The sequence below is a fragment of the Cottoperca gobio genome, chromosome 14, assembly GCF_900634415.1.
Source record: "Cottoperca gobio chromosome 14, fCotGob3.1, whole genome shotgun sequence".
NCBI classification, from domain to species: Eukaryota; Metazoa; Chordata; class Actinopteri; order Perciformes; family Bovichtidae; genus Cottoperca; species Cottoperca gobio.
In genome coordinates this window covers 8627682-8680175 of record NC_041368.1, presented here as the reverse complement: position 1 = coordinate 8680175, position 52494 = coordinate 8627682, and the positions used below count along the sequence as shown (strand labels likewise).

General features: G+C 39.5%; 6 protein-coding genes across 10 annotated transcripts; 1 reads left to right on the top strand and 5 right to left on the bottom strand.

Annotated features, from left to right (window-relative positions):
- Nucleotides 1-2491: 2491 nt before the first annotated feature.
- LOC115019273 (palmitoyltransferase ZDHHC20-like) lies at nt 2492-9164 on the bottom strand. Its single transcript, XM_029448753.1, has 13 exons — nt 9024-9164; nt 7547-7573; nt 7357-7451; nt 7065-7185; nt 6383-6452; nt 5988-6020; nt 5704-5824; nt 4928-5060; nt 4708-4834; nt 4423-4509; nt 4252-4332; nt 4066-4112; nt 2492-3987 (listed from the first exon to the last, which is right to left on the bottom strand). The coding sequence occupies exons 1-11, from the start codon at nt 9139-9141 to the stop codon at nt 4269-4271; spliced, it is 996 nt and encodes a 331-aa protein (XP_029304613.1). The 5' UTR covers nt 9142-9164; the 3' UTR covers nt 2492-3987; nt 4066-4112; nt 4252-4268.
- Nucleotides 9165-11666: 2502 nt separating this feature from the next.
- On the bottom strand, nt 11667-15820 carry LOC115019066 (choline-phosphate cytidylyltransferase B-like). Its single transcript, XM_029448399.1, has 8 exons — nt 15533-15820; nt 14121-14220; nt 13793-13909; nt 13415-13566; nt 13224-13302; nt 12990-13132; nt 12706-12894; nt 11667-11981 (listed from the first exon to the last, which is right to left on the bottom strand). Exons 1-8 carry the CDS (start codon nt 15611-15613, stop codon nt 11772-11774), a joined length of 1071 nt encoding a protein of 356 aa, XP_029304259.1. The 5' UTR covers nt 15614-15820; the 3' UTR covers nt 11667-11771.
- Nucleotides 15821-16884: 1064 nt separating this feature from the next.
- lipia (lipase, member Ia) lies at nt 16885-24482 on the top strand. Its single transcript, XM_029447316.1, has 11 exons — nt 16885-17049; nt 17597-17674; nt 18829-19199; nt 19290-19398; nt 20653-20754; nt 20858-20947; nt 21083-21250; nt 21460-21549; nt 23337-23445; nt 23529-23702; nt 23799-24482. The coding sequence occupies exons 2-11, from the start codon at nt 17617-17619 to the stop codon at nt 23881-23883; spliced, it is 1356 nt and encodes a 451-aa protein (XP_029303176.1). The 5' UTR covers nt 16885-17049; nt 17597-17616; the 3' UTR covers nt 23884-24482.
- On the bottom strand, nt 24476-27460 carry LOC115018417 (SH3 domain-containing kinase-binding protein 1). The gene is made up of 7 exons (XM_029447318.1): nt 27253-27460; nt 26822-26896; nt 26575-26627; nt 26080-26190; nt 25813-26006; nt 25635-25698; nt 24476-25174 (listed from the first exon to the last, which is right to left on the bottom strand). Exons 2-7 carry the CDS (start codon nt 26850-26852, stop codon nt 25136-25138), a joined length of 492 nt encoding a protein of 163 aa, XP_029303178.1. The 5' UTR covers nt 26853-26896; nt 27253-27460; the 3' UTR covers nt 24476-25135.
- Nucleotides 27461-28298: 838 nt separating this feature from the next.
- On the bottom strand, nt 28299-38397 carry LOC115018904 (uncharacterized protein C2orf16). Its single transcript, XM_029448162.1, has 10 exons — nt 38281-38397; nt 35524-35585; nt 34629-35312; nt 33635-34273; nt 30837-30952; nt 30076-30187; nt 29851-29935; nt 29237-29314; nt 28978-29127; nt 28299-28773 (listed from the first exon to the last, which is right to left on the bottom strand). Exons 2-9 carry the CDS (start codon nt 35562-35564, stop codon nt 28987-28989), a joined length of 1896 nt encoding a protein of 631 aa, XP_029304022.1. The 5' UTR covers nt 35565-35585; nt 38281-38397; the 3' UTR covers nt 28299-28773; nt 28978-28986.
- A 771-nt stretch (nt 38398-39168) lies between these two features.
- Nucleotides 39169-51579, bottom strand: map7d2a (MAP7 domain containing 2a). Of its 5 annotated transcripts, none has more exons than XM_029448867.1 (17): nt 51178-51579; nt 49484-49576; nt 48909-49004; nt 48739-48816; nt 47942-48105; nt 47650-47746; nt 46885-46974; nt 45072-45178; nt 44850-44965; nt 44346-44728; nt 44114-44237; nt 43841-44021; nt 43623-43709; nt 43448-43498; nt 43195-43234; nt 41803-42445; nt 39169-41264 (listed from the first exon to the last, which is right to left on the bottom strand). In XM_029448867.1, the coding sequence occupies exons 1-17, from the start codon at nt 51212-51214 to the stop codon at nt 41006-41008; spliced, it is 2646 nt and encodes an 881-aa protein (XP_029304727.1). In that variant the 5' UTR covers nt 51215-51579; the 3' UTR covers nt 39169-41005. The 5 variants fall into 5 exon arrangements, with proteins under 5 accessions (XP_029304727.1, XP_029304724.1, XP_029304725.1 ...); XM_029448864.1 differs by having other exon boundaries at nt 44114-44261; nt 51178-51577; XM_029448865.1 differs by having other exon boundaries at nt 43195-43231; nt 44114-44261; nt 51178-51577.
- Nucleotides 51580-52494: the final 915 nt, after the last annotated feature.

Here is a 52494-nt window from a genome sequence, read left to right as displayed (position 1 = left end):
TCCCTCAAATGTCCCCTCTTACTGTACGCAAAGTATTAACATTACCTCTGACCTCCCTTTACTTCCTGTCCTGCTGTTGTAGCAGATTCAACAGCAAGTGTACTTTACACTTTAGGTGGCATTTAAGGAGTGAGGGTAGGATGTCACAAGTTTATGAGAGAAACCTCCGTAGTAACCGTCGCTCATTCATTCACAGACATAAGTCATAATAATTGACATAAAACAAAGGTCAGATGAAAAAAGGTGAGACCCATTGAGTGAGTCAGGAGAGATGAACTTTGACAGGGTGGTTTGCTTCTTCACAGTAAACATAAAAGGATATAAAAAGATAACGGAATTTCCTTCCTTCAAATTACATTGCATTATTTTATTTACATTAGTTTGTAATTATATTGTCACATTATGTCCCACAGTTTTTCCCCCAAATCTTCAGGATGTGACTATTGAATTATGTAGGATTATTTCTAAAAATAGTGCGTTGTGACTGAGCATCTTTCTTATGCAGGCGCAGGTTGATAAGTTCAGAAAACTTGAATTGGTGGGGGGACATAAGGGTGATATATTCAAGTTTAACGGAAATAAAAATGTAACCTGTTGATTTCAATGGGAACAGACTAGTTCCATTAAATAAGTTTGAAAGATTCACCTATTACACAAATAATAACTAAAGGTCAGTAAAGTTAGTTGGAGAAGCAAAATAAATGGGAAAGTGAGAGAGTGAGAAAGTGTTGAATGTCCTTCTAACACTTTAGAAGTAAGTAATTCATCAAGAATGTCAGTATTAAATCAAAGTTGGACACTTAAAATCAATAAATAAATGTTTGGGTTTGATAATTAGAGAATGTGGATAATGTTTTATGAAGAAGCTATAAAGGGTTCAGTGGGCTTACTTTTTCCAGCTTTATCTGCTACATTGTTACGGAGAGCTGAATGACCTCAGTGTCATTCACCTTGTCCCGCCTCGCTGCCCGCTTACCATGTTCCTGTACCAGAAAAATGAATTAAGCAATAGGAAACACTTCCCTGAAGCTGAACATGTCAGCACTGTCCAACTTTAACGATCTTGAAGTCACAAAACGTGGATGGTTAGTTGAGATCAAAAGAGAGGTAGAGTTTGAAAATGGGCTTGGTCCGAGCAAGGGGGCTAAATTGTAATATGCATAGAATTAGATCACAAATGCCCCAATTTTTCTTATCGTTATCACAGATACTAAAGGCCCTGTCACACATATCCGTATGACAGAAACGTATGTCGGCGCATACGAAAATTTGTCCAAATACGTCCAACTTTTCATCGGATCGGAAAAGTGAACATATACAGATACGCATGTCTAACCTATTGATAGCGTATCATAATACAAAATGTATCAGACGAATACCCAACAAATGCATAACGTATACAAAAATATGGCGTATACAAAATATCGGCAACACGCTGGTGTACGTTGATATAAGGTAAGGTATAAGTAGTATTCGTTAAGAGCTCACTGTGTTACGCTGGGGTGCGTTGATGAACGCTGATGTTTTGAGCATGTTCAAAATTACCGGATGTACCCGACGTGTGCTTCATAAGATATGCAGACGTTACGTGATGTTACACATACGTGAATACGGAATACGTACGTGAATATTTACCTACGTAAATACAGTACGTAAATACCTACGTGAATACCTACGTGACTACGTTAGAGGTACGTTAGATATAGGCTACGACGGCTGACGGTGAACCCTACAGCCAATGTATTGATAACGAGTGGATAACCTATTCCTACCGGATGGCACTTTTCCAGCTCCGTTGGCCAGACGCTCTGATATGTTTTAAATAAGTAAGTGATACGATATTGTGATACGATATTGTGAAATAAATAAACTCCTGATTGTATTGTGTCACATTTAATGATTATCACATGTACTCTTCCACCTCAATCAAAATGTATTATTGCACAACATGTATTTCTGCACAAATGTATAATGAGCACTATATTAGTTATGAACGTGAAGCACTGTAGGTTCTCTTCAAAGAGTTTCAGGTCTACCTCCATCTCGTCACAACAAGACGGCCCACCAAGGGGCATAACCGCGCCAACATGGACCAATGAGAGACGACGACACCCTTCTGTAGAGAATATAGCAAAATGTTTATGTTTTTGTACCACTTTCACTTGTACCAACAGACAGCTAACTGGCTCTTTATTGATTCGGACTGTGGATTTGGTGTGTGAAAGTGTCCTCGGCTGAGGGTATTTTTGAAATGCTGTCATCATCACTTTAAATAAATAAGTATCTTGATCATCTAGAAGTTTACTGGATTCTTTAGAAAGGCAATCACAGCGCCCTTTGGACAAATCTATAGTTTAAGCTGGTTCTGATAAACATCTAAAGAGGTCCGTCTGTAATCTAGTCAGTCCTCTACACAGTTGTTTCAGTCAAGGAACACTTTTTAATTACAAATCATAGTACACCAGTGTTTAAAATGAAGAACCACACCATGTAGTTTCTGATATTACATTTATTGTTACAGAATGAAGGTCACCCTGCATGAATAGTTTTTCTCAATAAAGCAGTTGTTTACAGGCCTAACTACATTAGCAGCTCTAGCTGCTTGCTGGTGCATTAATCAAAGTTCAGTCAGTGAAGTTAGTTTTTAAATTACTGTGAGATTCTGCAGTACATGCACCTAGGCTAGCATTCAGTCAGTAACATATACACATAATTATTATCGTCTACTAATAACTCAGGCAAACCCCACACACTGTACTCTGTACCATCTTCAGTAACATTAATGCAGTACAATAAAACAACGGCAAGGAGCACAGAGAGGAGCATTTATGATGACACTAGCCTCCTCTTTAATTACTGGAATATATATAGTCCAACGTATCTATCCTGGCTCAGGCTCAAGGACACAGCGGATCAAATGTTCTTGACCCTTCTTGTCTATATATCTTTTAATAGTTTTATTGTAGTTTCATTTTGTGTTCTTACTTCCTAACTTTCAAATACATTTAATTAAACTGGAAAACCAATAAAGAAGACAGATTTAATCAATGGCATTATCACTCACGATTGATTAATTTAAAAACAAATACATACTGTAGCCAAGGATAATCATGAAAGTGAAAACATTCTGTGGAAGAGGACGATGCCCATTTAAAAAACCTAAATAAATATCAATAAAACACATATTTCATTACAATAAAATAAATAGACACTGCAATACAATTCATTTATAAAAGATTGAAAACAAATAAATTACAAATATTTATAGTGCAATGAAAAATGGCAAATCTCATTGACTCATCAAACTCTTGGTTATGTGTCCTAAATAATTATTTGAGATAAGATGAAACCATTTTGGCTGGATTTAACTGGATTTGGTCCTCACATTTTAATCTTATATCACATGCATGTTGACATAGTATAAAAATGTTGAAATGTAAAAATATAAATATGTTAAAAGTGTAAACAGAAAGACCTTTTTCATTCATGTAAACTAACTGATAATTGACTACTGGTCTTAATAATTGCACTGTGTTAGGAGTTAAAAAACAATGAGACACCGTTACACATCTCGCTTGAGTGGCTCCCACTGCTCTCTCTTAGTTATTATTGCTTGATTAATACTGGCAAAGGATGATTCTCTGGAAGGAATGTATAATGTGATAAATGTATAGAGTTTTTCAGATGCAATAATAAAAAAAAACATTATTTGAATGTCTTTGGCTCAAAACAAAGACAAAACCTGTGAATTACAGCTGCTTCAGTCTGCGAGGTCGCTGTGCAGTCCCTGTTGCCATGATGACAGTATTGTTGTGGTGCTGGTTTAAAGCACGCTGGATGAAGGATGGTCCATTTAATGTATGTACAAAACATGTGGCTTGAGGCTTCACTGTCAAACTCAAAATGAATGTGAAGGACGGCTCCTGTAGAGGTGCTGATGCTCCTGGTTTAAGGCATCAGGGTTTACTGATGTAATGGTCTTGCAACCTGCAGCCAACAAAGTACTAATAAACACAGGAGGACAAACCAGCAAAACTCTACGGCACTCACGTCATGTACACATACCTGCTATGGTTCACTCTCCATTGTCACAGAGACTATCTGTCCTCCGTCTGAAAGGAAAACGTGAGGACACGAGAAGTTTCAGGAACTGTGAAAGGCTTGATTTTTGAGCATGAAAGTAATTACAAAAAAAACATTAAACCATAATGCAAAAATAAGAAATGTGAGAAAAGGCATCAACAACAAACCCTATTTTCTCTTTGCTGTCAGTCCGCTGTGTGTTGTATATTGTTACCAAGGACACAAGGGTCTGCCTTCCCATCAGCAGCGCTGTAATTAAAGTTGCATCAGAGATGATTAAACATCCAGAAAACAAAACTGAAAAAGGAAACTAAAAAACACAAAAAAAACAATACTAGCCTTTTGCCATTTTGCTGGCAGACACTGTTTGCTTGTTCAGGATCTTTGTGTACCAAACTGGTAACAAAGGAATATCCATCTCCAAGACTGATAAACAGAGATAAAGACAGAATTAGTAAACATGTAAGCATTGGATACATTCAAAGTGAGTTGCACTTTTGGGACAAGCTTCAACACTAATGACAGAAAGGGAGTTTTCAAGTACAGTGGAGACATACAGAAGTGCTGCATATTTATTTGCATCATTTTGATTGTTGCAGATATATCATGTCAGCGTAGACTCACCCTGAGAAAACAGGAAACATCCAGTACTTCCCTTGGTCTCCAAACACTTCAGCTGCATTTCGCCTAAAGCCGAGAGAAAACCCGCTTTTGTCTGGACCGTTTGTGAAGACAGGAGCCCTAAAAGCCTCTGAAAATGGAGGGGAAATATAGTTAGTTAGTCAGTTGTGACTTCTAAAATGATATAATCAGAAGCTGAATTACATTACTTATGTATAACTACCGATAGTGGTCCTGTTCTTTCCCACAAGCCACAGATGGTAGCTGAGAAGTGACAGGATGCTGACAAAGAACAGGGCAGCCACGAAAAACAGAAACAAGATGTGGAATTTTGCATGCGTGTCAGGTAGCTGTTTCTTCAGAGGGGGAAAAACAGGACAATAGTGTTAGTCGCGTCAGTCTGCAAGAATATTTTCTGTTCAAGACATTTTTACACAACTGACTACAGTAAGGTGGAAAAGGTTATATTTTATTGTTATTTTGTTGCCTCACTAGCCATTACAACAGCTCCACCTTTGGACAGTATCTTGGTATTTGTATATATGTTTTGCTGAAACACAATCTACTCCTTCACTGTTGGACTACGTGACAGGAGCCATTGTCTCATTGGCAGTATGCTGAAGAGGATCTCCTGATAAGTGATCACATGATGCACTCGTGCACCACAGTGACACATTTATAAACCAATTGTTCGATATCTCACGATGCAATCATCACATGCCTCAACACAGCCTGACTGCATTAAATGTCTTCATTTGATTCAATTATTTATAATGTTATTCACAAGATTAAAGTTATTTGAGTTCTAATCGAAGTTTAAAATAAAGTTAATGGTTTTTAAATCCAAGGCTGCTGAATGCATAATATCAAAAACACTCATTAGTGAAATGGGCCTTGGAAGATACTACAACCACCTTTAATATACAGCAACCACACTAAGCAGTCACACACACGAGCATGCACAATTATAATAAAGAATGAGAGGAAGTTTCTACTCACAGTCCAGAATTTGAGGAAATACTGGATGACTGTAGCACAAATTGCGACACAGTAGAGTGCGGCGTAGGTCAAGAACAACACAAAGTACTTGTAGTTTGAGAATCCAACACAGTTATTCACCCTGGAAGAAAGCACGACAGAAACATGAGGCAGAAGGTGATGCTTATTGCTCTATATTTTCTTTGACAGAAAACTGATCATTTGCAACAAAACAAGCAAAGTTCATCATGATCATGGTGGAATAAAAACAATCTTAAATGCATAGTTGAATGAGAAAAGCCTACCAGGGGCAGTGATGGTCCATTTTCAGCACACACCTTGAAGAGAAAACATTCATCCTATTAGTGCTGTCTAGTAGATGTTTTAGAACTTTTGCTGATCCAGTCAAATAATCTAATAAAATAAAATGGGTGAAAATTTGGTTTAAAAACCAGCAAAAACATACATTCTGCTTAACAATGTATTGTCTCATTTCTCAACAGCAACACATTTGTATTTCTCTTCCCTTTCTGTTACCAGAAGCTGCTGTTTTCAGCCAGAAAAGAAACTTTGGGATGTTTGGGAATATAAAATCACAGTAAGAATCAGTTTAAACACATCTGCTCTTTTGGGGGAAAACAGTAAAAAGTGAAAATGATGATCCCTAATTATACAGTGTGTACAGTTAGAAAACACTCACATCTCACAGGTTGTGCAGTGATGGCAGCGGTCAGGTTTGATTACCTGGCAGTGGTCACAGTAACGGATGGCTATTTAGAGAAAATGAAAGAATAATTAATGCTGTATCACTATTACTCTTATATGGAGGGCAGCACTATCACGGTGTATATTTAAACTGCAAAACTAGCTGATATTTAAACAAATAAGAATTGTAGGTGTATTTTTATGCACTCACTTTTCCTTTGTTTAGAAATGCCCTGCACTTTTAAATGTTTCAACGACAAATTGACCACTTCAAGAGACTATTTTTTATAAAAGGTCTTTTTGAAATGTCCCTGTGAAACCGAGCAGGTGAGATCATGATCGTTGACGATTGTTGTCTCAGGTGTGGCCTATAGAGATAACGAGGTGCACCTGAGTCCAATTAACCCTCCTGATACATGCAGTACAGTAAACAGATGAGCCTGATATGCATTAACAGGGAAAATGTCTAATGAAGATATAAGCAGTGTTGCACTTCTATCCGAAAGGGGAAGACACATGTCGCAACACATTTATGTAATTGCATTTGAGGAAACAGAAGGTAAGAGAGTTACTTAACAAGTTAAGTTTTCCCTGGTGGTCTGCTTTAAAGCAACCACTGGCTGTTAAAATACAAAGCCAACCACAGTTAGTCTTGCTGCTGGAGATGAAAGCCTCACCTCCTCCTGCCGTGCGTGTATACACAGGTAAACTCCTCGCCACTTTCTTCAGTACCTCTTGTTGCGTCTCGGCTCGCTCCTCTCTCTCATACAGTTCCTTCTCTACTCTAGGCAGACTGAACTGACAGGAGGAGAAAAGACTGGAGTCAAAGACAGCCCAACATGTATCGTACCATAAACTTGCATTGGACAGTCATGGACAGTTTTCTATACATGTATATCGAATCTTTCTAAACATGAAAATAAGGGGAAAAAATAATAATAAATGTTCAGCTTTTTTTTTTTGGCTTACTGCTTTTGGGGGGGAGGCTGGTCTGGACCCGATAGTTTTCCAGTAGGACCATATAAACATGGTGAAGAAAATGTGAAAGATGACCAAATAGCTGACTGTTGAGAGAAAGAAAAAAGTCAGACAGTCATCTCTGTCATATCCGTCGCTATGAATGATTATCATGAGAGGAATTGTGGTGGGTATCACTTACTTCGTTCTGCATTATTTGGGATTGTATCTTCATAAAAGGCAAATAAAAAAGAAATATCAGTGAACAGTAATGAAAGTCCTAAGAAGTCATGACTACACATCCCTAGCACCCCCACCCCCATCTCTTTCTCACACCATGTGGCAGCAGCCTGGCACGACCAGCAGTGACCCACCCATAACACATAACAGAGAGCTTTGTTTAAACGGCAGGGATGTCCCTGTCCTGACCACAGCCGCTGAGTTACAGACAAAACTACAGTACGTCTAAATGCTAATAATGGTATCATCAGTTCCAGGCTGAAACAAACTATGAAAAATAACTATTTTGAGAGTGGGGGCATTGCACGTCACAACATGCACAACTAGTCAATAGTTATCCGTTTAGAAATACCGTCAATATGCATGACTCTTACTTTCTGACCTGCTTTTTTAGGCTTTGATGATCACATTTGATTATGAGATTTTTTTTTAAAGTAGGAAATCACATCCTCTGCTGATTCTGAATGATACATGTTAACAATTGTAAAATGAAAGATGTCATTTCTAATTTCTTTGTCAACAATAAATTGTCTCTACTTCTGCTGCATCTACTTTTTTCAATGATAGATTAACTACAACAACCAGCACATGTTTTTGTTTTTTTCAATTACCAATATTTAGGTGTAGGTGGTTTGGAAACTTACAAAGGGCTCTCATTCCCTCTTCCCACAGACAATGAATAACCTCTGTTGCATCATGGGGTTAATCATTATCCATACATCATATCATTATACAGCTTGCTCACAAGGCTTATCTATTATCGCGCAAACAACAATTAAAACAAATGTGTAAAATGCACAAGAAAGAAAATGTATAAATAAATAAACAAAATGAATGTGTCATAATATATACGGCATATATACAGAAACATAAGAAACAGTAAATTAACTTTCCCCCATACATAATTTAACTAAATGTTTAAAACCTTGAAAACAATGTGTACGTTATATAATTTAAAGAAGCTTTTAAATATGAGAGCTAACTTCTTCATTTACAATACACTACATATTTAAACAGAAGAAAACATCTGAGGAAGTTGTACTATCGTTTGCCCTTTTATTTTAGTTAACTAGCTTTGTAATATCTGCATTACAAATGTCATGATGAAGTTGTTACTTATTAATTAATGTCTGGACAAGATACCCAGAGACTCTTTCCTTTCCCAATCCAACTGGAAAAGTTGCCCGACTATATTAAGGCTGTGTTGCTGTCATGAAGAGTAGCAGGTATGTCAATAGTTAAACAATCTGAAACAAAAGGAAATGGTGTAATATTGTCCTGAAGTTAAAACGCATTTATACAATAACATATACAGACCGGGGTGACTTTAAATCTCATTTAAACTAGCTTATCAAAGTTGGCAACCCTGAGAAACTGTCAACACAAGCAGATATCCGCCCCGCGATTGTTAAATACTTTATAAAAGTGAAAGGACTTACAGACACAGAGCTCCACAACATAAGCGTAATAAGACCAACCGACAACCAGGTTTATAAACAGGACAGGTATCCAGTTCAGAGCCCGTTTACAGCACCTCAGTGCATGAGAGGGCGCCATCTTTAATCCCTGTAGGACATTAGCTGCCCGTGACGTCATATCCATGCTTTTAAGCGATCGAGCTGAACATGCGCAGATGTGTTTGTAGTTCCCAAGCTTCCTGCATGTAATTTGAATATCGTTGTAATGCTCAGTTAATACATTGTACTCATCAGACTGCTTTGATTTGACTATCTTTTTAACTAAATATTATTATTGTTATTATTAATCTTATTGTTAGTAGTATTATTAGCTGTAAGTAGTATATTATGTATCTGCTAATTTCTCTTGTTTTTATGTCTTTGTAAAGCACTTTGAAACTTCTTGAAAATACCTATATAAATAAAGTCATTTTTATTTGTAGTAGTAGTAGTAGTAGTAGCAGCAGTAGTAGTAGTAGTAGTAGTAGTAGTAGTAGTAGTAGTAGTAGTAGTAGTAGCAGTAGTAGTAGTAGCAGGCAGTAGTAGTAGTAGTAGTAGTAGTAGTAGCAGTAGTAGTAGTAGTAGTAGTAGTAGTAGTAGTAGTAGTAGTAGTAGTAGCAGCAGTAGTAGTAGTAGTAGTAGTAGTAGTAGTAGTAGTAGTAGTAGTAGTAGTAGTAGTAGTAGTAGTAGTAGTAGTAGTAGTAGTAGCCTTCTCTGCTGGCCTAAACATCATCAAAATATACATTTAATTTTTATATATTTTTTTCACAAATATGTATTAAATTATTCCCCATAGTCTATTCTCTTCATTTCATAGCTTTCCTCTTGGTTGCTTCCAGCCTCAGATTGAGATTTGGAGGGCTGGCCTTTATGTTAGAGCTTTTATCCAATCATATTTCAGCCATCATGTGTTGCCAGGGTCCAAGAAATCTGCCCTGAGGCCTTCAGAATCAACAGTGCGGGCGCCTGTCACTTAAAGTGAACGGAGACAAAACTGTGGCGTTAACCAATCAGATTTCGAGTTGGGTACACCGGGGCCAGCTAGCAGGCGTACGATAACGTCAGCTCGTCCACGTCTTTTGATTGGAGACGCACTATTGAGAGGCAGAGCTATGCAGAGCTAGCAAACTTTGAACGAGCTAGTTTGTGTAGATTTCTACAAGCTGTTTTTTTTCAACCCACAATGGCTGAAGGAGGAGAAGAGATCGATTTGGTCGCAGATATAATTACAACGCCATTTTCAAGACGAACTTTTCAAGAAAAGATAGATCGTGAGAAGAGAACGGCCAACCCCGACGCTAGCGAGCCTATCACAGCCGGGAAAAGGGTTCGAGCGGTACCCCCGGCTCACAGCCTCCGAGAGGCACTGCACATTGTACTGTTGGGAAGGCCTGCTATTTACAACTAAATGTTTCGGAAATATTAATATAACTCTTTTGTTAGGGTGATGCAACGCCCGGTTATACTGTGTTTCTGTCTAAATGTATAGTTTCTAGAGCCATGGTGTCATAATGATGGTATTAAGAGGTGGAATAATTCAGGTAGGACTGTGTAGGACATCACTGAAGGCCTAGGTGTGAAATGCACAGCCCGCCACTGAGTAGTAGTAATAGTAATAGAAACAATAACACACACTGTTTTAAACGTAGCTACCAACCAATTATTATACCCAAGTTGGACATCTTGCTATCTTTGTTTTGCTCTGTAAATACACTTTTAATAGGCTTTTTTATATTAAGATTAAAAACATATTCAAGAGTTAAAACAAGTAAATTCATAGTAAATAGAATATGTTCTTATTAAATGTAGTGACTTAAAGCAGTGATTTTCAACCACTGTGCCCGTGAGAGATCGTCAGGTGTGCCGTGGGAAATTATCCAACTTTTTAATTTTTTTAATCAATTTTCTCCGACAGCACTCGTACCGCAGTGCACTAATTCATTATTTTGGCCACTTGGGGGCAGAGAAACTCCACAACAAGCTGAAAACCCAACATCTGACATACCTTAGAGTTTTGGCAAACTTGTTAGTACACAATTACCTGTACACATTTGCCTGGGTCCATAGCTTTGAATCCACCAACTCCACAGATTTGAATGATTTGTCAGGCATTGTGACATGAAGCAGCGGTTTCTCGGTTAAAAAGCAATCGAGCCAATGAGCGATGCAGGAGACAAACAACCAATCAGCGCCGGGGTGGGACTAACACCTGTCAAGACATGGTCAGGCTGTATGCTTGCTGTAGACAGCATGACTACTCTATATCTCTCGATGTCGTAGATTGTTTTTACTTCGCTCTGCTCCAATCTTAAAACCACAGCAAAACCGATATGTTGGCATGGCTAAGTGTTGACTTCAAATGCTGTTGTATTCATGGTCTCTAGTGTTTTCTTTTAGGGAAAATTGAATTGACTAATTTTAATTTATGTGCATAGGTTAATTTATGTAACATACCGTTTCACAATGTGCCCTGTCACTGGTTCTCTCCAACAGTCATAGGACATGTTGGTTATGTATTTGGACATATCAAAGATGAACAAATGACAGAAGACAAATAACATCGAACAAAATTCTAATGTTCTTTTCATTGGAGAAACATTATGTACATTATGATATATTGCACTTGACTGTAGTAGTTCCATTACATTTTTTAATTTATAATGACTATCCTCTTTAGACATATTATGTTCCAGATTAATGACCAACATATATGACCAAATCATGATGAGCTCATTGTTCTTCTTCAGTGTAAGTGGAGGCAGCTTTGAGAGAGGAGCGTGATGCCTTTTTAGGCGAGGAAGGGGAGTAAGGAGGGGAGGCAGAGGAGGAGTCAGGAGAAACGGAGCGTCTTCTGGTGGGACTGCTGCTCGGGGAGCCACGGGGTGAAGAGTAAGGTGACAGAGCCTGGAGCATACGGCCACTGCGCTCCTGAATCGCATTCTAAACAAGTACAGAGACAGAAGAAAGTTTTACTGTGTTGTAATGTGTTTTGCTGTTTATTTTACTCACTTTCACCCAACCTGCCATATTTATTTATACTTTAGTTATTCCCCACATTACCCGGAGTGCTTCTCATCACTGTCCACAGAATGGCCAAAAATGTTATTGCGTTTAGTCACGAGTTATAATAATTTGTATTCTTAATATATGTATTAATGCATATGTAAGTGCCAGTGTTGGCCCTTGATTCCCTCTGCAATTCTCCATCTGTTAGCAGTTCCTGATTGCCCTTGGTAGTGGGACAACTATTTTATTTTTGATACATTAGAAAACATTTAAACATGATGATTATGATTATGGATATGCATCTGTGAGGGAGACACAGTGTAAGTTGAGTTGATTCCAAGTGTGTGTTCATCCTGTCTGAGTTCAGATTTGACTGATTTGAGTTATGACTGTGATAAAAGATTTGTGAGGGAAGTTACAAGCTATTTCTTTTTACCCTTTCTCCATCAAGTTGCCCCATGCAATGGTGCCCCAGGCAATTGACTATGTCACCTATATAAGTGTTAAAATTATAATTTGGGGTTATGTGACTATTTTTTTCAGAAGTCATTAAGATTAAATCACTTCTATATAATTATCCACTAAAATAATAATAATGCGCCACTAAACAACACACTTAATGTAATGTTAATTTAGATTAAAGTAAAAGTGAACGTGCCCAGGCTCCATCAGGTCCAAAAAGCTCCAGGAAGTTGCTGATGAATTCTCGTGACTTCTCTTCCCACTTGTGGATGAGGTCATGGCTCTTCTCTTCCACTCTGTAGACAAAGTGTTTGGACTTTTCCTCCACCGTACGGACCGTCTCTTTCATCTTGTCCACCTGTTCCTGGAGCCGGTATTTCTTCTCCTAGTAAAAGACAAAGCAAGTGGGTTTTTTTCTGTGTTTGTTTAAAAAACTTCAATATTCTGGTTTTAAATTCAATTAAAAATAATTTCACTAACATTGATGAATCCAACATTCAGTTCTCGGGCTGTGTAGCCTCTTTGCAGGTTTCGTCGAGCATAGATGTCGTAGTCTCGGACGATACGAGTGATCAGATCAGATGTGGAGATGCCTTCTGTCCTCTCAGTGGCCACGAACATCCCTGACATTTACACATAAGTGACTGTAATTAATTCAAGTTATATGAGAAATGACAGGACGAAAATTCATTATATGAATATTCATATCTTCACCTGCTTCCTTGATGTGTTTATAAACATCCTCTGATCCAGCAGAGGTGTAAGGGATGTCATCGTGGGCCACAAAGTCAATCTGTGAGTGTAACATTACAGCGTTCAGACTGATTGAACACCAGATATCTTTGTTGTTGTCACTGTATGACATTGCGAGAAGCTGTGTGTCCAGTGACTGTGTGACCTTTGACCTTATGTTTCTTAAGGAACTCTGCGGAAAGGGTCCAGGGAGCGTCCCGCACCACCTCGTCAACATAGCGGCAGTGCCTCAGTGCTTCGTAGCGTTCAGCCTCTGTCATCACCGTAAAGCCCTTTAACTTGTGGGTGAGTTCGTCACTGCAGACTACCGACACAAAGACTTGGATTTAGTAGCCAATAAACCGGAAATTAGGATTAACCTGGAATTAATAAACTAGAATATTTAGCCCAAAGAACCGTAAAAAGGTTGGTCCTTTTAACGGCCATTTTGTTCGAAGATTATGATTCATATTCAGCAATTAAGGGCTCATTTAATTTAAACACTGTGTTAACATTTCCCTGCATCAGAGGAAATGAGATCCATACTTTACCTCCTACTATCAGGTATGTGTTGGGGAACACATTTTTGGCCTGCATTAGAGCTCGAGCATGCCCGGAATGGAAAAGATCAAAGATCCCATCAGCGTAGACTCGCACCGGACGATGAGCTACAAGATGAGAAACAAACTTTGGTCTATTATCTATAGAGATTAACTGATGTGGCATTTTGAAGCTAATGCCAATATCTTATCAGCCATTATAGACCTTAATACTTTGAATCTGTTGCTACCTCTTTAGTCGAACAGGAAAAATATCATAATAAAACCAATCCTACAATCATCTAATTAACTAGCACAAAAACTATAGAAGAAGTGTGACCTGGTGTGCCCCTCCGTGCTTGGGTTATGGTCAACTTTTCATGGAGGGTCTCTAATTCGCAACCTGTAGACTTGGCAAAAGCAGCTGGCTCCCGCAGAGACTGAAAGATCAGAGACGAAAAAATTATATTTTAAGTTTGATCTAATGCTGCATTTTTCCAATTCAGTTCATCCATTTTCTAAACTCTTTAATCCTGTTCAAGGTTTCTGTGTGCATTAAGTGACAGAAGAAGTACAAACTAAAGTTGCCATTTTATTCACACATGCATATTCATACTTGCTTTCACACCTCAGGGCATTTGTAAAGTTTCAAGTTTACCTAACCTGCAAGTATTTGGAGTGTGGGAGTCTGGAGCAGGAAGTCAAAATACAGTTGCAGTGTTATTGCAGAATTTAGAATTAAAGCAATATAAAAAATGCTGTTATAGGCTTATTTTAATAAAAACAAGGTATTATGGATTTTCAAGTTGTCCACCCTAAATCTGGTTTAAAAAAAGATAATTATCAAAGCCTGACAAGCTTTGATAATTATCTCCAAGACGGATGTGAATAATCTCAGCACTCTGAAGTAACGAGCGTCTCCATATGTTGTGGACTTTGGGCTGTGTGTAGATACAAGCAGCTTTATCTAATGTGTTGTAAGATATACTTTGAACTTTGATTCCACTCCACTTCCACAATGTCTGGTGTTTCTTGTACTTTGTTCAACTATAAGACTATTTTGTTCACTTTCTTACATTTTATTTTGAAATGATCTTTGTGAACACTAATGATTTAGCCCTCCATGCTTCTTATATATTTTTCTCTTCGTCCATAGTTAGCCACTTTACACTTTTATGTAAGAAGTCAACATACATGCAGGTTTCCACAGCGGAGACACAAATGTTAGATATAATTTGCACCTTTTGCCCTTAAATTCTATACAATATGACTCACAATTATTTGATAGGCTACATTTACAGCAATGAAAACATATTAAAATAGTTAATTTAGTTAAAAAATGACTTAATACCATTTTTAAAAATAATAACAAACAAGTGTTTACTTAATATCACTTGAGAATGATCATGTATTGCTGTACTACAACTAAAGTTGACGATATAAACATGAGGCATGGCAAAATCCTCTCACCCAGTTAACTCTCCGCTCCCAGGCAAGTCAAATAACCACAGGGGCAAGGTTTACTTCTATTATAGTCAAAGCCTGTCATATGAAAACACAATACAAATCGGACTAATACATACAACTGTACCAATCTTCTCATTTCAAGTGTCTTAACAAACTAATCCAAGTCTAGTCCAAGTGCAAACATTTAAGACAACCAGGATCTCCTCTATGGGACTCTTAAGTTCTCATAAGATTATTATTTAAAGTGTAAGAATAAACATTTCATATTGACAGAACAGGTCTCACCCTGCGAGGGCCACCTCTCTGGTTCGGTGGGGCCTGTTGTTGCTGAGCGTTGCTGCCTCGGTTTCGTCTTCTTCCAGCCATCCCGGATGTTCTGCTTTCTTGTTGACACCACTGCACCCACCTGCCGCTGCACTCAGCTGGCCTACCTTGTGTACACGGGAGAACTTCTAAGCCTGCGTGTGTTTTTAACTTCGTTTACATCCCATCGGCCTGCCTGACCCTGATGACGGGAGAATGTAGTGAGCAAAGTTCAAGCCTCTCCGATAAAAGTATTAAGAAATGTAGATTACACTTGTCATCAATACTGAACTTGTGAGGACTTTCTCTTTCTTCGTGTGGTAACAGGGAAGCTTGTAACAGGATGCTGTATGCAATGTTACACTATTAGTAAACTCCATTATGTAACAGTCACATCTTTTGAAACATTTCTCATATTTCTTTCCACGCTGTGACATCAGTGGCTGATAATAGTGTAATATTTTGTGCAAAGGGAAGCAAGATACAATATACTACAGGTGAGTATGCAGCCTTTGGAACCAAACACAGAGGTTCAAACATTTCACAAAGCTGTCACAAGTTGCCCGCAGTGGATACAGAGCTGGATGTTATATAATTTCTTCTGTGAATACAGTTTGGGTGCATCTTAAAATCAATGAAATGCTGCCTTGCCTCCTTGTTATAGTAAATTATTATATAGCCACATAACAACTAAAAATACTTTGGTGCGTCGATTCACCAGTGTAGTTCTCTGGCACCACCTGACATGTGTGATTTCATTACATCAGGTCCCCCTCAGGAGGAATTTAACATTTCATCTACCACCATCATCAGGTTTTAATGCTAATTAGAGAATGTTAGCATGACAACATGCTCAGACATGCAAGCTCGTGCAGGATGGTAGGAAGCTAAAAGCTCATAAGACAAAGCAAGATAAACGTGAAATAATGAGGGATGGAAATGAACTTCTCCCATCTGTGTCTGAAATGTTCACATCAGGTTGTGCACAAAAAACTGCATGCAAATCCATATACTGTAGGCCTACAGTGTAATGTGGGGAAATCTTGAGTTTCAATTATGGAGCAGTATTTGTTGTGCAACATTTTACAAATGCCAGTGAACTTTTTTACTGACTCGTAGAGCCTGGCTGAATGTTAATGGGGGGGTATTCCTTTCTGCTAAAGTAACAACTTCTTAGGATTTCACTTTGGTTTCTTATGCTTGAATGAGAATGGAAACTATAAAAACAGAGGTGTTTTTTACAGATTAAATCAAGTTCAACAAAGACACATAAATGGTATCATAACCGGTTTGAGTTGACAGGAATGTTTCACCTGTGAACACAGTGACCTGGAGCAAGGGGTGTGGCTATCTTTGTGAGCGCATGCAGGGCGGGAGTATTGCTTTGCTGTTCTTCCTCTCACTTCCTGAAGTGAACACTGCCCAAATATGTGGTACAAACAGAGGATGACCTGTATTTTTTGACACACCGGACCAGGACATATTATCCTACGTCAAAGGTAAGACTCCGATAAGAATGACATGTTTCCTTTCTTCATTTTTCAAAAAAGCACAAAAATGTGTTTAGTTGAATCTAAAGAAGACACTTCACACCCAGTAAACATGAGGCATCTACAGTAGCAGAAGAACTTTGTAGATATCTGCAGATTTTAGTTTCGCTTACAATCCTAATGTCATTGGTTGAGATTAATCACAGAGGGTGGGGCGAGAGAAACAGATTTCTAGCATGCAAGTAATGGCACTAACAATGTAAATGTGTCTTTTCCACTTATTCATGCCATTGGATTCTTCGATAGGATTCTTTGATGAGTAACTGACCTCTTTTCTGCTTCGGTCCAGTGAGATTCACATCAACTACAGCCTGTGGTGAAAAATACAAAGTGTCAGAGAAACTTCTGAGGGGTTAACACAGTGTCTACTCAGTGTCTACTTGTGTTGCTGTGCCTGTTGTGTTTTTGTCCATGGGATTTGTTGTTCATTGTATCATTTACTGGCTGACTGGTGTATTTTCATGTTATGGTCTGAACCTAAGAACTCTTTCTACAGATTGTTTGTCTGTGTGAAGCATGATCCTGTGGCAATATCTGACACTGCTCCTGTCGATAACTGTTCAAATATGCAAAGGTAAAGCACAAAGCACAACACTCTGAAACACTCTGTACCTAAACACACACACACACACACACACACACACACACACACACACACACACACACACACACACACACACACACACACACACACACACACACACACACACACACACACACACACACACACAGAGTGAGTTTTGTCAGTAAGTGTAAAGCAACTGTACCCCTGGTAAAACATTTTACAACAAGCAACAAGCAACATTTTAGGAACTAAAGAAAAACTAGCACATTTGAGCAAATGGCCTTAATTGTGGTTTAGACCTGTAAGGGCTGTCAGCTGATATATGCAGCCATGCAGCGGTGATTTATATACTGTATGTGGAAAGCCACATCTATTGCATAACAGTTACTAAGAACAGCGTTTCATAAACATGAAGCTACTCTTCCATCTCAGTACAATTTGACATACTTGTTAATTTGAGTAAGTTTGTTTATTAGAATAAACATTCTGTCGGTGATCAAATGTTTAGATGATGTCAAAATCCATCTAAATGTCACTACCAGTTCATGTAAAAACATTACCCTGCAGTGAACACACTTCATTTGCTTATCAGAAGTGTTTATTTTTGAATGAATGCCTTATTATTGTTTTTGCTCAATGGTTTGTAATTTGAAATATTAGTCTCTCGCTTTTCACTAGTTTTTGGTTGGGATGTTATAAATTGTATTTAGTCATAATTTACGCACAGCCACGTTTTCACTACACCTCCAGACATGTGATTAGTTGTGGATGCAGTTACAGGTTTGTCATAATGACATCTTTTGCTGTTCTAAGCTTATATGTGTCCGGGATCTATACTTGATATGAACGGTCCACAAATGCTGGGAAAGTAAGTATGTCAGTTTCACTCATAAATTTCAGTGTTGCTAAATTGTTTGCTTTCCCAGACAAACTTGTTCATGACGTGTCTGTCTGGTGGGCGGTGTTTCATTAAATACTCCCACACTGAGTCATTTATGGGACTATGTCACTGATGATGGCCGGAACTTTGTCAGTAAATAAAAAAAGGTTTCTTGCGCAATGCTTTTTAAGATCAAAATGGTAGTAGCTTATTTAATATTTGTGTCATCCTCCCCTACTCAAATACACCTTTTTCTGCTGTTTTTTCTCACCATCACTCCCAGCTCAGAGATGTGAAGAATTTACAGATCTAGATCTCAGTCACTCAATCATCGGAACCAACCTCAAAATTAAGTTGTTGCTGTACACCAGGGATAATGTCACCTGTGGTACACTGGTGTCCCACACGAACCTGTCCACCCATCCCCAGCTTAACCTGTCCAGACCAACCACCTTCGTGATCCATGGGTATCGGCCTACGGGATCTCCACCGGCGTGGGTGCACGAGCTCACGGAGCTGCTGCTGGCCAGGGAAGACATTAATGTCATAGTGGTGGACTGGAACCACGGAGCTGCCAATGCCAATTATTTCAAGGCAGTGGAGAGCACACACAAGGCGGCCGACAACCTCACTGCTTTCATTAAAATAATGCAGGTATGAGATGTATCTGACACTCTGTGACCATCTCTGCAGTGTCTGTAGACTGTGTTGTGAGTAACAAGACTAATGACCAATCTGTTTCAGGAACACGGGGCCTCTCTGAGCTCCATCTACATGATCGGAGTCAGTCTTGGAGCTCATATTTCGGGCTTTGTAGGTGCTAACCTGAATGGGTCCATTGGAAGAATTACAGGTAAGAGTGTACACGTTCAAATTCAGATTTTTCTCTCAGACCTAAAATTCAAATTCCAATCCTCAAACAAATTTCTCAGATATATGAGAGAAATGTTGTGTGGTATTGTTGTCAAACAGCACAATAATATTAATGATAATTATTCAAAACAATTATACAATCTCTGTATCCTTCAGTCACAAAGACAAAACAGCTACACGTTTAAACCAACATGTAGTTTCGACATCTGTGGAGTATGTTGACACCTACATCAGAAATACTGCACATATTGCCTCCACAATTTATTTAGTTACATAACATTTGGGCACTTATCTTCTGCGTCAGGTAATAAACATTACAGTTTTGGGCACATGGCTGAGATGGTTATCAAGGACATTTCATTATAATTGTGACACTCAAATAAACTTTAATTCCTAGATTGCTAACATAACGAGCAATGGCGTACAAGTTTTAAAAAGAAAACGCAGCAGACGTGTCCCCTCGGATGACCCTATGGTAGACAAAACATGATAAAGTGCCGTCCAGGGTGCCCTTCCAGTGGAGAAAATTAGATGAATTTCCTTAGAGGGTTCCCTGCAAGAAAACATTCTGCGCGCTGGTGACTCACCGCATGCAGCTGGAGCTCTTTTCTTTCTTTTTTCGCCCCTGCCTTTCAGACGGCCTGAGTCTGCCACTGATAACAAGTAACTAATAACACAGAGTGGCAAAGTCCTTGGTGACATAGAGTTTGTTAGAAGTTGCAGAGTATAGGAAGGTTGAGTTGTAGAGTTCCAGTATACTGTATATCACAGTTTGGCCATCTGGGCAGAAGTCACCATGAAAAAAATCTACACAGTTTCTCTGATTCCACTGGAAATCCCTGTGGAGAGATTATCGTCTCCACAGTGCCTGCAGTGTCAGTGACGTGCAGAATATACAGGTACAGATATACAGGACTGTTGCAAAGGAGTATGGGGTATTAAAACGCCAAAAAGAAAAACTGGACTGGAGTTCAAACATATAAAACAGAAACCAGCAGTGATCATGAGGAAAAGGCAGCGAAAGGGTCTTAAACTAAGTGATACCTAAATCATTACAATAAGGTGATAATCAGTTAATAATAATAATAATAATAATAATAATAATAATAATAATAATAATAATAATAATAATAATAATAATAATAATAATAATAATAATAATAATAATAATAATAATAATAATAATTTGAAATATCTTGGTTTGAGAATAAACTTGAGGCTCTTCTGTCTGCAGCTCTGGATCCAGCTGGACCTCAGTTCACTGGCACTCCTCCAGAGGACCGACTGGACTCAACAGACGCCCAGTTTGTGGATGTCCTGCACACAGACATAGACTGTCAGTTAAACTGAAATACTGTATTATATGTTCACTCAGTCATCTGTAATAATTTGAAATGTGTTTATACAAATTGATAATATTATTGTTACATCATTCACAGTCCTGGGCTTCAGGGAACCTCTGGGTCACATTGATTTCTATGCTAATGGTGGAACAGACCAACCCGGCTGCCCAAAGACCATCTTTTCTGGTAAGTTCTTTAAAGTGATGGAGAAAAAAGAAGCACAAAGACCACCATCGAAATGTTGATCGATAATCTTTGTGTTAAAAAAATGTTGCATTTACAATCCCACGTGATGATTTGTATTAACGTTCCCCTGTACAGGAGGATCCTATTTTAAATGCGACCACCAGAGATCAGTGTTGCTCTATTTTGACTCTGTGAATCGGAAGTGTACCAGCGAGGCCTTCCCCTGCTCCTCCTACAAAGAGTTTCTGGATGGTAACTGCTTGAACTGTGACCGCTTTGGTGCTGCTGGATGTCCTGTCTTCGGTTGGTGCTTTAATTCTCTCTTAGTAATGAAGAACACACATTTACACACATATTCATGTGCATGGCAGATAGGTTTCAATATAGAATTTCATGAAAGACAATGAGACATAAATGATCATAGATCGATACGGACTTATTTGAAGTAAAAATTAATTTGATGGTCATTCAAAATCAATGTGAGCTGACGCACCTCTTTCACTCAAATCCAGGTTATGGTGTCACAGAGTGGAGAGATGTCCTGCTGAGGCTGGGCCAAACTAAAACTTACTTCACCACAAATACAGTCTCTCCGTTCTGCAGTAAGTAACAAAACATTCATAATCACAATCATAATCTCAATAACGGTACAGAAACACTTAGCAGGACCCTTAATCTCGATAAGTCACTTCTAAAGTCACTTCCATATCGACAAGTATTAGTAATATTTAGGTATTCACATTAAAATGCATACCATCATTTTGTGAAATGCATGTAGCCCCTCAAATGGTTAAAGTTGCAAATGTTTAAGAAGTCTCTAAAAACAAGCCAAGTCCGTATGACAGAAACGTATGCCGGCGCATACGAAATATCGGCAATAGGTTGATATAAACTAAGAGTAAGTTGTGATCGTTTGAAGGACGCAGACCATACGCCGAACACGGCAGACATACGGCCCTGACACACCGTATGGCAGAAACGTCTGCCGGCGTATATGAAAAGTATCTCAAGATTTGTCAGAGTCCAAATACGTCCAACTTTTCCACAGCGGTGTTGTAGCTGACGTATACATAACGAATACATAATGAATTATTATACGTATGTCAAACATTGATAGTGTATCACTTACTTATTTAAAACGTATCAGAGAGTCTGGCCAACGGAGCTGGAAAAGTGCCATCTGGTTCACGTCATGCTGATGCTGGAGAACGGCTAACATGCTGAACGCTAGCTGTACTGTAGAAAGACACGTTCAATAAGTTACTCCATCGTCAGGCATAATCTTAACATAGGGTAGGAATAGGGTATCCACTCGTTATCAATAAGTGGGCTGTAGGATTCACCGTCAGCCGACGTAGCCTATATCTAACGTACCTCTAACGTAGTCACGTAGGTATTTACGTACTATATTTACGTAGGTAAGTATACACCTATGTATTCCGTATTCAAGTATGTCTAACGTCACGTAACGTCTGCATATCTTATGAAGCACACGTCGGGGAAGTCCGGTAATGTTGAACATGCTCAAAACATCAGCGTTCAACAACGCACCCCAGCGTAACACAGTGAGCTCTTAACGAATACTACTTATACCTTACCTTATATCAACGTACACCAGCGTGTTGCTGATATTTTGTATACGCCATATCTTTGTATATCTTATGCATTTGTTGGGTATTCGTCTGATACCTTTTGTATAAGTAAGTGATGCGATATCAATAGGTTAGACATGCGTATCTGTATATGTTCACTTTTCCGATCCGATGAAAAGTTGGACGTATTTGGACTGACAAATATTCGTATGCGCCGACATACGTTTCTGTCATACGGATATGTGTGACAGGACCTTAAGATAAATCCTCTCTGTCTGAGATCCATTCCTAATTGTACAGTTTATCTGAAGCTAATATAAAGCTTCAGCAGTCTGAGTCAATCCAATCAGGCAGGTATTTTCCAAAGTTCCAGTATTCTTAGTGTGAAAGCGAAATTAACATAAAGAGGGGATTTGACTCCTGAAGAGGATGAATGATTACACCAACCAACTGTACAAATGTTCATATTTACTGAACTATTGTCTAAGAAAGACTGGAAATATTGCAGATGTATCCTTTATGCACTAGACATTTATTTTTTCTTACAGTCTTTCCTTCACACTAGAAATGCAGCAGCACCTAGCCATCGGTTTAGAGAAAATAAAACATTTAATAAAGTTTTAATGGATAAAAAAAGGTGCTTGATCGGTTGTAGTTTGACAAACATTCTGGTGTGTTATGGCACAAAAAGCTAGAGTATTTTTTTCAAATTCAAAAATGCCAACTTAATCTGACATTATGACAATAATGTGGAATTCATTGTCAAAACGGTGGACATAATAATTTGAATCTCTCAGGGACAAACTACAGGGTGGAGGTGATGATATGGAACAAGGACGTACGCTGGGGTTACATCACTGTTAAACTTCACGGCAACGATAAAGAAGCTGTGGCAACCATTGACCAGTAAGTCTTCACTTTAATGTAATAACTTCTCTCTGTCCATCTGTTACTGCTTTAGTGACGTCCCTTTTTGTTTTTTATACCAGTAAAGCTTCAGAGTTCAAGAAGTACACCGAGGTCAAGTTGTTAGCCCAATTTGACAAAGACCTTCAGTCAGTGAAAAAGGTGTCCATCAAATTCTCCACTGGGAATGTATGCAAGACCAAATATAAATTCCGTGTTCTCCGAATCCGTCTCACACATCTGGAACGCAAGGAGAGGTATGCAAAATACGTAGTGATTATTTGAAAAGGGTAATATCTCTCAAAAACATCAAGTCTGAGCTGTTTTCACTTCAGTAATATTGACCTTCACAGGCCTCTCTGTCGATACGACGTCCTTCTTGAGGACAACAAAGAGGTCACCTTCAGACCACTTCTCTGCGAAGAGTCAAACTTCTGAGCTCACATGGGAAGAAATTCAGCCGACTCTTCAATTCCTCCAGGATTATACATTATATTATATTATTATAATAAGGACTTCAAAGATAGCTTACCAAAAGTACTAACCTGGCTCCAATGTGATCATTTGTGAACTGAAAAAAATATTGTGATATGATTTTATGTGTTTTTAAGAGTTAATGTTTTGTTTGTTCTTGTCCAAAAAGGGAATTTATTTGCATTGCCCTTGTAGGGTGAATCAGACTGTTCGTTCATGCATTTAAAAATGAATGAATCTCATAATGATTTATGATGACAAGTTATCTCAGTAATGGAACTTGTGACTGCAACAACAAAGTCAAGGCTATGAAACGTATATCAGACCAATAATATTTTGTAGAATCACACATTTCTAAGTAACAAGTATTAACAATTATTGTCATGAAGTCATTTATGGCTGACTTTCTTTCCATAACAAGTACTGGATTTAAAGTCCAGAATATATTTTTTTAAATCAAACATGATTTTTTTTTTTTTACATTTTACTTTACTAGTAACTATATATTTATTTGTGTATGGATGCATCGTTGATTAATAATAAAATGTCAAGTCAATAATGGGCAACATCTTTAATGAATGCTACTTAAACAATTGATGAATTCACTGACAGCTTAGTCGGTCCATTTTTTGTACGATTAAAAGTTAAAACATTTAAAACTATATGCACCTAAATTACTATAGAAGCTTCATGTCTGTGCCTCCATCACATAATTATAAACTAATGATAGCTGATTACCTGCTGGCTCTCGTTTCCCACATGGTTTGATAAAGGAAAACGTATTGAAAGCAACTAAACAGCGATGATCTCCAACACACATTCTAGCCAACAGTCATGGGAAACAGAAAACACGTTTTTCTCTTCATGGAAACCTCAAGACCCTTTAGTACAAAGTCATTAATAGTCCATTTACAGAAACATATAAAACAAATTGAATGTATATCAGGGCCATGCACTCACTTCAGATACTCCTCTGTGCATCACCTTTGCACTTTCAGCAATTACTCAGTAAAGACATTCAGTCCTCATCATCAGCCCCACAAAAAAAGCAAATAAAATTACCACACGAGAAATATCTTTCCAAAAAATACAATCATTTTTCATCAAAAAGGAGCGAGGAGGAAATTCTTTAACTTAAAAAATATAATTTATCGGATAAGTGTACAACAGGACCTTTAAAACTTGTCTTTGATGATGGTGAAGTTCTCCAGTACACTTATTTAGACATGTGCTTCTTCATGCGTTGCATCTCCATCTAAAACAAAACAAAAAAATCAAACCATGAGTGCAGTTGCAAGAAGAAAAGTGTAATATCGTCACCTTTCTTCCTGCAGCGGTCAGACCATACAATTACCTGGTGGACCACCACACCAACAACAGACTATTCCACCACTATTGTGCAATTATCACTGCCATGTGCAATATTCATCTTTATAAACTACTCAACCGCTTGCACTTATATTATTTTTATTTATTTATCGTGCGCTCTGCACTTTACCTCATATGTTCTTTTGCTCGTATGTTCTTTGCTGTAACGACGTAAATTTCCCCGTTGTGGGACTAATAAAGATTTCTGTTTCGTATCTGATTCTGATTAAAGTAAGTTTTTAAAATGATTAAAAAGGAACCAAAATAGCAAACAAGAACAAAATAACATTCTTAAGCAGATTCATGCGGCTACATCTTTATGAATTCCTTTGCTTCTTCAGCCGCACCTGTAAAGTTAAGCGGATCCTTTTCTCCTCATCGAGCTCGTTCATCAGCAGTTTAATTTCTTTGCTGGAACACAAGAAATTGCTAGATTAGTGCAGCAAAAATAAAAAAGATATAACAAATGCAATGATGCAGGGATGCAAATGTCTGGGCAGGTAAAAGCATAAAGAAAAGCCATACTTGTGCTGACTCTTCATCAGTTCAAACTGGTCCCTCAGGTCTCTCAGCTCGGTCTGCAGTTGTTCCAGGTTCGGTGGATTTCTCCTCGGGTTGGAGCGGAGGCCCGGGGCCAGTGTTGGATGTAGTACAGCAGAGAGAGCCTTTGGTAACAGGGAGATGAAGGACTGCGTGGGCTCAATTTTGGGTGCTGCTGCCTGTGGCAAATAACCCAACATTACTACCACTTTGAATTTTGAAAGTGCCTTAACTTTTTTAGTTCACACTTACAGACAGGACAGGCCCATTTTGGCTCACTCCCTGAGAGGTTTCTTCAAGTGTTAAAGAATCCAGCTCTGCGCTCTCCTTTTGTTTTCTTTCCTCCTCCATCATGAGCGTTACCTGTAAGTTAAGTCTAGTTTGAGACATCTGATAAGTAAAAGACATTTAAAGGGTACTTCACCTGATGGAAGTATGAAAAGAAAGTTTTAATCCAAGTTAAATTCTGAAAATATATCTCATATTTATCACGAGACCCTTCAACCTGTTTTTTGAGTAAGGAGTTAGTAAGTAGATATCTTGCGCTGCTGTACGGGGCTGGCAGTGTGTGAGGCAGCTGAGGAAAGTTAAATTTATCCCAAGGGCAGAAGGGAAACAAACACAGCAGACGACACACTTTCATACAGTGAGCCAAGTTATAATAATTTTAGATAACTATTATTAAAAGTGTATACTTCCCAGAGTCTGAAGCTCTGACTGTAACCTCTCATCTGCAGCATGAGCTACCTGCTCATTCAGCCGCTCCACAATTGACACAACTGAATCAAACTCTTCCGTGACTTTGAGAGAAACAAAGAATAAATGTTAAGAGAAAATGAAACTTGGACAATGTAGGCACATATCATCTTTGTGATTCAAAGCCTGCATTAACATTAAGCTTCTTTTTTTGTATTTACATGCAGCATTCAAGCATGCAAGTGTTTCAAAGTATGTTGCAACAGATGGTTGTAACAATAAGAGTTGAAAGGCTTACCAGGAATGAGGGCTGAGCTATAGCTGCCCATCGTGACAGAGAGGAATACAAGTGCAAGAGTCTTTAAGTCTACATCTACAAATGACAGATTGGAGCAAGTCAGTGGAGCAGAAATCAACCGAAGCTCTGTGCAGTCTCACACCTTAAGAAATAGAAATTAATAGAAACTTCAAGTTCAGTTTAAACTTCAATAACATAACAGAAACTTCAGTTTGTACATTAAACTGAGGTCATTCTTTATCAAAGTTGGGTACACTAGTGGCAGCTGTTTCTCTCATGCCACAGCAGAGAACAAATGTGCAACACATGCTGGAACCAAGGCACAGAAAGGAGCAAAGTGACAGATTATACTGTACAATCCATACTCAACAAAGTAAACAAATGATCAGATTATTGTCAGTTACAGTCAAGGATCTGGGGCACACACTCACCTTGTTTGGCTGGCGACACCGGTGAGATACAGCAGCATCTGTGGTAACGCGACACTGTCCATTGTAACCCACTGCGGTCTGCAGAGCATGTTGTGATGAGGAGTGGTACTGTCACGGCTAAATTTAGCTCCACTCTGCTCACAAATATCACTGGGGCAGAGCAAAGGGCGTCACCAGTTGAAGGGCGAGGGGTGTGTTTAAGGGGACAAACTGGTGCGCAGTTATACAAGAAGTGATGTTTACACTGGGCAGGAGAAAGAAACCACGCAGGGTGGTTGTTTGCATTTATTTTGAGCCCCCAGGAAGTGTTTTGATTGGCTTAATTTAGTGCTTCCTACACTATGAAATCAGTTGGAGGCTGTAATGTCCCTAGGCATTTGAATTGCTTTATGGGAAATGTAGGACCCAGTGTTTTGGAGCTTGACTAAGGACTTCAAGTTTAACCATTTATATTCAAAATGTGTTTATTTTGAGTCTCCCTATTTAATGGACACAATAGCTGGAGTTCAAATTAAAACATTTTCAGGGAATTCTGCAATATCCTGAAATCACTTCACATATAAATCATAATGTATATCAATAACCATAGAAAACCGCTGTGAAGTCAGATTCTCTAATTTAGGTAATAAACCGCCACCATTTCAAAAATATATATTTTATAGATAAATTACCATATTTATAATTTCACCACTAATAAGGTTAAGAAACACGTAGTATAGATCAATCTATAATTACCGCCACCCCATTATATGTCTCCGCCATGCAGTCAAGTCAATTTACATCCATGTCTGTCATTAGACATGTGTGAATATCATTCTTAAATTATGGCAAAAGAAACATGTATGTCACAGTGCCCTTGACCTTTGACCCCCAAAATCTTATCGGTTCATCTTTGAGTCCAAGTAGATCTTTGTGCAAAATTTGAAGAAATTCCCCCGAGACGTTCATGAGATATTATAAGTGTACGGGACAGAGAACCCGAAAACATAATGCCTCTGGCCACAGCTGTCGCCGTTGTGGAGGCACAAAAAGACAACTTAAAAAGAGATTGTCAAACAGATTTTATTTCAAGACTCAAACAATAAACTGAACATGTGATTATACAAGTTTTACAAGTGTCACTTGACAAAGCTGCTGTTTCTAATCAAAACACCCATGGTTATTTTAAACAGGACATTTCATGTGACAAGTCTTTACAAACAGTAAAGGTGAGATATTAAAGTAAACATTTCTTGGACTTCACAAAAATCGGAAATAGATCACTGCTGGTAAACAAAGAAAAAGCAAACACTATTTCAGTAAAATGAAGACTGCCAAGATCACAAACAGCAACAAAAATCAGTAGTGTATAATCGCATTTGTTCAAAATATCCTAAAACAAAAGTACTGCAGTACCCTAAAGGTGCAACTGAAAAACAGGTGTAAGCAAAAACACTTCCACAATATACAGGCAGGTTGGGTTTGTAGTGGGGAAAAGGTTTCTTCAGCCCACCCAGCAGATGTCTGCGCGTGGGACCTGTGCTGAGATCAAGAAAAACAAAAACAAATTTGAAGATAATATTTCACAATCCCGATCTTATGATAAATATAGATTTCTTTACAGTGAATAAAGGAAAAGGCAGCTACACAGATGACAATGGTACAATTCTTCACCGTTTGAAGACAACTACATGGTAAATTGAAATTGCCGCACTGACCCCTCAGCCACACATCATGACAACTTACCAGAGGTCATCACCAGCGTTGTTGGTTGGGCCCTCTGTTGTACGGTGCACGCTGACGCATCACTCTCATGGTGCGGTATTTAGACATGATACCGTAACTTTTTCTGAATACTGGCCTCTGATTTGGGAAGGGACGTGTCACTAAGCTCTCCTTATAAAAACACAAGAAATTCAAATATTAGTTATAAAGAAAGCAGATTCAATGAGCCATTTCACATTTCCCAGAAGGATCGAGTGATCTCTGAAGATGGTATGCGTACCATCAGCGGTCTTCTAACATTTTGAACACCAGACATTTCAGGGCCCGTCCTCCTTGGACCACCAGTGAACTTTGGTCTCTGTGAACCACAACGTTGAAGGCTGAGTACATGCAGTATGCAACTAGCCCATTTATTCATTTTACATCATAAATTAAAACAATACTGCGCGGGTGTAAATGCGAGTTCATATCACTGTCAAGTGGTCACAATACAAAACGGCAACGGTTTGTATCTGCCAAATCAAGCCGGCTGACATAAAAGGGCTTATTTTAAATGAAGAGCTTTAACTGTAATTGTCCGGCTCCAATTATTGACGCCAATACAAACCCTAAAAAAGGTGTTAAATACTGAGAGTTAATTTTCATGCCTCCATAGACATTTAGTTTTTTATATAAATTACACGAATTAGCTGCAAACCTCTACTGACAGCGCACTCTTTCATTAAGTCATATTTGCTTTTGCAAAACACTTGCGAAAATGAAACATTTTAAAATGGTGTTATAACACTCAATTAAAAATGAGTTTTGCTTGTGATCACATTTACTGCTGCAATTCTTTATAAATCATCATATACACAGCCACAAGCTCTCTTATGCAATACATGTTAAACTAACCTGCATAAATCCTGGTCCGGGACCTTGTCCTGGTCTCCTGAAGGGCCTTCCGGGCCTGTGGCCGTCCTGCATCATATTAAAGGGCCTGCAAAGATACAAAGGAACATCAGACACAGGACACATTCTGCAATGCTTGCATTATTTTACTTCTGGAAAACACTGCACTGCTTAATGAAGTAGAACCTCGTTTCAGACACTGAGAAAAACGGATCGTATGAAATGTACCTGAACGCCCTCTTATCCATATAGCCCCGTCTCTGGTCTTCAGGCGATGATCTCGAATCATTCGTCTTTGAGAGTCGGCTGTTCGGTGTGTCCTCTTGATCAGAATTGCGTTCTACAAAAATAAACAAATAAGAGAAGAGATAGTAAACCCTGTAGCTGAAGCTGTAAAAATCTTACACGTTAAATAACAATAAAGAATAAGTGATAGGAGACGATAGGGGTGCAAATCTTTCAGGATCTCACGATTGGATTTAGATTCTTGGAGTCATGATGCAGTACATAGGGGTGCCAAGTCCAGGATCTACTTCCAGTCCGCTGTGCAGACGCAGACTATAGAGTTTATATATTTGAAAGTTATATAAACCGATTGGCAAACTTGCCCAAATAAACACTTTATTTCAAAGTTGTCCGTATTTTATAATTCTCAGTGACAGAACGAGTTCAGGTTTTACAAAAATGCCTGTGAGATAAATGAAATTGATAGAAAGCCAGCTAGCCTAAGCCTATTCCTCAGAACCTGTCAACTGGGGTTTTGTGTGATTCTTCAACAAATCAAACACTTTACTGACCCAACTTTGATTTGGTGTGAAGGATTAATGTCCATCTAGGTTCTTTTGTAGAAATGTGAATTGATTCAAAATCTTAGAAGATAGAATATTGATTTCCCCCCCACCCCTATGAGATATGATATTAAAACCTATTTGTAAAATAGTTACCGGCCTCTGCTTTGCCCTTACAGTACGGGAAAAGAACCAACTCACCGTTATTGTTCTTTGGGCTGCGATCTCTCGTAGGCGAGCCGTCCTTAGAGGAGGAGCTCGGCCCGGGCGGCCAGTGGGACAAAACAACAAGGTCACGTTTCTCTATGGGAGAAGATCTGGGGACAGATCAGTGGAGACCGTGTTAATCATGTGAGGCTTATGTCACAGTATGAACATCTTAGAAGTGGCCTGGACACATTAGCATCACATCATTCAAGTTATCACAGTTTTAAAAGGAGACAGATTGCAATTAAAACATAAAGTCACCCTGTCCACTTAGATGTAATGCATTTTAAACCAGTTATGAACAGCACTGTTTTGCAGTCAGACAAATCACATCACATGGATACTTACAAAAACCATGGAATGTCCATGCTTCTTTACTCCTATTTTTGTACCCTGAATCAATCTGAGCTCTCTTCGTTTACTCAGTGATTGTTAGAGCGGTCAAATCTTGGGAGACAACTTTTAGATATCGGTCTAGATCACATCACCAAATCTTCTATCATCCCTCTCTCAGTGGCAAAGGAGCACAGTGCCTTGTTTTCAGTCGGACTGAACGTCACACGGTTTTGTCATCGGGTCATTCCTAGTTCCTTTAGTTGTTTTCAATCATCGTCATCCAAAGGGTTTCATGAGATTTGAGTCTTGGGAGACAACCGGTAGTTTTGATGTTAAGCTCCAACAGCTTCTTCTCCATAGCTGCGCAGCGGTTTTAAGAGATGATCCAGCGCGTGTCTGCCAACAAACAAGTCCAGACTTCAAAGCAACTGACAAAAGGCTTTGCCGCGCCCACAAGTGAGACTTCTATTCCTTTAGATCTCCGACTCTTCTTAACATTTGGGGCGTTGGGCATGATGTAGGAAAAGCCAGGGACTTAAAGATGATCATCAGATTGGTTCTGTAGTAAAATACAGTCACGGTGCTCACACTCTCCTCTTCATGCAGTAGTTTTAAGTAACAGTGGGATAAAGTGAGTGCTGAGAATTGTTTGAGAACATCTTGTGTCCATCATACTTGGCAAAGTCTTCGCAGGTTTGCGTTGAGACTTTCGGTGCCGTGGACTTTGGCTTGCATTGGTCTTGTAAAGCGGCTACTGAATATTCTGATTTCACCTGATCACTACATTTAGATCACACGTCAGATTAGACATAGGAGCCGACCGCAGCACTTGCTGACCTGTGGGTCCGAATGCATTCAAATTAAGAACTATAACATGGTGGTACCAAACTGGTCTTGCTTCTGTCCCCGTGTAGCATCAAGTTAGAACTTATCATCTAATCCATTCTCTCTGGGACGTCTCGTTTCATCATTTGTGTCTCGTCATTTTCTGAGCTTGATGTAGTCTTCTTTTGTGTTCTCATACACGGCACATTATGTATTTCCAGCCATTAAAACATTAAACATGAACGCCTGTTTTAATGCAGGATGTGTTGATATGATTCAAATTTTAAAAAGGTGGCCAAATACTTTCTTTATGGTCACTGGGTTTGACCATCCCTGGTGCATCGACAATTCTCCAGCCATGATTTGATGCTTGATGAACGTCTGAATGCGTCGTCATGACGGCAGAGAAGCAGGAGTCCAGTACTTTAGATGGACTGCATGAAGTGGTAGTTTGTCTCCTCTTCGGTCGTAATGGGAGCGATGTCCATCCGCATGGTTTCACACGTCAGGCGGCGCAAAACTGGATCAGATTCTGATAAATCAATCCTTCGGAAATGCATCTACTTTGCACGTGTAGGTAGGCATCTGATGAACGTGTGAAGACTCAATATGGTGATTGGCATACTGTGTTATAATGTTTTAGGTTTGCCAAATTCTTGGCTTTTAACTGCTTTTTCCATGTTTAAAGTCTATAATAAAAAGATCATTAGTGGTAATTTGATGTGTATAAACAATGGAGTGAGAAATATCAATCTTTGCATATAAGTTATGTATCAGTAAAAATGAATGCAGGTGCACATTTACATCTGATGGCTACTCGTGTTCAACAGAAAATCCTCTTCGTTGTTTTCTAGCTTTTAGCCGTCGCTGTTCAACAATCGCCGTCATCCATCTTGAAATTGTGATTATATTCAAAGACAAGCTTTGTTTTTGGAAATCCCACGTTCAAACATGCCACTTGACTTGTAACTCTGCCGTCTTATGTTTAAGTTAGAGCTGTGAACCATTCGACGTTGGAAATTCATTTGATGCATCTCTTTTCCCACGGTTCACGATTGGCTGACATGTTGCCAGATATTCAAAAGGGCAGCACGGCCATTTTAGTTCAGTCCATGTTAAATGCAGTCGTCTTCATGTCCTTATTTCCCATACACAGATATACTATTTAACACTAGGTGTTGTAACTTCAGCTTCAATTTGCCTTTTGTTCTCTATCGAGGATGAACGGGTCTTCCCAACATGCTGAAGAACTATTCTTTCAAGCTGAATCCTGACAGACTGAGGAATCCTTCAACAGCACAGATCAACAAATCTTTCCTCACTCCTCATCACGGGCATTAAACATTTGTCAGGTTTTAAACCGGTTGACTATCGATACGGTGCGTAACTTAGCACTTTCTCTTCAGCCCACTTCATAGGAAGATATTGAAATACAGGCAGCACGCAGACAGGGAGGCATTTGAAAATCTTTGCCGTTTTTTCATCAACTGAATCAGTGTTGCACAATTAGCTCATCACGATATCTCCTTTTTCCACAGCTGGCACCCCCTTCACATAGAGACATTCTTTCTTGACCTCCTAATCATCATCATCAAGCCCCTGCGAACAGTGCTAGAAGGGAAATACCGTACCTGTGTGTGTTCAAGGACCGGCGAGACTCCACCTGTTCTTTGCCTGTATCAGAGTCTCGTGAAGACTTGCTGGCATTGCTTTCTTCTCTGGTGGGTGAATGTTGTGGTTTTCCTCTCCTTGGTTCCAGCGTTTTCACGGGAACTGCATTTGACTGGAAACGTTTCTTCCTGATAGCAAGAACAGAGCTGAAATTTTCCTGTGAGGCAGAGTCGCCCAGATGAGGCCTGGGTTTCACAGATGGAGGTATTCTGAGCCTCATGAGAGACTCTGTTCTGACTTGTCTGTTCTTAACCAGGTAATTTCTATCCCTAAAAGGCAAAGCTTTACCACCGAATGGCCTGGGTATACTGAGCAGCTGAGGCCTCTCTCTCCTGGGCTGTTTTGGATTGCCATGCTCCAGTGCAGGGTCTGAGGAGGGCATGCTGATGTCTCCTATCCTCCTCTTGCGGGGTCCTGCCACTTGCCTTTCCTGAGGGTTCCTGTGGTAGGAGGATGACGGTGATGGACCTCCTTTCCATGAGGGGGATCTGAAAGGGGGCAGGTGAGGCACATCCTGTGACCTCTCTCTACTGTGGGATCTGCTGCCCTGCCTCTCCACCGGACCTCGCTGCCGCCTGGAGTCTTGCTCAGATGACCACCTGCACATCCATCAAACAATAGAGAAATCATTACAATGACAGATCCATTGCCATGTTAAGTTGGAGGCGGAACTTTTAACTTTTATCTTAATGCAGCCCCTTCATTATGCCATGACAGAATGAAACAGGTAGGAGAAGTAAATTTCAAAGAGCAATTAGAGATGTAACACTCCTCTCAATGGCAGGTGAAACCACATTTACATCAGACCCCAATTAAAAGACCCCTGTAATAATTATGAGTTGGGGCAGAGTAGAGGTAATCATTATGACCCCAGTGACTGGGGAGGACTGGGCCAGCTTCAGGCCTTCTCGTTAATAATTTTACCCAGCTGGGGTTGTTGCTTCACTCCTGTACCTCTCTGGACATGAGCCTCTCCCATGCATCTCTCTGGGGTTCCTCTGTGACCCAGAGGGCCTGTGTTCTCCATTGTGCGGATGAGAGAACGCTCCAGCGTCGTTCCAGCGCTTCATGCCATGGCCTGAGTGCTCATGGGGCCTTTCTCTGGGATTGTAATTCCCATGAGGGTCTCGATTCCGCTGCTCCTGAAAACCTGACTGCCTTCTGTGGCCCCTGAATGACCCCTGGTGGGCCGGTGCAGAGCCTGGCCTCCTGTCAGCTGGGTGGTTGCGAAAATGTCTTGGGGAGGGTGACCTGTGACCTGAGGGTTGGCCATGGAAAGGTGGGCCCCTTTGACTCAGGGATCCTTGTGAAGGGCTGCGAGAGGATGACTGGTGCTGGACATGGGGGGGACGGTTTGGCCTAGATGGAGAAGGCCTTCTCTGGCTATTGTGTGGTTCCATTTTTGGAGGGTATGATTGAAAGGAATCCTGATTCTGGGACCTCCAGTTATTGAAACGTGGCTCCCTTTGCTCTCCCATGAGGGGCACTCTTCTGACAACTGGGGGTCGTCCTCTACCTCTGGAATCTCTCCAGTGAAAAGGAGCCTTAGCTTGGTAGCCCTGGACATCTCTTCGACTTTTGGAGTTGGGGTTGTAATTCCCTTCACCAGGGCCAATGCTATGACCATCTCCGTAAGGTCTGATGGGACACAAGAAAAACAGAAATGTGTGCATTACAACAAACAATGCCACTTTAAAAATGTCATAATTTTGCAAACACAAGGGACAGGATCTAACTTAAATTGTAAACATAGTAAAAACGTTCAATTGAAACCATGACAAAAGATTTAACAATCAGACATAACACCAAAGTATCTGTGGGCAACTTGACGTAATCAAAAAGACATTACCTGGTCTTTAAACGTGGTGGTCCATAATGGGGTCGAACCATCTTTGAAAGTGAGTGAATAATCTATGGACAAAAAATAAACAATATTGAGTTTTGACAGCATTGAGCAGATGTTATGCTAGATTCTTAAAAAACGCAATCTTTGACCAGACGCCATAGATGAAACAAGCACCCTGTCAGTTGTCAGGGTGTTAGTTAATTCAGTTCTTTCTTTTACTCATCTTCTATTTCTATCTATTCTATTTCTATCTATTTCTATCTTCTTCCCTTTAACTTTCTCATATTTTAGACAAGTTGTGCAGTCAGTTAGTAGAAATTGCATAAAACTTTAGCCTTATAATAATAATAATAATAATAATAATAATAATAATAATAATAATAATAATAATACAGCATTACAATGCCTATAAAAATGCAGTCAAAAATCTCAAAAACATTTACACAACACATTCACATGTGGCTTAAACATAAAACATGCAAAAGCGCTCATATCTTTAAATTACTATTTGAAAATAGTACTGATTTTCAATGTTTATTTAAATTTAAATTGAATAATAGTAAACTGCATAGAAATTGTGAACAAATTCAAACAATTCCAAAGCATAAGTGCATATTTCTTAAGGTTTAATTTTGCACAAACCAACTCACAGAAATATGTAAACTATTGACCTCTTACGGGGTGGGGGAATTTATCCGAAAATACTACAAACCACATACACAAAGTAAATTAAAAGCTGCTCTTCAACCATTTGCACCAGCTGCATGATTTTGGTCTCATTCAAAAGGTAACTCTCTTATTGTTCTTGCAAAACAGTGAGTAATCACTCCAAGTGCTTCTGGCACTGAGTAATAGTGGTTTGAATATACTGAATTTGAAGAAAATACACAATTTTTTGTTTAAAAAAGATGCCTGAAGATGGTTATAGCTGTTAGTTATGAGCTGGAAAACACAAGAGGAACAAAGCATCAAGTATTACCAAGTTCAGGTTAAAATTTCAGGACAAAAAAAGGCACAAAAACTTAACTTATTAGAGTAACACCAGGCGTACACAAGCTGTGCATTTGGATATATTATAATATTTATTGATTTTAAAAAGCCATAAATAACTATTATATACCCAATATTCCCTGTCAGTAGTAATGACACAAAGTGAAGTATAAACACATTTTTCGTAATATTTTTGTATTTTGATTATAATAAATACAATTATGAAAAATAAAACAACATTTGTTAAAAAACTATTGATGACATGTCTAACTCTTCAGCGTTTCATTGGCTACACGATACGCCAGTCAATGGGAGACTCAGTCTGTAAACAAAAGAAGAGGGGCTGGCACTTCCTTATCAAGTTGACAATCATTGGCTCTTGAAGGCTGTATATAACGCATGGAAGCTCCTATTGGCTCAAATGAAGTGTCAATCGAAAGGTAAGAGTTCGGCGTCCATCTTAGAAGCGTTGAAACAGCTCGAGATATTAGTTGTTATGGTCACAAAATTACACACATTGATCAGCTGATTTCAACAGCTGTTCATGACGATGTTCAACTATGATGAGACTTCATATGCGAGTTGGCTCAAAGTTATGGTTTTGATTGTGAGTTTGCTTGCTAGTTTGGGATGCCTACTGTACTTGCTGTTGTGATCTCAAAACAGTTTTGCTCACTAAATAGACGAGACTCTAATCTTTTGAACAATATGGGGCATTGCGTAACAACTCCATCATGACAGACTGAACACCACATGGCAAGATACAACCTCTCTGAAAATGCAAAACTATCACATGACGGCCCGCCGGCGGTATCTATAATCATATCTATATTTTTTATAAATCAGATGTTCAAATAAATTCGTCTTCAGACAAACTTCAATTAATAACTAAAAAGGACCTAAACAGGAAGTGTTTCTGTCCTCAGTATTGTGTAATTGTTACATAAAACTGACAGATAACCATTAAAAACAGACTAAACTACTAATCACGACATAACATGTTTGTTCTCCTTCTACTGAAACAACTAAAAGGTGTGAAATCCACCGTAGAGAACTAAATAAAATATACCAAAACACATTTCTACAAGCTAATGAAGTGTTCCTGGTATGTGGCCACAAATTAGTACTCTAAATATTCAAATATAATTTAAAAAAATTGGTCAAATGTAACAGTGTAGGCTGGGTATACCGTTATCAGACGCAAGATTATAGTGGAAACTGTATAACATAGTTTAATATGGTATATATCATACAAAATGCTAAGATCAAAATCGTACCCAAATAAGCTTTTTAAAAAACGAGCGTCAGGTTTTGGTTGAATATCTTGCCATGATCGCCGTGGGTTCAGTTTCAGTCCTGATCCTAATCCTGGAGTGTCCTGGGCAGGTCGTGTTTCCAGCTTTGGTATTTGCGGCTCGCCGAGAAAATACCACGGCCCAGTGACTATGTTCTTGTGGGTACAAAACAAACCTTTCACTGCAGTGGCGTCATTAAAGTAACGTTACCTTAATGTGTCGGTATGGTTTAGCCAACGGAAAGAAAAGCAGGTCGCGGTAACGCTAACAACCTTATCGTGTTGCTAAATTTGCTAAGGCCAGTTAGCTTAACCTGGTTGTTTTGCTAGTTCGTAACGTCGCTGAACGCATCTTTTAAAAATATGCCATTCACAGTGAGAGTCATTTAAACATCTTAGCGACAAGTTAAACTAAATAAATCACCGAACGTTAATCATTACATACGTGTAATTCAGTAATTTAGCCAACTACTTACCAAAGACAAACTGTCGAGTAGGTGAAAGCTACGTGCGACTGCAACACAGTTCTTCTTGGTCGCACCCCCGCACCGCACCGACAGCCCTCGCCCTTCAACACACGGGACGTCAGTCAAACTGAAGCGCCACCTGCTGCCTCGGAGTGTGTACTACACGTCTACGGAGACCGCTGGAAGGCCAGTGTATTGCCTTATCTTTCTTCTTTTTCATCACTTTTTAATAATACTTTTTTGAGTTTATTCAAAAGGATATGTTACATGCATAACATCTTTATTTCACAATAAACATATGATTTTATCCTAGGCATTAACGCCCCCCCCCCACACACAGTTATTTTATTTGTGATTTTAAAATAATATCTTATTAATTTTTCAGCTTTTCAACAGCAAGGGTTTTTTTTATGTTAACAGGGTAAGGGTTTTTATTTATTTGTATATTTTATTCTCTTTCCCTGAAGTCTTCCCTCTCTTTCTCCATCTCATGTTTATGTTCCAGATATAATCAACGTCATGTTAACTGCTTAATAACACAAACGGACATTAACAGACAAACAAAAACAAGAATTCCTAGTTTTACATTTTATTGTTTCAGATAACATTATTATGACCATGCTAACCATGCACAATTTCTACAGTAATTACATAACTTAAGAGTTAAGCTGACTGTGATGGGTATGAGCAACTTGAATACTTTTTGAAGTGGTTGTATGTACTCTACCATTCAATGGTATAATTTATTTACACTCATTTGCTTTTCCTAAAAATCGGTCCATGTGAAACAGAAATGTTTGAAAATGCAAAATATACAGCAAACCCTAACTTTTAAATACTGTATGTAACATATATATATATATATATATATATATATATATATATATATATATATATATATATATATGGCTACTTCACTTAAGACAATTAGCCTCTGTCTGTCCAGGCTATGTATAGTTTGAGGAACACAAATCTAAATGTGACTTTATAAGTAACATAATAGCATATATGCAGTTGGTATAATTGTTTTTTACTGCATGGCAGAGATGAAGCTATTCAAACTAAGGTTCAAGTATTACAGGTCACACACAACAATCCCAGTGGCCAAATAGAATACTGTAAAATGGTTTGCACAAACATTCAGTAATTAATCAGTCCTCTATAAGGCATCTCTACATTTAGACAAAGAAAATGAAAACAATTATGCTATTATTAGACATATTATGAATTGCTCAGGAAGTTAAAGGAGCCCACTGGATAATTCCTACACAGGACTACACAGTACAAACATGATGAAAGAAGAGACGATTTAACAGCATCTTTAAAGCTACAGTGCACACTTACAAATTGATTGCTCAGCCAACATTCCTGTCTCAGTGCACTTCAGTCTTACACATCAACAGCCAGCTATCTATTGATTGGAATCTATGTACTTTACTGTATGTAAACAGCTACAGACCTACACAAAACGTTTGAAATGACAAAGCTGCTCAGCTGTCACTATTTTCATCACCAGAAATCCATTTCATCAATGGAATCCCTGAAAAATGGAGACATGTCAGTGAAATAAGCTTTCATGAATGCAATTACTGTATATTTGCAATAGAGTCCAAGTTAGCGATTCACTCTGCAACAAACATGTGGTGTAAGTGTGTGTGACATCATTTGTATTGATGCCATGATTTTCTCAATATGCAATAACATTCAAGTTGACAGCTTTGGAATCTTCGTCCTCACTCACGTGCATTTAGAAAGTCCCAGTTAAAGATTAAAAAAGGATAAAGGGAATTATCTCATTGCCATTAAATAAATAAAAAATGTGAACAATCCTATGGTCAGACCTCGCTGGGTTAGGAAGAGTTAAATAGTCCTGCTGGAGTTTAGATTGCCAGATAAATCCATTAAATTCCAGCCAAAGCAATCAATACATGCATGGCTAACATCACCTGGGAAGAACATTTCTGAGTAGTTTGTCTCATTTTGTAACGTATATCTCATTAAGTGTTAAAAATGAGGATATCATGAAAATTAAATAGTCATGCCTTTTCCAGCAACACACTGAATTAGATTTAAAGGATTAAGAGGGCATGTTAAAAGTCAAATGAACAAATCATCAATGCTCTGAGCAGGTTTTGTTACTCCTGTACTGGGACTGACCCAGTGAGGAATCTGTGCAGGGAAAATTAGAGATTCATACATTAGCAATAGTGTGTTTCCTTAATGTCCATAATATTCAAAACCCTGATTTCATTATTTCACACATCCAGACACACCTCATCCTGACCCTCTTTCACATGTGCTCATCGTGCACACACACACATACACACACACACACACACACACACACACACACACACACACACACACACACACACTCACACTTGTAACAAGTACGATAGATTAAACACTCTTTACTTTCAATGGTCAGTTGCTATGTCGTTAGAATATAGAATATATGTTTTATTTATATTGCAAGTCATGGTTTTACAGTTTTTTAAAAGTCAATCTCTATGGCTCTATTCCCATACATGTAGTGACACAGGGGCACACACTTAAATTTTGACATCCTGTGATTGAGTGTGTGTGTGTGTGTGTGTGTGTGTGTGTGTGTGTGTGTGTGTGTGTGTGTGTGTGTGTGTGTGTGTGTGTGTGTGTGTGTGTGTGTGTGTGTGTGTGAGAGGTTAAAGAGAGAGGAGGCAAGCGAGAGAGGAAGAAAAAGAAAGAGATTAACGGACTACTTGATGTTAAATTGATTTGACGATGGAGCCGGCATCCCGATGAGCTTTGAGTCCGACATGGGGCTAACAACACCCTCAATGAGGTTCTTGTTGCAGTCGCCTATGTTGCCTTCAGAGGACAGTTTGGGGCAGGTGACGCTGCCTGTCAGGTCCATCAGGTCTTCCAGAGCACGGGTGTTACTCACACTGCTGGGCTGCATTTCGTTGACTGGCGAGAAGTCTTGGATAGAAATCAATTCCTCCTTTGAAGCCGGGCTGGGATATAATAATAAAAAAAGAAAGTTTATAATATTTATGTCCTTGTAGCAGAGCAGAGCAAACGCTCCTGCAGCCCACCAAAATGTACTTGTAAATATATGCATACAAACATAAATTAGCTAAATCTTGGCCACGATATCTGGACTTGTGTTCATATAACAATAAATACATTGCTCATTTACCTGAGCATATGATTATGGATGTAGGTTAACTTTATTAATCCCTAATCTCTGCCATTACCTACAAAGAAACAAGCAAAGGTATAGAAAAACTAACAAACAAAAAACAGAGCAATGTAATTCAATACACTATTAGACATTATTGTAAAAAATAAATAAACAAAAGTATATGCAAATGTAAAATATTTTAGAATTGCAAGTAAATAGTTTTCAAAATTAGATTTATTTAAATTTTTATCCCTGAACAGATTCCCCCCCCCCCCCCCAATGTTGCCTCCATGGCTACGGCCTTTCCTTGAAGACCAAGTGAGTAATGTGGTGAGTAATATATGATATAATAACACAGGATGACTCACCTGACCTCCATGGACTGCACCTCATCACAAGACCCCGTACCCTTCACATCTAGTGGCTCCAGCCTGATGATTGGTGGTGATGGGTGTCCCACTGGCAGGGTTGCCACAGAGGGTGTAATCACCTCCATCTGGGACCCTCCTTTAGCAGCTGTCAACACATGATGCAGGACTCTCTGTTTGCTTACCTCAGCAGTTAAATGGCTTCCTTCACCCTTAACTGCTCCATTCATCATACCACCCTCCCTTTGGTTGACTTTGGCATCTGCAGTCTGCTTTGTCGGCTCTTTATTTATTTGGTCTTTGACATGTGCTGTCTGCTGCTTGTTTACGCTCCATTCCACCTCTCCTCCCTGCTTGAGAACACAGACTTTGCCCTCTCTGTTAAGTTTGCTGTCGGGCTCTTCACTGGTTTGTCTGGTGTTGGGTCTCTTGTCAGGAACACTGCGTGTTGGTGTCACTTGATGAGTGTTGTTTTTCACTTGCAAACTCTTCTGATTGTCCGTCTGTGCTGCTCCCGCCACTTCTTTCTTCACCAGCGCACATTCCTTGGTGTTGACTGTGACCTGCTCTTTAACCTGAAACTCAACCTTTTTCATTGCTTGCTCGTTCACCTGAGCATTAGTTTGAACAGTCTTTACTTCACCTGTGGAGAGTGAAACACATCACAGTGGGCTTCACTTTACTCGGACTGTCCCGTTAACATCAACTGAATTTCATTTGAGTCTACTAGAGTCGGCCAGCGGTGATAGTGGATGTCACATATCAACAGTATTATTGGACAAGTTGATACTAAATATTGACATTGGCTCAATTGTTAAACCCAAATGAGTTGAGAATTAACACGGGACACTCCAAATAAAGTGTGAGCTCACAGTGCGCAGAGCAGTCCCTGAATAAATCTTCCAAGGGCGTTTTCAAGGACAGCAAATTATACAGTCAACTCCCATGGCACTGCTTTACAGTAAAAAGTGTCCAATCAGCACCGAGAGGAAAATCCTTGGCTGCTGCTCCATATTCTAGAAAAGATTGTATAATCTCCACTGAATGGTTTTTAAATGTATGGCCCAAAGAACACAACATTTACTTGGTTGATGTAGACAAGGATCATACCTTCATTCTTCTGAACAGCCAAAGCCAAAGCATCAGAATTATTGCATAACAAGACAATAACAAGAATGCTGGAAACATACTGTCCATTATAGAGATTTTACACAAGCCAAAATTGATATTACTGCTGCGCATGCTCAAAATAAGATAATAAGGGAGTCACATCGTAAACCATGCATGCCCTGTTTGCATGTGTATAGCTGCAAGGCACACAGAGAGCGGTAGAGTAAGCAGGGGCAGCAAGCAAATGTAAGTACCTGCAGGGCGACTGAATAACATACTAACCTGGTGGTGAGACGGGCTTCGTCTCCACCTGCTCCTCCTTCTGATTCAATGTGGAACAAAGACGATCAAGTCAAGGTTTGTGGTAATCAGGACACAAAACCAAAGTATCACCAACAATAGAATTTAATAAAGATAATAACAACAGAAAGTCAGTTTTAATAAAATGAATGTTGAAAAATCACATAATCAGCAGGTGCTTAAAGGCAGCGGGACTATACTGTGCGAGAACGTGGGAGGGCGTCTCTTACAGTACCTTCAAGTCAGCTTCGCACTTCCTAGTTCTCTTCATGATCTCCTCAATTCTCTGCAAAAAAAAAAATAGACATTTAATCACTGTGTGGACTTTCCCAAATTCAGAGTTTAAAATATTTCAAGTGCAACATGCAGTCAGCATGCAATGACTTTGTTCGGAGTCTGTTCAAAATAACCTTTTTTCTGAGATGCCTCTCCTCCTCTTCTTGTTGCTTTTGCAGTTCTCTGTCTTGCTGCTGAGCTTGTACTTGGATTTTTTCTTTCTGTTAAAACAAGGCACAATTTACACAACATGGCAAATATTCTAAATTCACAGGATCACAGGTATCTGAACCCAATACATACAGCAACAGGCCAAAAAACAACTGCCTGGCACATTATAATGATCTCTTACCTCTTTCTCCATCTGGGCGTGTAGCTCCTTCTCCTGCTCCTCCTTCATTAGTCTGTCTTCTTCTTGTTTCAGCCTGTGAAGATCTTCCTCATTTTTCCTGTTTTCCTTCACTTTTTGAGCCTTTGCCTCCTGCTGTCGCTGCTCCTGTGCGCATTGCTTCTTCAGCTGCTCTTCCCTTAGTCTGATCGGCAGGCACATAACACTCATTAAACCAATTTAAAGACTTAAGTCCTACAGGCTGTCTTAAATTCATGATTTATTCAATGAACTCACCTTTCTTTCTCCTCTTGTTCCCGCTTTTTCTCGTCCAGTTCTTTTTGAGCTCGAGCCTGACGCCTACGCTCTGCCAGCAACCTGGTAGCCTCCTCTGCATTTGTTGTGCCAGCTGCCACCTTTCCTGTGGACGTGCATAGTGCTGATTCTGTCAAACACACAGGAAGACTGGTGTAAGATCATGTGTAGTGTGAGTTAACAAATACTCTACTATCATTTGTTTAAAGTTCACCTTTTTTCTTGTCTCCATCCTGAGCGTTGCTCTGCGTCTTCTTCTCTGAGGAACCCACTTTGGGAGACACGGGGTCCTTTCTGTCAGGGGACAGATTTCTCTCAGATGTGTCGCCTCTGAGATGCTTATCCAAGGTTTCACCTTTAGATGATCTGGATTTAGGGATTTCAATGTTGACCACATTCTTCTCATCGTGTGCAGATGCTGTTGTGCTGTTGATATCGGTGTTATTTTTCACTGTTTTGGATTGTTCACAGTGTTTCTCCCCCTTCTTGTCTTCTGCTCTCCTATCATCAGGTGACAGGTTTAGCCGATGCCTTGTAGGAGAGTAATGGTACTGATGTGCATTGCTAGGAGACTGGGCACGCATTTTAGATGCCAGCCTGCACAAAGACAGAGAACAAGTGTTACATGACAGGAAAGAAGTTTTAAAATAAGGTTGTGCGAGCAAGGTCCCTGCAGACAGCCACGTTTGCACACATTTTACCAAACAAATATTCTTACTTGGAGGTAGTAGGAGAAGCCAAGTGCCTTGTGACACTAGCAGGGGATTCAGATCTTCTCACAGGAGATCCACAACCTGGGGATGCAGTTCTTCTCTCTCTGCGCAGTCGCTCTTTCTGTAAGCCATGTTAGGACATAAGATCTGGCAGCTTGTATCCATTAATATTTGATTCTTTTACAAGTTTATCAAGTTACAGCACATCAGAATGCACAAGGTCTGACCTTGGGGGTATTGGGAGTGGACTGAGAGCCTCCATGAAGTCCAGCTCTGTTGTGATCTGCAGGGTTCAGCGAGCCGTGGAAAGGTGACCTGTGAGGGCTGCAGGGCGCTGCGTGATGACAAACACAATGCTTATCAAATCAAATGATGGCAAATCACAAGTGACAGAGGGACATTAATACAGTAGCCAGGGGAGGGCTTGACTAGACAGTGTGTGCTGCACCAAGCTGCAGCTTACAGACACATTTTTGCAGCCAAAGTCAGTTGCATTTAAAGCAACACGGTATAAATGTATCAGGGATAAAGGAATCCAGGATTCACTGAGTTATACGTTTCTCATCTCTGGTGGAAGTTGTGTTATTAGATTTTGGTTTGGGTAGAAAACCTGCAAAGTCAAATCTAGAAAATATTTCCCAACATCAGATGCATGATTAAGTTTGTCCAGATCAACGCCCAGTCAGCACTTATGTCGTATTGGACAAACATTGAGGGAGACGTTTTTGCTCTGATTCTGCCAAAAGAGAGGACATGGATTTCCATCAATTACATTCTGACTGCGTGTAGGATATTGAACCAATCTTTGTCTTTCAACTTCCAGTATGACTGATTCAGCCAACCGTCACACATAATGGGGTGTGTTAGTGGAATTAATCCCGAGTCTGTATGCTATGCACTTTGATGCAAGCACACACATGCCAGCACGGTGGCTGCGAACAACAGTTCCCCACATTTGTCTCCTTGCCACACCCAAGACAATGATAGCAAATGAAAACACACACGGACCTTGTGCAAACTCACAATCACAAAAGCAAAGGCCCCATGTACAACACTAAGCAGTCTTCCTGCCATCACTTGTGACTTCTCGTCCATCTGTCACCATCTGTAAAGAGTAATCTCTAAAGAGTGCAGCTCTCTCAGTGGGATGACTGTGTCTATTTTATTTCTATTCTAGGTCATGTGCAATTAATATCCAAAACCGTCTGCCCCAGGGACCTGGAGTCAGCACCATTTAGCTGCCTTCATTTTTTAAAGCCAGGGTATCGAGACAAAAATAAAACATCATCTACACACTGTGAAAATAATACCTCTAGTGTTTGAGACCAGTGAGATTGTCATTCTGATACAGTGTCCTCTAGCCTGTTTGTAATTACTGAGCGGTTACTAATCTGCGGAAACTAATCCTGAGGTTGACTTCTAGTGTAATTTGAAAGAGAACTGTCCCTGAAACCAACATGTCACATAGGAATAATAATGGAGGGAAACATCCACCCACAAGTTTCAGCTGATGCTGGTGCATTTCTTATTGTCCTCTTTTTCCTGCATTGGCGGTCAATTTGCAGCCATACTGCAGAGTTTGCCTCTAGAAGAGAGGAAAGAATGAAAGTCCCTTGAGAACAGCTTGATTCTTCCTGTAAATTAGGTTAGATCGTACTAAGACTAATTTGGATACATGCCAGTATATGCTCCTGCACCGATTACCTCTGTCTGTTCATTTGCACCCCTGAATCCTGCCACAGTTGTGCTTCCACATTGACTTTTGTGATGATAACTCAAAGATAAAAGCCACTGCAGCAGAAAACACAAACACAGCACACATACCAAAGCCTAAGCAACACACAGATTACTTTGCAGCGTATATCTCATTTGCACAAAGGTTCAACAACAGAGCAGCATGCGTCACAGGAAGAACACGTTTGCCTTTGGTTCGAGTTGAAGTTTCAGCTCGCCAAGAGGCAAAACAAAAACAGACATGGTAACTGTTGGATGAAAAGGAGGGGTGATACATTTGGGAGGGCAGGGGGGTCTTAACTTTACCAGATTCGCTGACAGCAGGAAGGGGGGAGGCAATGCCATGGGAAAAGGCGGAGGCAGCAGAGAAAGGGAGTGGGGCATTGTCACTGTCACCTATAGGCAGCGGGCGGAGCAGAGCAGAGCAGAGCATTATGAACAGTTTATCTGAGCAATTCCTCATCCAGCTGCAGAGACCTGGATGGGAGTTAACATACCAGCAGGGATGTTGTGATGTAATGCCACTTTATTAGTCTAATTTTAAAGCCATGATGTGTAGGTTTTGAACATTTCTGACCCCAAAGAAATGTCACTGTGGCAGGAAGTCGTGTGCACAGATCATGTCTGTGTTATTTTAACATTTCCATTATTTCAATCATCCACAGAAGTGTAAAATATGTGATTTAGTACTATATAGACACCAGTGCTGATATGTAACTCCATCCTGTCTCTGAGGGAAACCAGGATCACATTTCTGCTCATGCGTACTTCAGCAGCCAGGTCAGCAATGATCAGGCCAAGAAAAAAGGCTTTCTTTTACACACACACACACACACACACACACACACACACACACACACACACACACACACACACACACACACACACACACACAAACCTATAGCATGCATGCACACACACACACACTTATTGTGTCATTGTGTCTCACAGAAATACAGCAAAATGCAATTCTTCTGGAATAAGCAAAACTTCTCTTCCATATATCCTTCTGCTTCATTCTCGCCTCACATCCGTGCCTCTTGTATCCGAAGCTATAAGCTGTGTTCTTACCGGCTCCTGCAGGGCAGCCTCTGCTCCAGCGTTTGGTCCTCTGCTCCAGCTGAAGGCTTCGCTCCAGAGAGCGTTTCATCAGGGCCTCCAGTCGCTCCTGAACGCAACACAGCATAGCTGATCTTTATTTGAACACCGTCACCTCACCACTGGCTTTGTGTCTTTGATATTTTTACACACCACCAGAGAAAAGCCACATGAATGGATCTTTCATGTACACGCAACCACAAATGAGACTGATAGTGCATTAGACAGATCTTGATTATGATTTTCTTTTGTTAAATCATCTGACCCTGTCCTCTTCGAGCTGATGTCTCCTCTTCTCCTCCACTGCAGCTCTGCGGAGGTCCTCTCTCTGCCTCTGCTCCTCCAGCCGCCTCCAGCGTTCTTCCACTGTGCGTTCGTACTGCAGCCGAGCTCTGCGCTCCTTCTCCCTGATCAGCTGCTCCCGGGCCACTGAAAGAGACAAGATTCATTCATGAAAAAAGAAAACTGAGTTAATGAACCAACGTTGTTGCCGGTGGCTTTTTACTATTCAGCTGGTCGTGTAGAGTTCAGAATATATACTACAGAAGAAACAAAAGTCAACTCAAACTCAATAATTAGATTTTAATCTCTCTTTAAAATACTTTTTTAGGAATAGTGTATTTGTCCTGTAACAAAACACTCACAAAAACTTTCAGTATTACGTGAACATCTAGGTGTTGTAGTGAATTTGTATCTGTCAATCCACACTAGAGACTATCATGAAGATAGAAAGCCTTGTCGTCATGAGGCAAATGGAGGAGCTGCATGATTAACTGACCTACTTCTGTGGACTATTCTATGTTACTGTCTCATTGTCTCAAGTGACATCGTTCATCATATCAAAAATCCAGTGAACTCAACTTCTACTATCTAGCAAAGGCCTTCCATAACCAATTAAAGTGTGGAGACAAAAAGGTCATGACAAAAAACTTTGTAGGGAGACTGTGCACTGAAAAATAATCTAAGCGGGAGCAGGAACTTCCAGGCATTTCAGCGCTTCTCAGTTCACAAAAATCTGCCTCTTTATTTGCACTTGTGCCAAAAGAAAAGTACATCACCTACCCAGGGTTTTATCCCTCTCCTCACGTCTCTCTTTGGCTAATCGCATCCTGTCGTCTGTCTTCATATAACCCTCCACAACTGAAAGATAAATGAAGATGTCAGAGAACAGAAAACAGGCAATGGAAGGAGAGAGAAAAAGCAGTTTAATAGATGCAAATATAGAGACTTACATTGTTTACCTGCATGGTTATTATTAATGTTGGCTGCTAAGTGTGAAGGGGACGCGTGTCCATTTATTAGTGGCTTCTTCTCTGTGCTGGATGGAGCTGGGATCACCATGACAGAAGGAGAGAGAGAGAGAGAGAGCACACTCAGCTTAGTCCAAAGAGGAATGACATCAGCACCACAGTACTGACCTGCAGTGCTGCTCTAACACCAGCAGAGGGAAACATGTCTTTAGCTCTGTGTGGGGCTGCTCTGTGTTAAATGCATTGTGTTGCAAAATGCCAAGCAGCCCCATGCCAAGGGCGAACTGCAGCAATACGCAGGAGAAGGGAGGAAGCTGTCCTTGATGTGATAGTCACTACACACATGCTGAATGCCTCTTTTGGTTATTATTACTGCTGTAACAAGCTGATACCAGAGCGGCCCTGAAACATATTCCTCCAGGCCTGCAGAGTCATATCATGCATTCTATAATGTGTCTCTAGTAATTGTGTAATCATCCAAATAATTGTGTAGTGATTTTCATCCACTCGGAAGGAAAGAGCGCATCATGTGACAGAAACCGGAGAGGATTACTCACTAATTTTTCCAGTTCGGGCTGGAGAGCTGTGACCGTTTGTCGGAGATCTCTTATCAGGGAGTAAAGTGATGGACGGTGGAGCCATCTTCTCACCTAAAGCACAAAACAAAAAGAAGAATACATGAAGCATTGATCTAAACCGCAAGCTGCTATTCTCATGTCAATATCACAATGGTTGTAAATGGTGTGAGTGGAGAAAAGAAAGAAACCACAGTCAGAAGATATGTGAGTGATGGTATCAGACACTCAGAATGTGGTACCTTTTTTAATTGATATACTAATATGAAATAACAACATCCAAATCTTGAACATGCACCTCAAACGCCATGTGAACTACAGAGGTTAAAAAAAAAGTTTCATTCCACAAATTTACTGAATCAATATGTGCAATGTCGGCTAAACTGCCAACAAAGTCAGACGCTTTACTTGATCAAGTGAGTTACTCTCTTCAGTCAGGGCTTTTACTGTGTGTACTGAAAGCTGGCAGACAACACTGAGACACTCAGACAGGAGAGCTGCTTTTCTCACTCGACCTAAACCTTTTATGGTCTGCTGACTTAACTAAACACATACATTCATCATGCTTAACTTGTAACGTTTATCCTTTTCCATGCTAACATTTAATGTATTTCTTAAGTGGCCACACTGGTAGTCTAAACCTCTAATGTACTGGGATGTATTTACTGTAGCTTTTATGGTTTTGAGGGAATTACCTCTCATACTCTATTTCTATTTCTCATAAAGGTGTTCGGACTTCGTCTTTTTCCCCCCTAATTAAGGATACGTTATAATGTTTTGTGTGTCACTGTGTATTATGTTGTTGATTGTTTTAAAATATATATATATAAATACATACAAATAAAGGGCTGTCCAAGCATTATTCTTATATATTAAATCTGTTATTACAAAAATATGAGCTGCAAAAACAAAATAATGCTGCCATAGACATGAAAGTGAAATAAACCCTCATAATGTTTGTTATAAAATAGGTCTAAAAGTTCCAACATAAAGTGCTTCAACCTTGCACTTTCTCAATGAAACAGTGCAATAAGTTTGTTCTCGTTTCTGGAATAATATAGAGTCTCTCATACTATTGTGTTCAATTAGATTTAACTTCTTTCAGGGTGTGGAGGGTGAATACATTCTGAGATAATGACCCATGTCTTTAACCCACAAAGTCATCACACGATGGTTTGATGCTCATACGAATGACACAGTATATTCCATGAATCTGTCTGTGTTAAATGCAACAACCCAGTCTTCCTCTCTCCACCCACGTGAACCCTTTTATCTGATTCAGTCGCGCCATCACCAACAAACAAAAAAGGATACTGATTTTGCTCTAAAGGGACCAGATACAAAAGAGGGAAACTAAATCGGGTTTTCTCACTTTCACTCGTCATAAAGAAAACATTAGGCCTGTGATTTAGGTTTATTTTAAAGGGAATAAAAGTATACCCCTTTTAGACCTGCATCCATTGAAAACAACCAGCACAGTGAGCCTCGGCGAAAAAAAACAATGAACAAAAAACAGTGAAGTCGGATCATGACTGCACAGCCAGCATCATTCACAGAAAGCAGTCGAAATGTCAATTGCGTCATTCATGAGTCTGCTTTAAATCGCGTCGCAAACACAACAACAGAGCCCGATCGCAGGATGACTCGAAGCCCAACAAACGATACATCAAGCTTACCTGTTATTGCGCTGGACGATGTGACTGTTTTCGCCATGGTAGCTGCGGTCACAGGCACAATACACCCAAATGTATGGACCTGCTGTCACCCAAAACACTCTGCAGTGATGCCAATGCAGCACAGGTATCTGTTTCCCTGCAAGGCAGCAGCAAGAAGCGCAGCCACAGCGAACAAAACCAAGCACACACCATTCAACTAGGTGGCCTGAAGGTCATTATGAAGGCTGGATATGATGTCCAGGACAGGATAGTCTTGTGTGGATGGATGGAGGAGAGAGATGCTGGGGCTGGAGCGGAGATGATGATGCGCACACAATCGAGTTCACTACCGAGGGATCACACCGTGCGTCGCAGCGTAAGCCCGCCCTGATACACTGGGTATCACCACATTATCCTACCAGTAGTTGGGTTGAGATTTCCTCTCTGCACGCAGCTCAACCACGACCAAACCAAATGTAGCTGCTTTAATGCAATGACAGGCAGAAGGACAACACGTAAAATCCGAGCGTGCTCGCCGATAGGCCTGGTTTGCATCCATATTAATGCAACAATTAACTGTTTCCTATCATGTTCAGAGGCTTGTTTGAAAAAAAAAAAATAGAAGATATTTAATCATTTTGCTGAACATTAGCATTCATAGCTATGATATAGCATTTTTCTTAAAGATCAATGTGAGAGAACCATAAATAGAAAAACACTTATGGCTACAACAACTATGAACAGCTAATGGTAAGTGCACATACAGAAATATTTTACTTAAGTAAAAGTAGAAATAGGCTACCACAGTGTAGAAATACTCTGCACTCAAAATTGTACTTAAGTAAATGGACAAAAGTATTAGGATCAAAATATACTTAAAGTACAAAAAGTAAAAGTATTCATTATGCAAAATGTATCATCAAGTTTTATTTTATATTGCATACTATATATATATCATAGACTACTTGTGAATTTTACTTAGGGATCAATACAGTTTATCTTAACCTATAATATTACGTTTTTTTGTTGAATATATTTTTTATAATTAATCTGAATCTTCAAAGTAAAAATGCCAAATAAATGTAGTAAAATAAAACATACAATATTTGCTTGTGATATGTAGTGGAATAGAAGTATAAAGTATCAGGAAATGGAAATACTCAAGTTAAGTACAAGTATGTCAAAACAGTACTTGAGTAAATGTACGTAGTTACCGTCCAACACTGCACGGATCTATAGGCGCCATTCTGCTATCACGGCTTTGTGAACCTATCCATAGCATTTAGATAGGGTCAAGTGTCTGTGGACAGAGGGATGTCGTATGATGTACTGTCTGTA

Bases quoted from the DNA above. Each gene is read 5' to 3' on its own strand.
- lipia (XM_029447316.1), top strand. From the start codon at position 17,617: ATGATCCTGTGGCAATATCTGACACTGCTCCTGTCGATAACTGTTCAA. The intron at 21,251-21,459 runs GTTGGTGCTTTA...ACTCAAATCCAG, and splicing joins TGCTGGATGTCCTGTCTTCG to GTTATGGTGTCACAGAGTGG. The intron at 23,703-23,798 runs GTATGCAAAATA...TGACCTTCACAG, and splicing joins CATCTGGAACGCAAGGAGAG to GCCTCTCTGTCGATACGACG.
- LOC115018417 (XM_029447318.1), bottom strand. From the start codon at position 26,852: ATGGGCAGCTATAGCTCAGCCCTCATTCCTG. The intron at 25,699-25,812 runs GTATGGCTTTTC...CTTGTGTTCCAG, and splicing joins CTGATGAAGAGTCAGCACAA to CAAAGAAATTAAACTGCTGA. The intron at 25,175-25,634 runs GTGCGGCTGAAG...GTTTTGTTTTAG, and splicing joins GGATCCGCTTAACTTTACAG to ATGGAGATGCAACGCATGAA.
- LOC115018904 (XM_029448162.1), bottom strand. From the start codon at position 35,564: ATGGTTCGACCCCATTATGGACCACCACGTTTAAAGACCAG. The intron at 34,274-34,628 runs GTACAGGAGTGA...ATGGATGTGCAG, and splicing joins AGAGGCTCATGTCCAGAGAG to GTGGTCATCTGAGCAAGACT. The intron at 30,188-30,836 runs GTGAGTTGGTTC...TTATTTTTGTAG, and splicing joins CAGCCCAAAGAACAATAACG to AACGCAATTCTGATCAAGAG.
- map7d2a (XM_029448864.1), bottom strand. From the start codon at position 51,214: ATGGCGAAAACAGTCACATCGTCCAGCGCAATAACAG. The intron at 47,747-47,941 runs GTCAGATGATTT...TGTTGCGTTCAG, and splicing joins ATCAGCTCGAAGAGGACAGG to GAGCGACTGGAGGCCCTGAT. The intron at 41,265-41,802 runs GTGAGTCATCCT...ATTATATCCCAG, and splicing joins GTGCAGTCCATGGAGGTCAG to CCCGGCTTCAAAGGAGGAAT.
- LOC115019273 (XM_029448753.1), bottom strand. From the start codon at position 9,141: ATGGCGCCCTCTCATGCACTGAGGTGCTGTAAACGGGCTCTGAACTGG. The intron at 7,574-9,023 runs GTAAGTCCTTTC...CCTTTTATGAAG, and splicing joins TGTTGTGGAGCTCTGTGTCT to ATACAATCCCAAATAATGCA. The intron at 6,453-7,064 runs GTGAGGCTTTCA...TTCTCTAAATAG, and splicing joins TACACGCACGGCAGGAGGAG to CCATCCGTTACTGTGACCAC.
- LOC115019066 (XM_029448399.1), bottom strand. From the start codon at position 15,613: ATGGCTGGAAGAAGACGAAACCGAGGCAGCAACGCTCAGCAACAACAG. The intron at 14,221-15,532 runs GTGAGACCTGTT...CTGATCTTTCAG, and splicing joins AGAGAGGTGGCCCTCGCAGG to TCTCTGCGGGAGCCAGCTGC. The intron at 12,895-12,989 runs GTTAGTGAAATT...GTCTTTTACTAG, and splicing joins TGAATGTTGGATTCATCAAT to GAGAAGAAATACCGGCTCCA.